This window comes from Phoenix dactylifera, chromosome 14, assembly GCF_009389715.1.
Source record: "Phoenix dactylifera cultivar Barhee BC4 chromosome 14, palm_55x_up_171113_PBpolish2nd_filt_p, whole genome shotgun sequence".
Classification (NCBI taxonomy): Eukaryota; Viridiplantae; Streptophyta; class Magnoliopsida; order Arecales; family Arecaceae; genus Phoenix; species Phoenix dactylifera.
The window spans coordinates 17,797,494-17,869,582 of NC_052405.1; the positions used below are offsets into that span (position 1 = coordinate 17,797,494).

The window sequence follows — 72,089 nt, forward strand, 5'->3', positions numbered from 1 at the left end:
TAGGCCACCAATCGAGTGGCTGCTCAATCAGCCATCTATTCTCTAGCACATCAATAGCCTGCCCATCCCCAATTGCCCATTTGATCGAAGGAAGCACTGTCAAGGCGCGAGCATAGATCTCCCTCCAGATGAAAGAACTGTGACGCCTAGTGCAGAAATCGGGTACAGGGGGCGGAGTCCCATACTTGGCCCTCATCAAAATGCACTACAGCCTCTCAGGTTCTAGGAGGTACCTGGCTGCAAGAATCTCTCACCCTCTCACCTCGCAATCAAGGGGTGAACGCCTGGCCCGCCGCTGCTAATTGGTTGATAGACCACATTTCATGCCAACAAGTGAAATGCTACACCTTCCCTCTCACCTGCCCCAGATAAAACTTCTAAACATTTGGTCTAGAGTCCTCAACGATGCTAGAGGCACGATGGTGTTGGATAGAAGATAAATTAGGATTGAGCTGAGTACTGATCGAACAAAAGTGACTCTACCCATCATAGATAGAGCGCTTGCCTGCCAATCCTCAAGCCTATGCCTGATGCTTTGCTCAATAGTGGAGCACACCCCTCTGTGAAGGTGACGACCAGTGATAGAAATCCGAAGATATCTCATGGTGCCTCTGCTCACCCACTCCTAGAATCTCCTTAATGGTGGCCTTCAACCGTGGCATGATCCTCATGTTAAAGCAGATAATTGACTTGGCCAGATTACTTGTTGCTTGAAAGTCGTACAGTACTCCTCTAAGATCCTCCAAATTCCATGCGCAGACTACCTCATCGCTTGGGCCAGAAGTATGTAATCATCGACAAATAACAAATACGAGATATGAATAGAATCCGATATTAGCCTATAGGCCTCCACAATCTGAGTCTTAGAAGCATACCTAAGTACTCTAGGCAATGCGTTCGCATAGATGATGAAGAGTAGAGGCGAAAGCAGCCTTGCCACAGTCCGATGGAAGACTCAAAAAACTATATGGGAGTACTATTCACTAGAATGGCAAAGGAAGGAGTCTGAATGCCTCCCAAAATCTCTCTGATTCATATCTCATGAAAATCAAAACTCTCTAACAAGGGAGTCAAAAAGCTCCAACTTATTCTATCGTAGGCCTTTTCTATGTTAAGCTTGACACCCATCAGACTCTTCTGACCCGAAGCTCTCTGGAGGTTGAACATGAACTCGTGGGCTATAAGAACATGATGTTGTGTCCACCAACAAAGGCCCCCTGCTCAAGATTGATGAGCCTGGGCAAGATGCCCTGCAACCTATTTACCAGGATCTTCGTAATAGCTTTATATAAGGTAGTGCATAGGCAAATCGGTTGGTAGTGGCTCGGCTCTGTGGCATCCTGCCTCTTTGAAATGAGAGTGACGAAGGTCCGCTTCCAGTCTCGAGGTATCATTATAGTTGTGAAAAATTGTTGGATAATCGTGGTCATATCCTGCCTAATGATATACCAATACCTTCTAAAGAAGACTAGAGAGAAACCATCCGGCCCTGGGGCCTTATCCTCGACTAGAGACTAGAGAGCCTTCTAGACTTCCATGGCTAAGATCAAGCTAACTAGAGCTGCATTTTCCTCCTCCAAGACCCTCATCGACAGTGCAGGCTCATTAGATAACCCTTTGCTGCCCGACTGGTCCCTCCACTTGTATATGAAGAACTGCTTCAACACCCTCCTGATGGTATCAGAGTCATCTATCATTGCCCATTGCTATTTCTGATACTGCTGATTCTATTCCTCTGTCTCCAAATGATTGTTGACTAGTAGAAGAATCTGGTATTCCGTATCTTCCTCCAAAATCTACTGTGCTGTGGGAATAAAGGGTCCGAATTTAGTCCCACATCGACTAGATAGCGGAGAGGTATGTTCCTTAAATGAAAGGAAGGTACCCCTTTCTCTTCAGAGGCGCCCTCTGAGGAGGGACAAAGCTGTGAGAGAGAAATTATCGTGTACGAACCGCACATAGTATTAAGCATGTGGGTGCTCCCCCAAAGTGGACAATACCAAAGCAGAGACGAGCTCTACCGACTGAGCTACGAAAGCTAGCATGTATCTCTGACTGCAGAGGCACCTTTTGTGGGGCAAAATCGTGCGTCAGGAAGAGGCTATGAGACCCACTTCAAAGCGGACAATACCTCTGAGGAGAAGCAGTCGCTTCTGCTATCTGAGCCCGGTGGAAACTGAGCTCTAGGGTTCCGGGGGATACCCTCCGACCTTATCAATGGTGCTTTCGTTGAGAGCCTTTGACCCTGGCACAGACCCCTCTGCTGGGGGGCTATGTTATGGGAATAAAAGGTCCGAACTTAGTCCCACATTGACTAGAAAGTGAAGAGGTCTGTTCCTTAAATAGAGGGGGGCTATCCCTTTCTCTTCAGAGGTACCCTCTGAGGAGGGACAAAGCTATGAGGAAAAAATTATCGTGTACGAACCACACATAGTGTTAAGCACGTGCGTGCTCCCCCAATGCGGACAATACCCAAGCAGGGACGAGCTCTACTGACTGAGCTACGAAAGCCAGCATGTATCTCTAACTGCAAACGCGCCTTTTGTGGAGTAAAACTATGCGTCGTAAAGAGACTATGAAACCTCCTTCAAAGCAGACAATACCTCTGAGGAGAAGCAGTTACTTCTGCTGTCTGAGCCCCGTAGGAACTGAGCTCTGGGGTTCGGGGGGATACCCTCCGATCTCATCATACTGTATTCTTGATTTCTGTCTCTATAGGATCTGTTGCTACCAGAGGAGCGAGTGATGCATCGATAATTGCGCCTTGATCTCCCCCTATTCTTCTTTCGTCAGGCCCCCTCTACTCCTCTCAAGATTGGAAGTTGGCTATAGAGGCTTCTGCCTCCACCCTTCTAAATATGTTCCCCACCTCTTTCTGATTCCACCTGCGCAATCGGCTTGGTCATCTCCAGTTTGCGGGTCACCATATACATTTCATCCCCTCGCGCTGACTTCCGCAATGCCTCCGCACAACATCCCACGATTGAGGATATGAAAGCTAAATCTTCTTAAATCAAAATGGACTGTGGTAAGGGGTAAAAGACTAGGTACTGACCAGGATGGAAAAGTGATCCAATGCAATCCAGGGCAAATGGCTTACCCGATAGTCTGAGCATCTCTAAATCTAGCTAGTTGTGGAGAACACTTTATCAATCCTTTCTCATACTCTCGCTCGGCCCAACCTGTTGTTGCACCAAGTAAATCTCAGCCCCGTGAACACAAGATCAACCAAGCCATTGGCCATGATGAAATCCTAAAATTTTCTGAGTTTAATCTTGTTCATGAAGGCCTTTCCCCCTTGCTTCTCCTAAAGGCCATCAATACAATTAAAATCCCTGATGACCACTATTGAATATTCCTGCTGAATCAGATTGGCTACCTCGCACCATAGCACCATCCTTTCTCTTTAGTTCGTGCTAGCATAGATTGCAAATATGACCCATGGAAGCCCATTTCCTTCTGAAAGCACCATAATAACCTGTTGGTTATACTTATGAAAAATGTCAAAATTACAACTCTCTAGTCTTCAAGTCACCATAATTCCACACGACAACCCTTGAGATTCTACTTCATAAAACCCTAGGAGCTAGGTAGGGACCGCCTCGCGCGCTGGAGACTTCTTTCTGACAGCCGGGTTTCAAACAACACACAAAACTCTGGGTCATGTAAATGCACCAGTCTACGGAAGGCCAGGTAGGCTAAAGGAAGGCTTCCCGGTCCCCCGACACTTCCACAATTGGATCTTCATTCAATAGGTTGGGGGGGGACACCGGCCCTCTTCCTAAAGCCTCACCCCTACCACATCCTCAGCCTCTCCATCTTTTGACCCACACTTCTGGTCAGGCCCTTGTAATGCCCGCTTCAACTGATGGACCACCTGTCAATGGTCAGCCCAGTTTGGGCCCAATCCATCTCGAGAGGGTACTGTGCCCTCATCCTTGCCCTCCTGCTCGACCGAAGCCATCCCGACTTCCGACTCCTCCCCCAAGGCCGAAAACCTCCCTATCCACCCCTTCCCTGCCTAGAGCAGGCGCTTCTATGATGGCAATGGCGATGCCACCGGCCAGAGCTAAGAGACGTCAGTCATGCACCGCCGCTGGACCTGCCTTCGGTGGCCATGGGGTAGAGCAGCCAACCCTGCCTTGCTTGGCCTCGCCACCACTCATTGCCTTAACCTCGGAGGTCCATGCGACCACCATTTGAGGAGAGGGAGGGGGCTCCTACTCCGCTGGTGATTGCAGTCACCCCTATGAGCTTGACACACCTCGCTCGAAGCAGGGGACACAGGCCGCTGAAGGCCCGGCCCAAACTCCACCAGCCTGCTCTCCATTCGGCTGCTAGGTGGGCTCTTGGCCCGCTTTAATGGGCCAAGTCCAGACTCGGCCTCCGCCATGATGGTATCGGCTCAACTCTTCTTAGCTCGACCCTGCAGGATCTCCCTTTGGGCCTGGCCCATACTGCAGCCCAAACTCAAACGACTTGAGTTGGACTCAAAGTCTGGGTGGAACTGGCTCACCTTATTGGCTGAGGTCCTTGAGTCGCCGGCCAGGACCCCCTTCTCCGGCGATCTTCTCTGAGCAACCTTAGTTGGCTTTTGCCACCCGTCGGAGTTTGGTGGCGACTCAAGCGAGTTCAATTTGTTCCTAAGGGAGCTCGACCCCGATTAAGAGGAGGCCGGCCTCGAGGCCGACTCGAGGGTGGAAGTCATCATCTTCCTTGGCCTGACCTCAGCGCCGGCAGCCCTCAGCTGTTGTATACAGTTAGTGGCCAGCTAGGGACCGAAGACTAGGCGATGGTCCCGGTCTGCCCCTTCCATCTTCAGTTGACCAGTGACTCCATGGGGGTCTCCATGACCATGGGCATCGGAGAAATCCTAGATCATGTTTCCTTCTTTGGAGCCGACATGGGGGGGGGGGGGGGAGTGCTGACACTCACTCTCCACATGGCCTATCCGGGTACAAATAAAGTAGAAAGCTGGCAGGTGCTCATAGACAAAAGCCTACCAGAATCTCTACATCTGCCCCTTGATGAAGATGCCAAGCTTGAGGGGTTTGAGGGCGCTGATCTCCACCTTGACCCTGGCGTAGCCCAGCTTCTGGAGCTGGTCGATGAAGCCATTTAGGGCCAACGGGTGGCCAACCACTGCCACAATGTTGAGGATGGAGTCCCGCTCCCAATACTCTAGAGGGAGACATGAGAGCCGAATCCATACTACCACTCGATTCACCGAGTTGATGCCTAGAACAAAACTGGCATCTACTTTTTCATGGCAAGTAACTGGCCGGCCACCAGCCATGGCCCATTGGCTAGCACAGAAATTCCGGTGACCTTTGCTCTTGAAATGAAACATATGGTGCTTCTCTACCTCATAGTCCAGCTTGCTCTTAAGCCGTAGCTCCTGGGCCACCCACTTTGTTGAGACTTGCTATCCTAGGCTGCAGACGATCACCGCAATAGTCAACCGTGCCCTCTTGGACTTCTTCACCCATTCTAAGGGTAACTCAAGCACCTCTGTGAAGTGGTATTGGAGGAGGATCTCAAGCTCCTCCTCCGAAATTCGGTGGTTGGTCCACGCCGGCTGCCAGGGTGGAGCTTGTGCCACCGTTGACCACGAGGGAGTGGTCTTGGCCACTCTCAAGAGCAGTCGGTCTTCGGTACCGGACGACACTTGGACGATAGCTCTCGATGAGCCTCATCTGCCACCATATCTGTTGCCCAAAGTGACAAGCCAAGAGGGGAGGGGGGTGAATTGGTTCTTCTAAATTTTTGGTTTTCCAATTAAATTGTTAGGATATTGAATCGCTTAGTTAATACTAATTAAGTGCGTGTAGTGGAAATAGAAAGACACACATAAAGCAAACCCACAAGAAGTATGGTGGTTCGGTGCTCTCCTAAGCACCTACGTCCACTCCCCAAGCGTCCCCTTGGAAATTCACTATAATCCTACGGATTACAGTTGGATTGTTTTTCAGGCTTACAATCCAAAAACCTTTACACTTTGGTTTTCCGGGATCACCAAAAACCTATGTTGGTTTTACGGGCTCACCAACAAACCTTCACTGTTGGTTTTACGGGTTCACCAACAAATCTACACCGTTGGTTTTACGGGCTCACCAACAAACCTTACAAGATGATTAAGAAGAAGAAAGTTGAAACTCCTAGATGAGCAAATATAACAATTATGAACTACAAAGAAGAGTTTAGAATATAGTTATCGCTTGATAAGACTTTTCTTTTCTTTGTCAAGATTGCTTCACTCTTCAAGGGTTGGTGGAGCTTTTAATGTCTCTCAGAATCTGCTCAACCACTTCCTTTTGGCTCTTTGAATGAAGCACTTGAATGAAGAATGCTAGAACTTTTTCTTTCTTGAATGAGCTTTGATCTTTTTGCAAAAGGATGCTTCCTCTGATGAATAGTGTCACTTTAAATACTTTCCCTCATCTATTGGTCCCTCTCCATTGGTTAGATTTCAAAAACTAGCCGTTACTAGCTGTTAGGAGGCCAAAAAGTACTTCTGCAGAACTAGCCGTTATGCTCCTGCCCGTGCTGGGGTCGACCCAAACTTTACTGGGGTCGACTCAACTTACTATGTATTGGGCTTGGGGTCGACTCAACTTCATCTGGGGTCGACCCAACCTTCACTGGGGTCGACCCCTGCTACAGTGGGGTCGGCCTTATCAGGAACCACAGAAACTTGTATTTTCAGCTTCTTTCACTAGGGTCGACTCAACCTTTCTTGGGGTTGACTCAAGCTACAGTGGGGTCGACTCAAGTTCCATTAGGGTCGACCCTCTCAGGGATTCCAGAGACATGGTTTTTGAGTATATATCCTTGGGGTCGGCTCATGTTCCCTTGGGGTCGGCTCCATTGGGGTCGACTCAAGTATTCTATTTAAGTCTCCGGCGGGACGAAGTGTCAACGCTAGAATTTTAATGATTCTGGTGCTATCTTGATTGCGCCTCACTCTTTTGTTCGACAAATGGTCCATTCATATACAATAATAAATATGTAGCGGGTATAGTTTAGTGGTAAAAGTGTGATTCATTCTATCAAAAACTTAAATAGTTAAGGGGTCTTTCAGTTTTTTTCATATTCCAATCAAAAACTTTATTTCTTAAAAAGGTTTAATCCTTTACCTCTCAATAGCATATTTGAGGAAGAATATACATTCTCACGATTTGTATCCAAAGGCCAATTAGAAATTGAATAAAAAAGATTGGATTATGGATATGGAGTCGCGAAGCATAATTCTTGGGGTCGGCTCCATCTGGGGTCGGCTCAAGGAAGCTTGGGGTCGGCCCTCTCAGTAAATTTCAGAGAGTTGTCTTCTTGAGGCTTGAAGCTGGGGTCGACTCAAGATTTTCTGGGGTCGGCTCCACTCCTGGGGTCGACTCAAGCATACATAGGGTCGACTCTACTTACTATTCATCAGTGCCATTTTTGCAGGGTGTGCCAGATGGTTTTATGATGTGCCAGGGTCGACTCCACTTATGTTGGGGTCGACTCATTCCACACTTTGCTGCATCTTAGGGTTAGAGGAATCCATATAATCATTGAAATATATTTCAAGCAATTTTGAGTGTATGCCATGGCAGTGCTACATACTTTTAGCAATGTAAATCACTGTTTTCCCTTGAGTATATTTTACTTGAAATCTTGCTGAATTAGAATTAAGAATTCTCTATCCCTTTTCTATTACAAATTTTATCTCGTTATTAATCATTGGAAGACATCTTGATCTCATTCTTTAAATGTATCACATTAAATTGTATTTCTAATTTGATATTTCCTCAATGGTTGTGTCAATCATCGAAATAACACTATCATCCTCAATATCCTTCGTAGCTCTAATGCTTCGGTCACCCATCTCCCTTGGTCCCCAAGTGTTTGAGCAAAGGCCCCAACTGACGTATGAAGATTGAAGCAATCATAGTCCAGTTGCACTAGGCACTCATCTCCGGTCACCCATTCTCTCTCTCATCTAAATAGATCCTAAATGGTATCATAATTCAAGATATACGAACTGCAGTCCTTAGACATAGATTACTAAATGCATACATGCTTCTAGTCTCGTATATAATTTCCTTTAGATTCTCCTCCCCTCGAAGCATTTTAATTTGAGGAGAAAAATGACAACACTTTCTAAAGTTTTCACAGATTTGTTAAAGAAATTTATTTTTGTTGAACTATCAATGATTCATTCAACAAAGAAGATCAAAAATACATGTTGCATTGATATAGAAGTCACTGGAAGAAAGGATTAATCTCGTGCTTCACTATAAAAAAATCAGGCATTACCGATGCTTTTTAATGTGTATGCCGGTGTAAAAAAATCGTCGGTAATTTTATTTCCAATGCTTTCTAAAGCGTCGGCTATGCTACTAACGAACACCAACTTTACAATGCTTTTTGTTCGCGTTGTGAGTTATAAAATATGCCAATGCATACAAACGTCGCTAATCACCGATGCTTTTTAAAAGTGACAACGATGAAGCATCTTATATTAGCGATGCTTATAAGCATATCTAATTAACAGCACAAATAAGCATTGCTAATATATATTTTAATGATGCTTCAAAGCATTGTAAGAGTTAATTTTTTAAAAAATATTATTTAAAAAAAATAAAGCTTTGTATACAAATATATACACCAAACACATACACAACTTAAGTCACATGTAATATCAATAGAAATAGAAAATATTCATATTGTCAAATATGATTATATTTACATTATCAATTTATATTTACAATGTGCTTCAAAAAAAGATAAAAAATATCCACATAAAACTTCCAAAAAAATAGTCTAAGAGCTAACAGGGATTGATGATATCATCATCATCATTTCTATGAGTATTGAAAGTATCAGGAACCTACAAGAAAAAGATAGAATCTTTAGAAGTTAAGAATATGAAAATCATTAAGCTCATACAAAAATACATGATAATTAAGTAAATATTCAAATAGATATAGTTATTTACCTAAGGAAGGACAAACCTATGCAAAAAAGATGCAATCTGGTCAAGCTAAGCTCTCAAAGATTATATCTCTCTTTGATGGCTTTGCCTCATCTCCTCCATCTCTGTCTGATGGATCTACCTCATCTTCTCCATTGCTTCCTTCAGACTACAAACCTCTATAGCGCTATTACTATATCTGGCATCCTAGGTATATCTGCCACTGTAGATAATAAGTGGGGGTAACTCCAACACCATAATCCCTTACTCAACCATAATGCTCTGATCCCATCAATTCGGCGAATACCTGAGATTCAGTGCGACTAGTCTAACCGGATGATGAAGACTCTCTGAGACGTACTGCAATAAGGGATGTAGCCCTATCCTATATTTTAGAAAAAAAATCACATATTAATGTTTAAAAAAATAAAACTGCAAATCATTGCATAAATCTATTATCAATACATACAATTATCTCTCTCGACTCCTTCCGAATAAAGTTGTCATCTAGGTGGGTGTGAGTCATCCTATAGAAATCCACCTCACCAGGCTCTATCCTATGCTCTTCCATCTATAACAAAAAGTATATTGTATATGATACATTATCCATGATACATGATATATGATAGAAGATACATGGTTCATGATACACATTATATGATTCATGATACATATTATATAATACATAATATGATACATGATACATAACACGTAGTTCAATATGACGATTAAAGTTTCAATTTGAATTAAAGAAGTCAAAGAGTTTTAATAAGACTCAAAAGTATCATGATACATGGTACACGATATATGATACATAGTTTGAAAGGTGAATTCATACATAGTTTGAGTAGTTTGAAATATGACAGAGAGTTTTAAAGAAACATATGAATTCATTTTTATGCCTCGCATAACTTTTGGAGCCTGATGTGTGATGAACTGCCTGAGAGGCTCATGTAGTTCTACCAATATTGAAATATGTCTGCCAAAAAAAGTAAACAATATAATATATTTGATGTATATATTTGTAATATATATTAATAATAAATATAATACAAGGTATTGAGAGAGTATACATATCCTGTTCTCTCTCAGAAAATCAGTAGTGAACAAGCTTCCTCCACTGATGAGGATATATATCATGAGGATAATTACGAGCAACCTCCTCCTCTATCATACTCTCGCCCTTATAGTCCGTCTTAAACTTTCTCTTATATTCTTTTCATTTGTTGTTGGGAGACTTTAGCACCCACTCATGGCTTTCTGGAGGGTGCACAAACTTACTCTACACCAAACTAAAAAATGTTATAACAATGTTAAATAAAAATTATAATTATGATAGTAAGCAAATTAATATACAATATCAAATTCAATACTTCATATGTACAACTCTAAGAAGCTTTACCTCATACAAAAAAAGCATATCATTTCACTTAGTATAGTTGAGAAGACATTACTAACCTTTCCATGCAACCGATTCTAGAAAACTTGCTAAAATGCTTCCAACCCTTTTAATAGGTTGTCATAGTTCGTTGCATTAGATAGCGATCTTCTCATTCTCACGAAGCTGCCACATATCCTTTGCTTGAGTGAGTCCTCATCTCGTTCTCACTCTCTCTTATTCATCTATGAAAATGTAATAAAATATGCATTAAAAAATTAAAGGCAAATGAATTAAATATTTAGATTGTAATAGAAATTAATATATGATATTTTAATTAAATTACCTTGAATCTGCAAGTCATCCATAATAACCTCCTCGCTTGGGTAATCAGCAAGAGGCTCATACTGGGATTGGGGCTCATGTTGAGATTGGGACTCGTGCTACTAGGGCTCGTGGAGCTCCTGAGACTACAAAGACTGATCAAAAGATGATCCAATCTGAGAATGCTGAAACTCCACATCTCTGAATCGTTTTCCTCGATGAATATTGTTACCTAGTATGCATAAATAAGAATCAATATCAGTTAAATGATAATTCAATACTAAATGAATTCCCAATAAAAAACAATATTTATTAACTAAAGATGATAAGAGAAGATAATAATTCATAGAATGTATACATCGTAAATATTTCTTACCATTAAGAATCAAGATTATTACTCTCTCATTCAACATTCGCCCTAACCAAACTCGTTGTAGCATTTAGTTCATCAACTGGCACAATATAATAAGACATACACTGAGTATAAGTCTCATCATCCTCTTCTTCCAACCCTTTTTCCATATCATACAAGTTCCTAGGTTTAGATCCACTTGGCAAGCTTTATTTGAACAATTGAGATCCAATTGACCCGAATTCTTAATTCATAAGTAAGATCTGGCAGTTGAAAGAGAAGTTGTAGTCATTACATTTCGAAACAACATCAATTTTTTTTGTAAAAGCAATAATTTCTTAATTAGATCATTTTTCTTTGGTGAGATTAAATACTTGAATGAAAAAAGAAGAAGCGTTTTTAAAAACACTTCTTTTCTTTCATTTCGAAATTATTACAAATATCAATTGACTCAGCGTTTGGATTATTGGAGTTATCGTATGATTAGTTTAGGGTTTACCTTTTTAACCATAGGCATTCTTTGTGGAGCAGTATGGGCTAATGAAGCATGGGGATCTTATTGGAGTCTTAATGATAATAGACTAATTTTTATCTTTTGAGTTTTATACAAAAAATACTTGTCAAGTTTGAGATGAAAAATAAATGGGTCATCTTTCAATAACACACCAATATGTATCAATCTTGAAAAATTTACAAGTACGAACCCATTTGTACCTTGCCTCAAACCTTTAGGTGAGTTTATATCCACCCAATCACTTCAGAATAATACTACCTTAAACTTTCCATAATAATCCAGCTCATAAATATTTGTAAGAGTAGCATAATAAGTTTTTTTGTCTCCCTCAATCATAACTCTACTATTTTGTGTTTTTCAAAATTTCTCACATTCTTTAGTATGAAATTTAAAACTATTTATGATGAACCCTTCATATTTATTGACAATATTATTCAGACCTCGAGCAATCAGATTCCCTGACCATTTATGATGAACCCATTTATGATGAACCCACTTATGATTCCCTGACCTATGTCAATCAGATTAATTAGATAAACAACATGCATTCAGCTTATGTGCTCATGATAAATGTTTGAAATATCAAAAAATAAAAGATCAATAGTTACATCTTTTATCTCATCAATCCCCACCCATTTCTTTCCTCAATTTCATACTATAGAAAAATGCAAATATCACATTAGCTACTCTTAGAACAAGTTGCATCCTTGATTGGTAAACTCTTTGATCATTAGCTTATAACAATCTTCCAAAAGCAGAATTTTGCAGAAGATCCCATTTTTCTCTTATTTAGTAGAGTTACAAGAGCTCGGTGATGATCACTCTATAATGATGTGATGTTATCAAATCTACTGAGCCAACTTTAATGCGTCTTGAATTTCCTACGCCTCCAATATTTTATAGAGAGGGAGAGAAACAGAAATAGTTGGAGCTTTAAGGAGAAAGGATTGCCCAACTGACTCCTATAACCATACTAGCTCCTGCAAACCTATCCTGTGCCAACCATCAATTAAACTTGATGAAAGGTTAATGAGGATGTTCCCATCTAACCAATTTGAACTGCAGCTCTTTGAGGGTTAGATGCTAGATTGGTTAAATAATCCTGGGCCATGTCCAAGAGCTTTCCATTATATTTGGGCTGTAGGAGTTGAACTCCCTTCAATAGCAATCAGTTCCTAGCTTTCCACATATGGGCAGAGCCTAAAAAAACTTACATAGGAGGAACATAACTGTTATTTAAAAATATTTATTGAACCATCGTTCCATTTTATTAAAAACAATATAGAATGAACTTACACCTCAACTAAAAAATACATTAACTAATCCGCTTTTAGTTTTTGATTGAGAAAATATATTGAGAAATCCACTCTAAGTATGCATAATTTTTTTCGCAATAAGATATAACCTACTTCATAAAACAATAAATTTTTCCAACATGGTTTTTTAAAGCACTATTTTTTCCCATGCAATATATGCTACAAATTACTGCTTCCTTTTGGTTCGTCTCGGAAACTAGCTAGGACTTTGTAATCATTGGAAATAAGTAAAAAGAATGAACAACAATATATATCAACTTATAACAACAAACAAGTACAAAAGAATTTAACCACTCTTTTCTTCTTTACTTTGCTTGACAAAGCATGAAGCATTAATATAACCAACATGAATTTAAAAGCAATATATAACCCTTTCTTGAGTGACAATGCTATAAATAAAAACTATACTTGAGTCAAACATTCACTATTAAGATTACAATAACAAGTTAACAATGTAGCCATCAACAAACATAACTCAATATCAAGCACATATTAAAGAATTAAAAATCTATAAAAAATTTACAAATTATTCAAGAAAGTAACGACCATGCATGGTAACATCTAAGCATATGAAATTATAAAAATATTTATAAAAATCAACTTGAACACTTTAAAGTATTTTAAACATAATCTTGAGAAATAGAGTTTCTGCGAGAAAGAGTCGCTACCAAGTTATATCAATATTTATTGGTCATCTAAGGCTCGTGCCTCACAAATCTAATTCATGCAACCAAACTTTACTTATATTCAATGTCCAAAGCAACTTCAATTGGCTCAAATTTAACTTGGTCTCCATGGCAACTAGGCCTCTTAAGGCTTCTTTTTTAAAATAAAATGACAATACCCAAAAAGTATACACCATCAAATTTTAAAAATCTTATATAAGATATATCTGAAGTGCAAGATAAGGAGATTTATCTGACTAAAAGAGAGATATAGAATATCTAATGCCCAGTGCTTATAAAGCTTCTTTACATTTGTCACTGAAACCAAGCCAAAAAAGCTACATATAACATGGAAGTTGTGATAGTTTTTATTGGTTATGAAGGAGCTTGTGAGGATCCATGTGGGCGTATATTTAGTCCCACACTGATTTTTTGCTAAGAAGATCTTAGATACTTATATAGAACTAAGGAACCTAAAATATACCTTCTAACTAGTCTTTTTGGGTAAACTCCTAGGTTGTGATAAATAGTATCAGAGCGAGCTTGGCCCATAGCTTATGTGGACTAGAGGATACTGCAACATAGGTTCATAGAGGCTAACTACAAGCCGATCATGGTGGTTGTGATTAGATTTTAATGGTTTTGAACCCTTAACTCGACGAAAACGTCAAGGCTTGAACGGAGGAAGTATGTGAGGACCCGTGCGGGTGTGTGTTTAGTCTACATCGGTTATTTACCGAAGAGATCTTGAGTACTTATACAGGAATAAAGAACCCAAAAAATACCTTCCAACTAAGCTTTTTGGGTGAGGTCCTAGGTTGTGATAGAGTTAGCAAGACACCGAAACACTGCATGTTTATCAATGCAGGCCACTAAAGCTTTTACAAATTCAATACACTGTGTTTTATATTTTATCATGATGCAAAAAACCATAAATTAATGGTAGAATGGCATAATCTTTGGCCAATGTATTATTGATTCATAGACATGCTATGTATAATTGAATATACATGTCAATTTTTATGGAAATATTTTCTATTGCATTTATTAGGTTTTTGTTCTTTTTGATATTCAAAATTATGGAAGGTTAAATTGTTATTACTTCATATTCATGTGTTTGTGATAAATTGATTAAATGATCGATAGATCTTTTATGATCTTGTGACTAAGGTTCCTTATTAGAGGACAATTAACAAAAGTTTTTCAAGGCTAGAGGAAACTATTTTCCTTGAATTTTCATTCATATAAGGATTATAAAACTAATGACAAAAAGCACAAGTTGGATCACAAGTAAAATGAATATGATTTAGCCACTCATTTTATAGGCAATCGTCTTCCAATGTAAATGTTATTAGGAATGTTTAAATTCTTGGTCCCATTTTGAGCTTCCAAATATGTATCCAACCCCTAGATCATTTGTTCATCAGCCATTTATAAATTCGGAAGCATTATGCATGTAAATTTCCTGAGCAATATTATGAGCTGCATGTGTGTACCAATTCAGATCAATCTCTTTAAATCCTTTCTCTAGGAAGATCTTTGATATTGAAGTTTTATTTTTCTCAGTTTTGTAAATACATTGGCTAAAGTTTCAAAAAGAAAGATGAATTAAAGAGCTTTACTTAGTTCTATATTAAAATAGATAAAAGTAGAGCGTAAAAGAGTAGAGGGAAAAGAGGATGGAAGAGTTTAGTTGATTCACCTAGCTGTTTCCAGCTTCGGCCCACTTCATTGCTACCTTTAGTTGTCGAGTTGACCACTAGTAGAGCTAGACTAAGATGGAGATTGGATATCTCCCATAAGTCCAAGATGAAAGACTAATTTAAGGGGCTAAAGTTGGATTTTCTAGCCACCTCCCATAAAGTCCAACTAGATTTGGCTCCACTCTTATTATGATATCCTGGCAAATTATTATATTATTTTATTATATTTGTAATCAACTCATGAGTTAATCTCATCAAAGTTGTCAATTCACTAGGATTAACGGAAATCCAAGTGAATTGACTTTTCTAATTTAAAATTATAGCATTGTATGCTCAGCCTATTTTACGAAGCACCATGATCAATCCAATCTACAACTCTATCTAACTAGTGCAGCCATGTGTTACAAGCAATGCGAGTTGAAATAGAGTTAGTTCAATTTAGTCTTGAGGCCTCTCTAGTCACATATCAACGATGTTTATGGAGAATGAACATCTTCAATCTCAATTGCATAGTTCCAAAATTTCTAGAATGTTTTATTGTAGCTTGCAGTTATAGGAATAAACCCAAGAAAATGCTAATTCTTGCTTGCATCATAGGTAAATTTGATGCTATACTGTATGTAACATAAAAATATAATATACATAGAGATATTATATAAGTTTTAGGTTCAGATATTGAGATCGCAAACTGCTAACTTAAGTCCAACGCAATTCTTAGGTTAAAAATAAGTGACCATGCTAATATTGGTACAGCTTGTTTAAAATACTAATTGGGTCAAATTGGGCCACGAATTCGCTTCCCAGGACTTCACAATTGCCCTTGCTACTTTGCCGACATTCTTTTTTGCTTTGTCTGCAAACCGAGGTAAATGACAGGGGATCAATTGACGAGGAAGCAATATCAAAAGATCAGGGCCATCAATTGCTCTTTTATAGTTATCTTCATGCCCTCACGTATATTGCACTTAGTGACTTTGATTATATTTAATTCCAACTCTATTAGAAGCTCAGATTGCAAATAGGGTAGGCTTCATATAGGTTGTAATTGGTGTAGTCCATAGTCGATGGAGTCATTTGGGACAGCTACCCAAGTTTGCAATTAGGTATTAGCTTGAAAAGTTTTACCAAGCCGTGCAATCAAGCTTGGCCGAGTTGAGTAGTGAAAAGCTTGAGCTCGACTCGTTTCAAAATACTCTAATTTTAAACTCGATTCTAAATCAATCAAGTCTTAATATTTAATATCCAAGCTCGATCTTAACTCGGTTAAAAAAAAAAAAAAAACTTGAGATCAATTTAATTCGACTCAAATATCAACCGAGCCATATTCAGCTTGAGTTCAAGTTCAAAATCAAACTTTAATCATAATTAAAAAAATAATTTTTTGCATGAATACCCTCCTAAATATCGAATTTTGCATTAATATCCTTCCGAAATTGATATTTACATGTATACCCTCGTCAAACACTTCTTTCGTCGTTCTACTTTTTTTTATTTTTGCATATCTACTCATGCTATCTAACGACGTTAAAAAATTAATGGTTTCAAATTAAAATGACTAAAATATCCTTAATGGGTAGACATGCAAATAGATCACGATCCCGACAGCAGAAGAAGAAAACAGGGGCAATAGCATAATTTTAAAATTTTATTTTATTTTTAATTAATATAAATATTATTTTTCTTAATATCATTAGAACAACCGTTATATTATAGGCATTTGTACAATAATAGAGTTTTACGAGGGTATACATGCAAATATCAATTTTAGAAGAATATTCATGCAAAATTCGATATTTAGAAGGATATCCATGCAAAAAATTCTTAAAAAAATGATTACAAAAATATAATATAACGTAACATAATATTATATTTTAAAATATTAAATTCATAATATATTATAAATAAAATATAATTTTATTAAAAATATATATTTGATTGGGCTTGCGAACTTTGAATTGAGTGTTTTGCTGCTTAAACTCTGTTCGAAAAATTATTCAAGTTATTTGAGTTTGACTTGACCTCCATAATAATTGAACCAAATAAATCGAGTTTGGGTCTGAATCAAATGTGAACAGCCCACGAGCTTCTCGATTCGGCTTATTCGCGTCCTCCGGTCTCTTGGGCAAGGAACGAAGGGTTTCCCAGAAACAGCGACGTCTAAAACCGCGCCTCCTTAGCTTGGGGAGGAAGAAAGCCATAGCGCGGGCCGCCAGCGACATGGGCCCATACCAAGAGGCCGTACACCGAGCCTAAGGCTCGGGCCACCTGGCCATCGGATTCGCCTCAGCGCCGGGCCCCACCCGCACCTCAGCTCCTAACCGGAATTTTCCCGCCCACGATTACTTCATATGGTGGAGAAAGAAGTGCGGACCTTAGACCCCCTTCCATGACCCCCTCTCTTCGGATCTTCTCACTCTGCTGAAGCACTACTGGAGGGATGGCAAGGTAAGCGTAAGATTACTGCTAGAAATCAGCTATGGAGAGAAAGCCATGAGTAATAGAACATTTTTGTGATGCTATTTTTGAATTATTTTGCGCATATTGTGATTTTGTTTTTGACTTTTAGCACTTCTTTGATATTATTTCTGGATATTCTTTAAGATGAAATATGATACATTCAAGGGTTATTTGTTTCTGTTTTTTGTTCCTTTGTTTTGTTTTCAATTTGGAGCACGAAGCTAAAATAGAAAACTAAAAGAGAGGGTGGATTAAGAATGCCTTGGTGGGTGAATGACTTGGGGGCGTGGGTTCTTAATTTTATATGTACATATGGGTAGGTTTGAGAGTTGGTACTCAAGAATTAAGGGTTTTCAAGAACTACAGAGTTACCGATTTTGATGTCACATTTGTTTGATTGGTTCTTAATAGAAGCTTTTTCTTGATTTTGTTGGCACTAGCTGTTAATGCCTTTGTTTTTCTGTGATTTCCCCTATTTATTGTTTGTGTTTGATGAAACTGGACAGAAGAATACCAAATTTAGTATCTTGGCAAATGTTTCGTGTGTCATCTTGCCAGTTCTTGGTTGGCATGATGAATAGGATGTCTACTGATGATGAGAAGGATGGTTATAATGGTTGCCGGGTTTAGAGTTTGCGTGAGTTTAATTTTTCAGCAACTACTGGAATTATGGTTTTCTGCTCTAGTAGGCACCACATTTCTAATCATTGCAGTGGACTTTGTGTGGAACATCGACGACAGGAATGCGTGAATTAGAGAAGGTTATCTGAGTGCTAGAAAAATTGTGATCTGTGATAAACAAAAGAAAAAGCACGGGGAACAGCAGGGTCTTAGGAGAAAATGAAGAAAAGGCTGCCAATGGAAGTTCTCTGAAAGTTTAAAATTGGCTGAGAATCATGCTCTGTGAAAATTGAGTTTTGAAAAGGAGGACATTATGGCTAGGTGTACCAACATGATTAACTAAGACAATATAAGGAAGCTCAGGTTGGTAATCCTGGTGCTAACCTGACTTGACATCTGAACTATCTTGAGGATTGAAATCCCTCAAAATAACTTGAAGACATCCTCAGTAAATTATTGATCTTTGTACCATGATGCTACTCTGTGATATACCATGAAGAAAGTGGAAAAGCTAAAGTTAATGACTTAGAAATTATGGAAAAATTAGTTCTCGAGCCGCAGATTTTAAATAAGTACCATCTGGTGTATTTGATTAATTTCCTTCTTTAAGACCAGTGTATAACATAAATGACAGAATCCTCTTTTAGTGCTCTTCTCTTCTATGGTCACATCACTGTTAACATACCCTTTTGGATGCCATGCATTATTTTGTTTAGCACTTTATATATTGACTTGATATAATCTAATTGATCAGATATATGTTGCTCCTATCTTGTAATATGGTACCTTTACATATTACTGATTGCGGCCATGATTTAGCTCCCACTCTAATGTCTAATGCTTGCCTATCTTCCTTTTAATTCTCAGTAATTGTTGTAGGGTTTACATATTCCTTATCAGACACATTTTCTAGAGCTCATTATTTGGCTTACTTTACGTTCCTATAGGGCATGGCTTGTTAACAGTAGGGGAATTGCAAAGAAAGTAAAAAATGCTGCCCGCTTTTCCAACTATCAAATCAATGACCTGGGAGCAGAAGCAAGTCGGGAATGTCCCAATTGCAAACACCTTATTGATAACAGTGATGTAAGTTCTTGTATATTTCAGTATCCATTTTACTATTTAATATAGAAATATGTTATGATACAAGGTCTAGCCAATCCTCTAGATTTGAAGTCTTCTGTTGGACGTATTTTCTTTCTGATGTTCACCTTCTGTGTTGGATAATTATTATATTTGCATAAATTGTCTCTGCCAAAATGAGGCTTAGTTGTTCCAAAAGTTGCCTCTATCCTTCCATTTGGCTCCATGAAGCTATTCTAAATACTTATATCAGGATGTAGGAACATTAAAAGCAGTTTAATAAACTGCTGCATTATTGATATGCCATGTAAATTAAATCTTCATAACTGAAGGTACTGAAAGTTGCTCCCCTGATGTCAAATCGGTCATTCATTTTCAATAGTGGTGTACTTGTGTAATCTGATAAGGCTGCCAACTCATGATAAATAGTGGAGACTAATCATTCATAATGAAAGTTGTAGTGACTGTTGAAACTATTTAATACCGACATACGTTAGAATATTCATGCTATTCTTTGACCAAATATGCCAAAGCTGATGTTTTAATCATTAGCTGAAACCTCTTCCTCTCTCTGTCTCTTCCTCCCCCCCCCCCCCCCCCTCCCCCCTCATGCTCATGTTTTTCAGACTTAGCTTGTAACCATGATAATTAGTGTTTCAGATCTAATATTGGATTTATTATTTGAATATCATCTGCCTAGCTAAATTTTAGACTTCTATGGAAAATATTGCTAGTCCATAACTTCAGCTGTGAGTAGAAGCATCACCATTTCATTTGCATTTCATGAATTCGTAAATGTGATTTTGAGAAAGAAAAAGATGTCATTAGAATCTAGAAAAAGCTTGATAAGTAAAAAAGATAGTTAAAATTATATGTATAGATTAGTTTGTTGAAAGAAGACTTAAAGTTAATCACTTTATATAAGTTGTTAAGGGTGTGCACATATCATATTTTAAGCATTTAATTGTGACAGCAAACTAATTTATGTTGAAAATGATAATATCTTAAAATGATTGGAATTAGTTGTTATTGAGTACATAAGCTTAGTAAGTACAAGGGGGAATAATGTCAGAAGCTATATTTGTACCAAAAATTAAAAATAGTGGAAGCTATATGTTGGTGAGAAGCTTGAAACAAGACTTGGTGGTTAGGCAAAATCCTAAGAGCTGGATGAGGAGAATGGTGTCATAACACACGTAAAACCATAGGACCAATACGAAACAGTGGGGTGCACTGGAAAACTAGTATATAGTGGTCTTTTGCTGATTTACTGGTAGTATCAACTTTTGATATTAAATTGAGGTAACTATCTGGTGTTTCCATTCATCTTTCCAGTCACATTTCTGTTTTTAAGGGAAACAACTTATCATTTCCAAAATTGTTTCCTCAGAACCGTTGAGTGGGTCATCCAATTCTCAGATATTATTTTATTTGATATCCTATAATTATGATGTAAAGAAACAATTAATAGTTGAAATAGGACGCTAGATATAATGTTCACCTTTTCATTTTTTTGTATGAGTAACACTGAGAGACTGACTTGCATACTGAAAGAAATTGGAATCATGACAATTTTACTTGCCAAGAGCAAATTAGTAACTTGGTAAACATATGAGAAATATATAAATATATTGAATGCTCAAAGTAAAGGTTTGGAAAAAAATGATTAAAAAACTGAAGCATCCTAGTGAGTAGGAGATATTCATGTTCTTTAATAAGTGAATCATTATTCATTAAAAATACAAATTATCCATAAAAACCATTAGTTCTCCATAAAGACAATATCGACTTGGTAGAATTTTTGATGAAAAATTGGGGTTAACTAGAGAATGTTTCAGCAACTTAGGTGCTAAGCATGTAAAGGTCATTATTACAATCAATATATGTACTATGTAGTAAAATTTTGAGACAATTTTTAACCAGCACAACTTCTTGGTGGAAAATATCAAACTTGAAATTCTGACATTCTTGCCCATGCATCAACTCATTTGATATGGCCTTATGTAGAACGCCTCTTTGATGATTTTATTTAGTTTGTAATAGTTTTGCTGCAAAAAAAGTTAAATCTTTTTTGCTGTTATGTTAACCTATATAATCCTATATGTAAGATCTTCATTTCTTTAAAATATTCTTACCTGATCTTCCTCCAAGATTTCATTATTTTAAATTACCTTCATCATTCCTTTTGTAACATCTCGGACAATAAGGTTATTGACTTTTATTTACTTGTTTAGTAGTCGAAAAAATGTCTTTAAAACTCTCTGGTTTCTTAGAGTTAGACAAAAGGTTTAGGAGAAAAGGGTAGGGGTTAGAGGCCTAGAGATAAAAGTCTAATGCCATGACTACTTGTACCATAATCAAGATGTAGTTTGAACTTTCAAGGAAAAGGATTATAAGGTTGGCTTTGTCCATATAATAGAGAAGGAAAATATTATGCACGTGGAGGCATTGATTATATGCAAGGTATTTAGTACTTTGTTAATGATTACTGTTAGAACAAGCATATGCTGATAAGAGATTAGCATGGTATGCTTGCTGTCCTACACCATGTTGACACGACACATTTTCATTATGAGGCACACAAACTCACTCAACTCAACTAAGCCTTAATCCTAAACTAATCGAGATTAGTTACATGAGTTTTTTTCCTCCATTTTGCTATATTCAAAGATATACTTTCTAAAAGATGGGGTGGTGTCATGTCACTCCTTACCACCTCATCCATGTGATTTTTGGTCCACTTGTACCACACTTTCCTTCTACATATATCAAATCACTCCTTTGTACTTGTGCATCCTTCAATCTATGCTGTACATGTTCAAACTATCTAAGTCCTCTCAATTTGTCCTCAATTGGTTCTACCTCTACTTTTTACAAATGACTTTGTTTTTTATTTTATCTTTTTTTGTATTACTGCACATCCATCTCAACATTCTTATTTCGGCCATGCCCATCTTGTGCATATGTCGTTTTCTAGCTATCCATTATTTTGCACTCTAAAGAATACCTAGTTGTATGGTGGTCTTATTAAATTTTCCCTTCAACCTGCCAAATATCTCGTTGACATAAGATTCCAGTTGCATTCATTTTAACCACTGTGCTTAATCTTGTGGATAACATCCTCTTCAATCTTTTCTTCTTTATGCATAATTGATTCTAAATATCGAAAATGATCATGATCCTCTTCCTTAGTAATCCTCTTCCTTAGGAATCCTCTTCATGATCCTCTTCAATCTCCCCTTCATTAGGAATATCATGATCCTTAATTTTTACTCCACATTCATCTTTATTTCTAATTTTACTAAAACTAATTTTTCTGTATTCTGTCTTGGTCCTACTTAACCTGAAATCCTTAGATTCTAACACACTCCTCCATAATTCTAACTTACGACCAAGGTTCATCGAACTGGTATTGAGACCGGTACTGGTCGGCGACTGGTACGGTTCGGTACCGGTTCGAACCATTCAGAACTGTTTGGTTCTGGTCGGTTCCGGCCACATCCAATCAGGTTTCTATCCCTAGGAGGCCAGAACTGTTTTCTATTGGAGAACCGACTCGGTCGGAGACCGGATCGGCTCGGTTTGGGCCAAACCGGCTAGTATGGCTCGGTTCAGCAATCATTGCTCACGACTAAATCCAACCTTAGTTTCATCTATTAAGACTATATTATCCGCAAATAGTATGCACGAGGAAATATCATCCTGAATATGTCTAGTAAGCTCATCCATAACTAGCACAAGATGAGGACTTAGAGTAGGTTTTTGGTGTAAATCTATGGTGATTGAAAATTTATTAGTATTACCACAGGTAGTTCTCACATTGAGAACTTCTCTATCATACATGTCCTTAATCACATTAATATAACTAACAAGAATTCCTTTCTTTTCTAATACCACCATAAGACTTCTTTTCATATACTTTTCTAAATTAATAAAAATTATATGGAGATCTTGTCTCTTTTCTCTATATTGCTCCCCTAATCTCCAAAAGAGAAAAAATAGCTTTTACAATCAACTTTTCTAGCATAAAATCAAATTACTTCTCTAATATTTTTGTGTCACATCTCAATCAATGCTCAATTACACTCTTCCAAGGTTTCATATTGTGGCTCATGAGTTTAATACCATGATAGTTAGACCAATTTTGAATCACCTTTATTCTTATAAATTAGTACTATAATGTTCTTTCTCTATTCATTAAGTCTTTTCTTTGTTTTTAAAATCTTTTTAAATAAATTAGTTAACCAAATTACTTCCATGTCACTTAGATACTGCCAAATCTCAATAGGGAATTTATCAGGTCCTACTGTTTTTCTTATTTTCATCTTTTTTCATAGCCCTCTTTACCTTAGATACTCTAATTTTATGTGTATACTTGACATTTCTATCTATAATAGAACTAGTAAACATCTTAAATTGTTTACATGACTTTCATTGAATAGCTTATCAAAATAACCCCTCCATCTTTTTTTAATCTCATCCTTCTTAATCAAAATTTTTTGATTTTCATCTTTGATGCATTTAACCTGAGAGTCTTTAGTTTTCCTTTCTCTTCGTCTTGCAATTTTATAGATATCTTTCTCTCCATTCTCAGATTCTAATTTGCGATATAACTCTTTATATACTTTTATTGTAGCCTCTTGTATCGTCTTTTTAACTTCCTTCTTAGCCATCTTATAGCTTTTATATGTTTTTGTATTTCTATATTTAGGTAGTCTTCTATAGCATTCTCTTTTAGCCTGAACTGTCAACTGAATTTTCTCATTCCATCATTAAGTTTTCTTATTGGGTAGCCCTTTTTTGTTTGATTCTTTTAATATCTCTGTAGCCATTATCTTAATACTGCTATCCATCTTTTCCCGTATGGTATTGATTTTCCTATCTAGACCCCTTTTTGCTTCCTTCAATACTTTATTCTTCAAAGTCATTTATTTCTATCATGGCAAATTTTATCATGTAGTCTTCAGGTTCCTAATTTCTTTAGTCCTTTCTATTTCCTAATACACATATCCAAAACTACCAATCCATATTGATTGGTTAGACTCTTACCCAGTATAACTATATAATTTTACATAAAACTCGACCAATCTTTCTGGTAAGGAAGAAATCTATTTAACTACTACTATGCCCACTTTTAAAAGTCATTAAGTGAGAGTCCTTCTTTACAAAGCATGTGTCAGCTAATATTAGTCCTATGCCATTGCAAACACTAAAATGGCATTTTCTTCCTCATTTTAATGTCCAAAACCATAACCCTTGTGCACTCTTTGTTAAAACTTACTTTATATTTTCACACCTGCCCCATTCAAATCTCATCTGATAAATATCTTTTCTCTATTAGGACCTGTTGAATGAGTCCATCCATGTCCTCCTTAAACTGTTGTTTTGTGGCATCATCTAATCCTATTTAAGGAGCATAAGCACTAGTGATATTAAGTCTCCTCTTGTAATTATAATTTTATCAATATTATTCTATCATTTACTCTCTTAGTATTTACAACTCCATCTTCTAAACTCTTAATCTATAATAATTCCTACTTCATATTTATTCCCATCTTTCTTAGTATACCAAAGTTTATAACTCGTTTGACCAACTTTCTTTGCTTTTTCTCCTATCCAGGCAAGCTATGTTAATTCTCCTCCTAGACATTGTATCTTATCTATTAGTTCTATTAATTTTCCTGATAGTGATCCTATATTTCAAGTTGCTAAAGCCTAAATATATTCATCTTATTTGAACCAATTTCTTTACCTACATCCATCCATTAAAGTGTAAGAATTCTTCCCTAGTTCCTGTATTCATTAAAGCGTGAGCTCGGATGTGGTAGAAAATATGTATACAAGTTTGTAAAAAGATTATTCACAACCTATTTTCTAAGGTAGAACATGTTATTCAATTTTTTCCTTGACAAAGACCAAATTTTATTCTTTACTATTCATAAACATGTTTCAATCATTGGTTTTAACAGTATCTATAGATTTAGCATCTTAATATCTATGTTCGTTGCTGTTTAGGGTTTTAGATCATTTGCCATGCAAATTGGCAGTATACATTGTATTACTATACTGACAAAACCTTTAAAATAATTTGTGAATGTAACTAGGGTTACATGTTAACAAGGTTCATCGAACCAGTACCGAGGTCTGTATTGGTTGGCGACTAGCATGTTTCGAGATATACCAATAGGGCCTTTTTTCTTTTTGCCAATTTCGAATTGAAGTCGACAAACTATTTGTCGACTTCATTTTGAAATTGGCAAAAAGAGTCAGGCCTATTTATTTTTGCCGATTTCATTCGAAATCAACAAAAATAAATAGGGATCTCCTATTTCGAAACAAAATAGGGGATCCTCTATTCTAAACTTTGGATGAAGGCTTTCGAGCCTTCTTTGTCTCTCTCTCGACCTTTCTATCTCTCTTCGCCTCCTGCTGCCTCTCCCTCTCTCTCCCCCTCTATTTTCCTCTCTCTCGTTCTCTCTCTCCCTCTCCCTCTGTAGGCACAGTAAGGCTTCCGTTCCAAATCGAACGAATGAAATATGCCGCTAACCGACCGATTCAGTTAGGTACTTCCTATTATTGGCTGGTTCGACATAGTTCAACGAACCATGGTGTTAACTGTTATAGGCATTTCACTTGTACTGTTGGTATTGTGGAAGCTGGTATCTCAAGACATTCTAACTTCTGACATATTGTAGTTGGAAAACAATTTCTGTTGTTACCATGTCGAAGTTGTTAATCAATTTTGCAAGGTCTGTAATCTCGATAGCGGGTACCATACTAGTACGCCATCAATTCAGTACAGTTCGGTCGGATATGGTATGACACGCATTCCATCATATTGAGACAACTCTCAGCCTCTTTTTTTTCACTCCTTGTCATGATTCTGAAACCGGGAGGTATGATTGCTAGTGAGTGAAACCAAGCAGTACAGCTTGGTTCGGACTAGTATGGACCAGTTTTCATGTCGAACCAGCAAAATCGTTCCAATTTCGCATTGGTTTGGTATGGTATGCTCGAATGAGCAATTCAAGTCGGTTTTGCACTCCTTGCAATCTTGTAAATTCTCATAATTGGGATACTACTTTGTTAATCTGTGTTCAAACCTTACCGGTGCATGTTTCTTCGATATGTATCAATAAATTTTTTTGATATTTTTATTTTTTGTATTTACAAAAATGGTTCAGAAGTAGTTTAGCCCTTGCTTGGAACAGGATATGTCGACAACCTTCATGATTTCTTCTGCTGTTTTGTTCAGAAATTAAGAACATCAAAAAATTTTAAAACATAAAGCAACATGTGATTATTAACCATGGTATTATTATGATTGGGGGTGTGGATGAGCCAAAGGCGAGGAAGCTTGGACTAACTCAGCTTAGATTAATTATGCTTTATGCATAGCCCGCTAGGCTTGAGCTGCTTGAGCTAAAGGGGAAAGGGGTGAGAGGGGTGAAAGTTCCATGTTCCACCGGGAGAGAACATTGACGACCTGGTTGGGAGATGAGGTGGCATGGACAATAAAGATGCAGAAGGAGGGACTGATGTGGAGGTGCGGGCAGACAAAGAGGTGGCATAGATATGGCACACAGTGTGGGAAGACAGAAGAGATCTTATCATGCATGATGTTATGAATGTTTTGCATGAAAATTTATGTTAACATGCATATTTTGCATGATTTATTCATGTGTCATCAAAGTATGACCAACATTTTCATTTGTCTTGCAAATTATTCCAGCATGCATCTATGTCACCAGCTGAAGATCCGTTTAGGTGTTGGAGAACTTATAGGCAGTTGGTGATGGTACTTAAGACCATCTCTGCAATACATCATAACTAAGTTTTGTTGTAGAGGGAGCTTATTGTGTGATTGAAGGGAATGCTGTTGTATTTTATTTTATTTTTTCTAAAGGAGCTAAGAATAAACTTTTAGTTCTTAATTTATTTCATTGAAGCCCTTTGTTTTAGTATCTATTCTTATCCTATTTTGCAAATAGTATTCCATAGGACTACCAGAACATGGCTCTGCACCAATTGGTACTTCAGGGTAGCAGAGTGTACAAACCTGTAAAGTACCATGTCTAGGCCCCTGTGCCTTATCCAATATACCCATCAATTTTTCATAAAAATCATTTCTTCAGCTATGCTCTCTTGCAGTTTTTCCATAGCACGAGAATTCTTGTACCTTTTTGTGTTTATAAAGCCATGAGTTGATACTTTGAAAGTATTTGGAACCAAGACATTCAATCACCCCACATCTCTTTCTGCTTGTTCTTATAAATAACCTTCTACAAGCCATTTATAACCATTGTAAACAACAACTATCGTATTCTGACTTCTTCGGCACTAAATTCTAAATTTGTGGTTTTTTGATGAAATCAATAACTTGTATCTGCAAGGAAATCTTAATTTATAGCACCAAAAGTCAAGCCTTCAGAATTTCTGAACTGAAAACTGGGATAGCAAACTTTGGCTCATTATATGCACATTTGAATTGTAGCTTTTTGATGTACTAATTGGGGGTTATCATTTATAAAATAATGTATATGAACAAATATTTATATTTTTATTATTATATAGTAAAGGTCAAAAGAGCTGTGTATCTGGCATGCTAGAAATTGACTATTTTTTAGCTAAAATTTGGACCTTCTAATCATTAGAAATAAGCTTCTATAAAAATAATCATAATTTTTTCTTTTAGTATTTCTTTCTGCAGTTTAAATGAGTTTCATTATTCAAATCACTTTATCGTAGTAGGTTAAGTTTGTATGTCAATTGCATCTATATTGTAAGGTCTGACAGGAGATTATTTCTTGGGCTCTAAAGTAGGGTGTTCTCCAGCAATATATTGAGATTGTTAAGGAGATGCTTGAGGATGCAGAAACAAGTGAACTGACTACTTTTGGCATTGGCAGCAGCACGAGTTCATGATGATTGTAGGGTTGCATGGTTGATCTGGACTAAGCTCAGACCCTTTTATTTTAGTTATACACTTGTTTCCAACAAATTTTCTAGTTCATTGCCATGGTTTTTGTGGTTTGCGTGAGATATGTTAACAGTTCACATTAAATGAGTTAATTCTTGGAGTTATGAAGGAAAATTTTTCTAGAGGAAAAAGGCTTTAAAACTAGTTGAACCAAGAAGGTATATGTTGATTGCAAGTTCACTTGGAGATAAAAAATACAAGTATTATATCAATATTTTGATGATGAAATACCATAAAGTGACTTTCATTGTCTCCATTATATACAAGTGTTGTTTAGGAGATGCAAGATTAGAAAAGGTTGGATGAAGTGGAAAAATGCTAGTAGTATATGACCGAATTTTTGGGAGAGAAATAAAATACATCTCAAATGTTGTATACAAAGATGAGGATGGCATGGTGGATATGATGTAAAATTAGGAATTTTGAAGTTAGTAATGTACTATTGTGGACGTTGTATGATATGTAAAATTTAGATAAATGATGCACTTTTGGAATATGATTGATATTGTTTAGTCATATCTGATGTAACTTTTGGAGGCACCTTTAAGGAAAGGGATGCCAGTCGTAGGGTAAATAGTAATAGGCCTAAGACCGTGTGGATCGAAGTTGAGCATTAGGTTTGAAGAAACTTGATTAGATAATACTTTGTTTCAGTTAGAATTTGCAAGCAAGGATCCAGGGGACTGATCCAAAATAACTGGGCTTTGGGTTTGGACAACAACAATTAGTAGATTTATAAGAGACAATGATACCCATATTTTTTTTATCTTTGTATCCCAAAATTTAGGGATTTCATGAAATGCAATTAACATCTTGCTTCCATTGTAATAATTTCAAGAAAGTTGGAACTATGTATTTAATTTTGCTAATCAACTTCCTGTACTCCCAATCAATTGCCTGATATGAATGATTTGCCCCAACATTAAGCCATGGAGATCAAAGAAAAATGGACAGGATTGGATAGAAGGGGATTTGTAGTTGGTTTCTTGCTAGATGAAACTGGTGTGGTTTGTTTTGGCTGAAATTTACTAAGTAGTTGGCTGATTTCATATTAGATACTGAAACCTTTAATTAAGGGCTAGTTCTGGAACTTCTTTGGATGAAACCAATCTGAAAGTAGTCATTGTAATTTTTGTTATGGCCGCAACTTCAAACTATTGAACTTTCAAAATTCTTATCAACATTGCTAACTAAATATTACTACATTCTATGTCATGATTTTTGACATGTCAATCTGTGAGACAATAACACTTAGGAAAATGTCTGGCTTGATTTCATAGTTTGTATGAGCTGAGAAACCTCAACTTGGGTCATATGTTACAAAATCATTCATTTGGCTTTGCATGATGATTTCTATGGTGTTTTGCAAAGTTGATTTCATTTGTTTCATTGTTGTGGAGTACCCAACTTGTATCCCATAGGATTGTTTCTTGTTGTCCATGCACTATGCACAATAACCAATGTTAAAACCCATCAGAATTGTTTATGGATTGTTTATTGAAGTGTAAAGGATGTAATGCATAAATAAGTTTAATCAGTTTGCTTGAGGCTGCCCCCACAGAGATTGACTTCACGAGACTGCTGTATGAATCTGGGCACCTGCTTTGCCTGTCTTAGTATGTCCACTATGTTCATGTTTCTAGTTAGAGGATGTACTCTTGCTGTGAACCTAAAAATTGGGTGGCAAGTCAAGAATCGGTGTTGGACTCTATCAAGGTACTTTACCTTGGAACAACCAGCAATCTAGAAAGCAAGGATTATTTGATGTAAGAAAAGTATGAATGCAGAAATACTTACCGACATTGCCTAAATGCTCTTAGAAGTTATCTCTGTTGTCTCCGTAGCGCCAGTGCTCCAAGCATAAATGCCTGGATCAATCTAATTCTTATGAATATAAACCTCTATGATTAATTATAATCATGGCTAGACATTTCTTTTATTATCTATTTGTTTTGCATATATATAATCATGATAGTTTTCACAAATTGTGGCTTCTTTAAATCCCTTGCTGGAAGTAACTGAAGGAATAATGCTTTGTCAGTGTAGAAAGTTAATTTTTATTGCTTTACTGTGCAGGTTACTTTAGAATGGCCTGGACTTCCTGCTGGTGTTAAGTTTGATCCATCTGACGTAGAGCTATTAGAACATTTAGCAGGAAAAGTTGGGATAGGAAATTCGAAACCCCATGTGTTTATTGATGAATTTATTCCAACTTTGGAGGAGGATGAAGGAATCTGCTATACTCATCCTGAAAATCTCCCTGGTATCCAGATATTCATTTTTTCTTGACAATTACATGATCTAGATTGTAGCCACTAAGTCATTCTTTGCATTAGGTACGAAGAAAGATGGAAGCAGTGTTCATTTCTTTCATAGAACATCAAATGCATATGCAAGTGGGCATCGTAAGCGCCGTAAAATCAATAGCAACTGTGATAAGTCGGAGGAGTGCATAAGATGGCACAAGACAGGGAAAACTAAACCTGTGCTGGAGAATGGCGTTCAAAAAGGCTGGAAGAAAATAATGGTGCTATACAAAAGTTCGAAAGGTGGCGGCAAACCAGATAAAACTAATTGGGTGATGCATCAATACCATCTTGGTACTGAAGAAGATGAAATGGATGGTGACCTTGTGGTTTCAAAAATTTTCTTCCAACAGCAAGCAAAGCAAATAGATAAGAGTGACACTAATCCAGTCAATGAGTCTGAGATATTTGCCATCAGGGTTAGTCCTAGAACCCCCAAGTCAAATACTCCACAACCACCCCGGCCAAAAAAGGATAATCTGTTCAATACCGATGAGCATAATCTACAGATCTTGCCAGTCCATGTAAGTCGAACACACTCTTGGTTCAAGTGGTCAGTGTTTTTGCTTTTAGTTGCTGATGGTAATGTGGTCTTTCTTATATCTTTAAATGTTTGTAGTATGAATTGTTTTCTAGCACATACTTAGTTTCCTCTCTTTAACATTTTCACTGAATCATAAGTATGGCTCTCATCCACGCTGAGGTCTCAGCCCGGACATCAGTTTATATTGATGTATTTAGCATGCACCAGTACAATATATTTGGAATGTCTGCTCTCATTATCTCAGTAGATGTGAATTGATATTCTCTGAGATATTGGCCTATACAATATCAAATATATCAATCTATGAATTGAGTCTTTTCTTTAGTCTCCTTTTTGCTATGTTATTTTGGCTCTTTCTCACTATTTACTAAAATCAATGCCTAAAAAAATAGAAATATTGTTTTTAGTATATCAACAGATTTTTCAGATATATAGGCCTAAATATCATGTACCATAAAACAAAGATATACTAATAGGCATTATTCAAATAATTATGTTTCCATTTACATATCTGTTTAGAGTGTACTAAATAGGGCCGATTTATTATAAAATATTACTTTTGAGGTTCAAATATGTTTAAAAAAACAAATAAAAACGTAAAACTTAAATAGACATGCTAAAAAAAAAATCAAAAAATATACAGTAGATGTGCAGAGCAAATCTCGGGATGCTCAACTAGGATGGCGACCGGGATGGTGCAGGATGCATGGCGTCCCATTTTGTGGGAAAGCCGGGATGTCCCTGTCCTATGGGATTTGAACCTTTGATTTATATAGGAAGAAATATCATGATATCTTGGTTCTTCTAAAATTCCTTTATCCTTTTATCTTTACTTATATTGGTTGTCCACTGGGAGAGATGGGATAACGAGAGTTCAGAAAAGAAAGAAGAGTGGGCCCTGTTATTACTAAACAATTTTTCAGATTCCTTCCGGTTTATCCTTCTTTTGAGTTCCTTCCTTGTACATAATTTCTACTCTCTCAAGTTTGAAAAAGATTGAGGAGAAGATAATTAAATCTCTGGTGACATCTTTTTCAGAGAGTAGTTCCAAATTGAAATGCTTGTTTCACAATAATGAACTTTTATTTTAACTTTTGCTCAATATTACACAGATTGAACAGTATGCAGAAGTTGGGGTAACCCGATCACCCTCACCTGTGGTTCGATTAAGGGGTGAAGGTGAGAATCCTGTGCCATGGGCTGGTGAATCTCAAGCTGTCGAAGAACCAGATCCAAACAATTTGGATGAATCATTGTTGTGCCATGAAGTGCTTGATTCTTTTCCTCGTATTGAAGATTCCTTTGGCTATCCAAAATTGGATCGTGACAGGAATGAGATGCCAGCTGCAGAAGCCAATACACTTTGTGGGTTCTCTGATCTTGATAACATATTAATCGACACACCACCAGATTTTCAGCTTGCTGTAAGATTTGCTACTTCCTTTGACCTTTTTTCTTTAAAAAAATGTTGTGATAAAATCTGCAAATAAAATGTTCTTTTATCCATCTTGTTGCACAGGACTTGCAGTTTGGTTCACAAGAAAGCATCACGAGTTGGCTAGACCGTTTATAGAATGAAATATGTGGGAACTGATACCTCCAATGATCTCACTGAAGACCCCAATTTTGTGTATCTTGTTGGTCTTGTACTGTAGTGATGATAATGTTCTCAATTGTATAGTCAGATGAATGGGGTGAGAGATGCAAGATGCTTGTTTGGCTATTTAATCCAACATTTTCCTCAACTCTTGAAATTCGGTAACCTTTAAACATCAATTTGGAATGGCATTGAATTTTTGTATCTGAACCTCCCAAGGGATTCAAATGTTAGGGAGAGGTTGGCTTTGCATGGAATATCTGGTTTGTACATTGTGCCGAAGTTGTTTCAGTGTTTCCTTTTACAGTAAATGATCATGAGACATTTCGGCCTTTGATAGGATACGGAATGTGGAAGGCTTTGAAGACAATCAAAGAAATCCAAGCAAAACATTGCTTTCTTGAGCTGGTATTGTGAATCTAATAGCTTGTTTCGGAACCTGACTGTTATGGCTTGGCTAGGAAAAGGTGATTTTTGTAGGAAAACTCTCAATTAGAGTTTCTTGAATGTTTCCTGTTGTTATAGGAATATATCAGTTAACACTTGTCGTCTCTGGTTTGGGAAGTCCAGAGAGCTTTATAATAGACACTAGAGCAGTCTGCTTTTATGAGCAAATGGATTTTATTATCCAGTATCTCAGGGGGACATGGGCCTGCAGACCAATATTAGAATTGACGCCAATATTTTCTGCTTTCATGAACAGAATGTCTTGAGCTTCTGCTATCATGATCAAGTTAATTACAAATTGAAACTTTACCACTATTGAGCTTAATTCGAAGTAACATCACATCAGGGGTCCTAATATGTTGTCCAAGAATTTACAGATTTTCATGGCTTGTGCTTTGGATTCTGCTTTTTTTCTCTAGGAAGGCTCTACAAGCTGAAGACTTGAACATTGGCTATTGCTAAACTAGAATTTCGAAAGTATGTCTCCAGTGTTTAATATATGATCAGATAACCTTCCACAGGATTTTCAGCAATTTTGGTAGATTAAAATGTTTAACTTTTTCCTGTGTTAGTTCTTTGAAAAGAGGGCTCACTCTTTCTTAAAAATTTCATATGTGGCTAACTGTTGACGGCGTTTGGAGCTCAATGAATGATAGAAGTTTTATCAACTGACAACTGCACTATGGAACACTTCTAATCATCTGGCCTTTTTCTAATTCTTGGAGCCGGAAAGAACGCTATCTAAGAACCTAAAGCATTCTTTGTGGGCAACATTTGCTTATAAATGGGCCTTCTAAAGAATCCATTTTCCTAGCATTTATCTGATACTGTAGCAGGAATGAGTTCACCAAATCATCAACATTACAAAATTTTCATGCTTTAGCACAAGATATTCAGTCTGAAGTAACACGGGGATGCCATCTTGTTTACGCAACCTACTGATTCTTGAATGTGAGATCTTCCAAGCATGAAGACTACGTAATTCAATTTTCTCAAGAAGACAAATTGAGGACATCTAAATGTATGACCAATAATGGCCCCCTCGACGGCAAGTTCGATGGATACAGATACTGTTCAGTACATCTCTAGAAAGTTTCATAGCCTTCCATTATCCATGAGTTTTAGGTCTTGAAGACATTAGGTAACCATAACATGCACTCCATATTTATCTAAGTCATATTCCAAAATGTGCATGCACATTCATGAAAAGCTAATGAACATGCATCCTCCATTGGTTTTCTTGTGGCCACAACAGACAATTATGACCAGATCAAAGCTTGAATTATGATCGCAGCCATACCTACCGTCGATGTTGTGAGACTTTCAATGTGTCACATTCATTCACCGACCGATCATCTACTCTTGACTTGCGAGTAATACCTACATGCATGGTGTAATGACAGAGAAATGACAAGAACCCATATCATCAAGAGTGCTGTACCGTGACGGATGAAGACGGTAAGGCACAGTTGAAGGGACCACTGGATCCTACAATTGCATGTCCAGCTATAGCCACACGTTTGGCTTCTCTTCAAATGGTTGGGGAAATATCCAAGGGGCACGTACCTTTCCATATTGGACGTTTAAGGGATGGAGATAATGAAGGGGAACCTCTGGGATTTTGTCGGACTAATGTCGTCTTCTTGGATGACCATTGGAGCAACGTTCCATGTAATGAGATTGTGAGAGGGGGAGACTTGAGACCTGACATTAAAGTAGTAGTATTGGGACCTATAGGTGCTGAACATGGTCGTCAACAATTGAAGGAACTGGGTCCTGAAGGTGACCATTTCGAAGTGATATATATGGAAGGTTAAATACATGGACTGAAAACCATGAAGGTTAGTTTGGGTCTAACAGTTTGTTATGGTCATTTGGCTTATGGTAAAAATAAAATCAGTCATGTTGGTCCTTGCATACATTGAATAGAGCATATAACAATGATAGAAGGATGATTGCATTAAAAAGAAATTAGATGATAAATGATGTTACAATAAAATGGTTTTGCAGTAAATGATGTTACAACTGAAAATTTGGATGTAGACGATAATTGCTCGAAATTTTGAGAACATATGCATCCTAATAAAATTTAATAGTTCGTCAATAACTGATAGTTCAGTAGGTTGTTACTTTTCTTCCAAAGGCTTGCCCATGAAGAAGGTCCAGTTTTCTAGGTATTGCTCAAACAAATTCCAACAAAATAGTAGTATGTATGTATGCAATAATAGGCAAGCATATACATTAGTGTCATATTTAACATAGGAGTTTATTTCGAGAGGACATCGATATTTATCAAGGACTAAGCCTGTGAGGCACTTCAGGGCATGAGGATAAAGATGTTTCCAACCATCTTAATTCAAAGATTGTCTAACTGAAGTGCTAATTTTTCCATTTGGTTAGGGAAGCTAAATTACAATGATATTGAAGAATTGACCCCTCTTGCATAATTGGAAATGTGAAGAATTAATCAAAAAGTCATCAGCTTGCAACTAACAATATCTTTCACATTTATAATTATCATCAAATTGAATGCTTGTCAAGTTATATGCACAACTATTTAAGCTAGTAGCTTCCTTGGAGGTCACACTCCTCTACCCGATCAATTGGATTTTCTGGATTAGAGTCTTAGGTGGTGTATACTTCAATATTTGAATCTGGAAAGCAGGAGGGGTTCCCTTTATCTCACCAAAAAATAAAAAAGAATGGTTAAATTATTCACTTAAGTTTCAAGCCTTCACAATAATATATAAATTTAAATTCGATTCGACCTAAATTGAATTGAAAATCATGTTTGTATTCAAACTTCTGACCCAATTCATGGACCACCAACCCAACTTAGTCTTGCTTGCGTTGCTAATCACTGGCAACTCATTTTTCAACCCTAACATTATATAAAATGGTCATATTTCCTACTAACTCTCATGAAGTTGGTATTTTCATAATTCTATGCATAGTAAGAATCTCACATCCTCCAAAATCGCAAGTCACAGTTAATTATTTTATCACCTAAAGTATGCCACTTTTATTTAAAATTGGTTCCATATCCAATATCTTAGTAGTAGCTATGTAATTATACATGCATTATAACTAACAGATACAAAAATTAGAGAGATATATGCATACATGAACAGACAACTTAGATTTGTCTAATAAAGTTTTAGTTCGCATATATGAAATCATTGCTCTAGGAAATCATCATGCTGCATAACATATTTCTTATGTAGTATAAAAGAAGCCAGAATTATTTGTTATATCTTCTACTGAAAACTTTAGTCAAAAAGACCATCAACGCTTCCCCATTACAATGTCAGCAGATTCAGCTCTTCACTTCAAACTTATCTTGGACACACTTCCATGCATGCTGCCTCAAAATTCAACGTTCCAAATTGATTGACAGCTGGTCAGCATCACAACAATGCCAAAGCACACCATTGTTCAGTTGAGCCATATAGTTTTCAAGAGTGTACGGCGTGTCGACTCCAACCTCCCATGAGATCCACGTTGGAGGAAAGTTACACACTTTGGGACAACAAAAGGGAAAGGTTTTTTTTTTCTTAATTACTTATCACGCAGCTATTTGTTCAAAACACTGAAGCTAGCTGAACTCTTAACATTATGTGACTCCATGTGTGTTTTTATCTCCTCATCCGGGCTTAAAAAAGCCTGCATTCATTTCAGACTTTGCTTCTTGCCCCCAAAAGTTCTAGTAGGAAAGTAATTACATGTTAAGGCTGTTGGAAGAATATTGCCTAGAAATTGTTATATTGTTACTTTTATTATTTTAGAACAGTATTGTATAAAAGAATAATCTACTAAAATAAATTCTAAAGATTGAAAAGATCTTATCTGGATTGAGATGTGTGATGCACACTATCCTAGGAATGTGATCTGCATCCTACCCCCTATGGTGATCCATCCTCAAGGTACAATAACTCGGCTTAACCCGATCCTTCTCTAATGAACACGATTTCTAGAAAGCTTGACCCAAATGTCTCCTTCGGATGCCCTGAAAGGGAAAGAAGCAAAAAATTGAAAAGATGGAGAAAAGAGAAGAGAAAAAGTCTATATTTCAGAGTGAGAGAATCACTCGGGAAACAAAGAAGAAAGAAGCAGAAAATCGAAAAAGATGAAAAGAGAAGAGAAGAGAAGAAGTGTGAATATGAGTAAGAGAGCAGATTTGATGATCCTAGAATGTTGGACCTAGAGTCTATTTATAGACTTAGTCCGGGTGACCGAGGAGACTCTATGATTCCAAAGTTACATGGTGTTTCGAAACAATGTAACCTTTTAGAACTCATGTTCTCTTCCAAAAAGTTGTAACACTTCGAGAGAGGAATGTTTGGAAAAATGTTACGCGTGTACACATCATGCCATGCCTCGCTGTACCACGCAACGCACACGTGCACAGCACAGCACAGCAGGACGAGCCGACCCTATCTCACCTTGCCTCACCACACCACGTGAACGGTTGGCATGGCTTGGCCACGCATGTGGTCACTAGCCCACTCCTTCAAAGCCCGACTCAGACTTCTTGAAAAAAGTTTCTTTACAAGCAAGAAGATTAGCTTTGACATATCTAATGTGGGACTAAAAATAATGAAAGAGTTTTAAAGCCTTTGAACTACTTAACAAGTAAGGGAAAAGATTGATTTTATTTTTTAAAATTTAAATCCTTTATAAATTAAAACTCCAATAATCCTCCTACAAAAGATTTAATTTAGGAAAAATATAAATAATAATATCTGGGCAACTTATATTATGTAACAGGTGAGGTGTCCTATAAGCTTGTCCTATAATGGACTAGGCCTTGAGCTGGGTCATTTGTCTCGGGCTTCTACTTATCATATACAATATGGATCAATTGAATTTTTATGTGGTTAGCACCATTTAAAAGGCCTTGCACTTAGTACCTTGATTTTTTCTCAAAAATTGTTAGCGTTAGCCCAAATCTTTAGTCACGGCCTATATGACAATTCTCACATAGGTAAGTCCTCTATGGATATTTCTGAATTAATACCCTATAGATTTTCTATCTTGGACTCATTAAGAGTATAACTCAAACTTTCCAAAATATTTTACCACTGATATTAGCACTTATCATAGGAATGGGAAGAGAAATATACCTCAAGAATATGCTCTGACACGATTACTCAATCAATTTTGGTTTTACCATATTGAACCTCTTTCATGGGATCTTCAATCACAAAGGTTGGGTATCTACCATCGGTGGCCAAGTAGTAGGCTTAAGCTCCATGCTCATCGATGAATATAGGGCCCCACTCCTAGACAAACTTTTGGTCAATTGATTTGCTATGTTTTGTTCCGACTTGACAAATTCTAAAGAAAGGGCACTACCCTTTTTAAGTTGTCTTATAAATTTATGACAAATTTGGATATGCCAATTCATCTTTTTATTAGTACTTTTTTGATTTGTTAATTTTATCATTGACTTATTGTCATAATGGATTGATATGACCGAAACTAGCATAGGTAGTAAAGGTAGTTTTAAGATGAGATTTTTAATCCACTCTACCTCAGTACAGGTGGTATTCAAAGCAATCAACTTGGCCTTCATGGTGGTCTGAGATATAATGGTTTATCTAAAAGATCCCCATGCTACAATAGCATCGCTGAGAAGAAAAAGATACCCAATGGTTGATTTAAGATCAAGAAAATTAGTAATTCAATTTGCATCACTGTAACTTTCAACCATCTCAAGATATCCAATATATAACAGAGATATATCAAGGGTTTCTTTAAGATATCGAAAAATCCTTTCAATAGCTGATCAATGATATTGATTTCGATTTTAAGTATATCTACTTAACCTCCATACAATATAAGCAATAAATTGGATTTTATGATTTCTGCATGCTTTTCAAAATAGCAACACTAAGTATTTCAAAAAATTAACTAATAATATGCACAGTTTTTAAAGCAATAGATATTTCTACACAGGTTTTAAAGATACCGAAAATTTTTGCACAAATTTTGAAGATGCAGAAAAATTTCTACACAAATTTTAAAGGTGCAGTAAGTTTATGCATAGTTTTTAAGGGTGCAGAAAATTCTGCAAATATTTTAAATCTATAAAAAATTTCTGTACATTTTTTAAAGTTGCAGAAAATCTATTTATATTATTTTTAGAGTACTATGAATTTCTTAAAAAATTGGTTTTTGTAAATAAAACAACCTCTATATAATAAAGATAAAAAACTTTTTGATTTTATGCAATCAAAGTAAATTTAATTCTAAGCAACCAATAGCGATTTCTAATTTTATTAAGATCACGTTCTTATACTGTTGGAAGACTATACCGAGAAATTACTATTTGGCTTTGAAATAATAAATTGAAATAAAACTTTATATCTACAAAATGTTGAAAATAAATTGGTTGAAAGCTGCTTGAATAGAGAGCAGATCAAATGATCCCAGTTATTTGGTTCTTCAAAGTCCAAATTGGGCTTCTTGAAAAAGCTTCCCTGTAAGCAAGAAGATTTGCTTTCACATATCTAATGTTGGACTAAAAATAATAAAAGAATTTAAAAGTCTTTGAAATACTTAACAAATTGGGGATAAAATTGATTTTATTTTTTAAAATTTAAGTTTTTTTATAAATTAAAACTCCAACAAAGGCATATATATCCTGAGTCCAGCAAGTATTTTGCGGACAATATATATTTTATTCTTGTGAACAAATGAATTTAGAATACTTTATAGTTGTTCATTGCATGTAAACTGACACTGGTATGTGTTCATTTCCATGCATGGTTTTCATGTGATACTTGATATTGCATGGATGATGAGAATCACGTTACCTTCTTGCTTCCAAGTTCCATTAATGTGTTTCCATGCAGTCTAAGAGAGTTAAAGGATTTTAGCTTACCACATAAGACGTCTAGATTTTGCACGAGAGCATTGGTCACCATGCTTATGAATAAATGTGCTTCGTTACGTGCATTCTAAATCGCTTTCTTCATTCCTATTTCAATGGCCAGTGGTTGCAGTGTCAGCCAAACATATTGGCCCATTCAATCATGACAATGGTTATAATATATTTAAACGTGTGGATGATGGGAACTAAATATCCGACTTACTAGGTGGGACAGGTCCCAATTAGGTAACTTGAAGATACCCCCGTAGTAACAAGCTGAATGAGGTTTGTGGACGACAAATTAACTAGAACCAGAAATTCATTTATATTAATCTTACACCAATATGTTTAGTAGTAGAACCAAAAGTAAACAGGTTTTTAAACTGAGGATGGATAAGAACCTCAGGTTTTTAAAAGCGTCCCTAAGTTACGCAAGCCTCCTGATGTTTATTTGGTGGATCAAACATATCTATAACATATTATACAATATGGAAAAATATTCAGAAGATTTGGTATATCAAATTTACTCATCAAAATATTCTTAGTTTACTAGACCAAAATTATCTAAAAATAATGTTATCAATGACATTCAAATTAGATGTCTAAAATGACATGTTTTGATTTTCTATCTTTTTATGTGTTAGCTGCACAAACTCTTCTCTCCCCAATCTAACTTATCCCATTAATAATTTCAAACTCAAATCGTTTGGTGTTACTCTCTCTCTCAAGTTCTAAATATTATTCCGCTGACTGTATATTTAACTATTTTTAAAAAAAATCTATATTTGCAAAGCCAATGTTTTTTAACTTTTATGGACACCTTGGGCATTCTATTCGTATGACTAAGGATTTGAAAGTGCAGTACTCAATAGCCATATAATGACACTAGAATGATGAGTGAGTGAATTGCAGCTTAATGCTTTTAAAGGAACAGAGAGACTAATTAATTAGTTTCATGCTGCTCATCAAGAGTTTAATGATGTAACATGGGGAACTTTATTTTTCAATTTCAAGTCTATGTCCATGACCTGTCTATTTCAGTTTTCATTGCAACTTGCTTAACATGATCTTTCTCATCCTAAATCTTTTGAGACCCTATTTGGGATTGCTTTTGAAGGAGTCAAAAGCAGTTTCTGGGGACTAAAAAGAACTTCTAACTAATATATGGATGTTTGGTAAAAGACTTGAAACAACTTATGGGTCCTCTTATAAGCTGAAAATCTCTACTTGGCAAAAGTTCCAATTAGCAGCTTCTCTCCAAATTGAAGACTGTTGGAAAATTATTTGTGTGATTAAAATACTTCTAAACTTTATAATTATTATTATTATTATACTTAGATTAAATTATAATCGATAAATTATAGATTAATAATGTCTACACTACAATAACTTTACTAGTTATGTCTATTTTGGTAAATTTGAGTCCTCTTTGAACTAGAAGAGGAATCTTATCCGGATTGTACAAAGACGGATCTGACTAGCATATATAGAGGCTACGTATCTCAGTTTATTAATCATCAATTGAAGAAAAAGGGACGTAGACCCTACGTTTGTAAATTTTTCTACTTCTTTCAAAATCTTCTCGGGAGATTCAAGCTGAGCAAGGTGAGAAAATTACTTTTTTCTTCTTGATCGGATCAAGTTGGTATTAAGGTTTTGACACTTTACATATGTTGTGGATTTAGTTTATGATCTAGATGTTCAGGCAGTACAAGTAGATGGGAGAAGGGCTATCGGTCTTGAAGTACATCGTAGGATAAAGATAAGTATCGTTACTAGTTTTATTTCAATGGTTAATGAGATGAAGAGATGCCTCACACAACTAAAAGAGAAGATTTTCTAACTCACTGAGATATATCTCAATTAGTGATGCCTTTAATATAAGCACCAGCAACTTTTGTAGCAAAGCTATCTTTCATATATATTTGGAGATGAGGATCAACCATCTAGCAAGGAGGATGAACAACTTGTAGATGCTCAAAATCCCTCTATTTGACTTTTCAAAGTGAACTCAAATTGAGATCCTTGTATATGATAGATCTATCGAAGCAAAAAAGCCGGATGACTAGCTAGATTGGTTAGAGACCCATTTTACTATATATGGATATACTAATGTCTAGAAGGTAGCTTTTATCCATACAAAGCTTTCCAGCTATGCCCTCATCTGGCAAAATTTGAATATAAGGAACAATAATATCTCTAATCTAACATGGAGATACTTCAAGAACCTAATCAAGAAATTCTACCTAATCGATCATGAGAAGGATCAATGGATTAAGTAGCAGTATCTATGATAGAAGGATAATCAATCTGTTCTGGACCGAATTCGTCAGGTAAGCTATCTTACTTGAAATCTCCATCAATAATATAGCAAAATATGATCCACGAGACCTCCATTAAGAGATAAGCTTATTATCTGAATAATTATCTATTTACACTATATCTCAACAATCCAAAAAGCAATAATGAACAAGTGCCACATAGAACTGGGTAGACGAAGTCAAATAGGTGAAAGTCATGTGATGCTTGCGAGGCTTGATGGAGTTCTTCTATGACAAATACTACGTAAGAGAGGAGGATTCAACTATGATATTAATAAGTGGGTTGAAAGACCAATCTAGTAGTGATTAACCACAATGCAAGACAGATGAATCGGTCTCAAGACTGTTCCATGATGCATTAACTATGCTACAGGATGTCCGAGATAGCCAACACAAGCCATATTGGGATAGGCCGAAGGAAGATTGATGATAGGCTAAGGCTGATAAAGTTTTAGCATCGGTCTGACAATTAGTGCGGAGTGGCCATCGTAATGATCGTGTAGTATTGGGAGGCAACTGATGTTAGTTACCAAATTCAATAGGAGCAGAGAGTATGGATAACAATCATCAGAATGGACAATTATTATGTATCGATATAAATATTGGACTAAGACTCTATATTTTGGATTCTTAGATAATCAATTTAATCAAATTACATTTATCTCTAACTTTACCTTTATTTTTTATCTTAATTATAGGCATAACTTAGAATTTTTACTATAGCCTAATGCTACACTATTCTACCATAGCCCAACACTACACTCCTATCTAGTTCTATCTACTTTGAATGGTAGGGTGATGATGGCGAATGTTCTTGAAGGTCAAGACGCCTGAACCTACACTACTCTTTATTCTTCTTTTAACTAACATCTTTTCGGTTAACCTAATGTTTGAAGAATGCTCGTGCATCCTTGTCCAAGCAAGCTTGGTGATGCCCTCTACCCTGACCAATCTAGTTCCCTAGTGATCTTGAGTTCTTTGGCTCATTCGGAGGGAGAAAGAAAGGGCAACAACAAGCTTTTTAGCATGTCTAGTGGGCCACTATGTGGTCATCATCACACTATTTCTAATGGGACCATTCTATAGCTACCATCAAATCATGCAGAAGGAGATCAAGGAAGTGGCTGCCAAACTTGGGCCACTTTTGGAGTAGTCAGTATGCAACTTCTTTAGCTCTAATACTAGGATAGGTTGATGGATTTGTTTCCACCATTAAAAACTGGTATGGTACGCCATAGCATGTTTCAAAATAAACCATGGCAAAATTAGCCAATGTAGCCTTCATGGAAGTTGAATCAGTTTTCTTGTCATGTGGCATGAGAGTGCTGAGGCCTTTAAGTCATCCGTCCCTTAAATCTCAACCTATTAAAAGAAAGAGGCCGAAGACTATCATATGGAGTCTTTGTGTAACAACCCAGGACTTTACCTAAAATGACTAGCCGGAAGGTATTATTTTAGTTTTTTGATCCTGTATAAGTACCCAAGATCTATCTAGCGAATAACCAATATGGGACTAAACTCACGACTGCACGGATCCTCACATACTCCCCCCGTTTAAGCCCTGATGTCTTTGTTAGGCTAAGGATTCAAATCCATTCAAATCTAATTACAAACACCATGATCGGCTCGTAGTCAACCCCAATGGATCCGTGCTCCAATGTCTCATAGTTCATATAGGTTATGAGTTAGGTCCGCTCTGATACTATTTGTGATAGTCCAGGACCTCACCTATAATGGCTAGCCGAAAAGTATTATTTAGATTTTTTAATCTTGTATAAGTATCCAAGATCTACCCAGTGAATAACCGATGTGGGACTAAAACACATGCCCATAGGGGTTCTTACATACTCCCCATTCAAGCCCTGATGTTCTCATCAGGCTAAGGGTTCATATCCATTCAAATTTAATCACATGCACCACGATAGGCCCATGGTCAACGTCCATTAACCCGTACTGCAGTGTTTTCTAGTCCATAAAGACTTGGGCTGAGTTTGCTCTGATATCATTTGTAACAACTCAGGACCTCATCCAAAATGACTAGCCAGAAGGTATTATTTAGATTCTTTGATTCTGTATAAGTACCCAAGATCTACCCAGCGAATAACCAATGTGAGACTAAACACACGCCTGCATGGGTCTTCACACTTTGAGCTACACAAGCTGAGCCAAGATGGAAATCCTACTTACGAGTGTGAGATCACATCAAATAAAACAAGAAATTGGTACTTTGATTAGCACTAGACTAGCACTTGGAGCCGTCTGTCATAATGTTTTACAAATCATTGTGGGCAATGTTGGTGGATCTATGCTGATACAAGTCTTTATTGTGGAAACCGATGATCTCCTGCTAGTAATGGAGGAAAGGCAATAACACTATTATCCTATAATGCAGCTTATTGCCATCAAAAGGGTTGGTGGCGACCATTTCATCATAAAGGCAGCATGATAACACAAGAGTTGATTTAGCTTCTAGAGTCATTTTAGCCTATTACCTAGCATTATGTGGAGTTGAAGATCCACGTGTAGATTATGGGTGAGATAGCTTTTTGCTAGATATATGTATTTGCAGATGGCAATGAGATAGGTTTTTGCTAGGTATATGTATTTGCAGATGGTTCGCCTAATCCAAAAGTGAAAAAATATATATAAGTATTAGTTAAAGTTTGCAATTTCGCATTAAGAGGTACACAAGAAAATACAAAGTTAAGAGAGCCTTGCTTTTTTATTGCTTTCAGTTAAATACAGATAAAACTAGAAATACAAGGCTGAATGGGCTAGTACTCTCAAGGTTCTCACCTCATTCTTGAGCTAAGCTAATATAGTTCGTTCCCATTGATGACTTACTAGGGCTTCAGGTTTGCCCTCCGCACATCATCATCAATTGCGGTGGAAGTAGACCGAATGCAACAGACCTAGGGCTTAGGTATGGACCAACTTGATAGAAGTGGCAATGTGGAGAGGTCCATTAGAGCCAAGCCCAAAGAAGGTGAGGGAACAAGATTAGCTGAAGGCTGATTGATAACATGTTGACTTGCCAATTTGGAAACTTTGAAACAAATGGTAAACCATTAGTGATGGTATTCTAATTTGGCCATTGAATATACTTACGAGGATATCCTAACTCATGATGGTATTCTAATTTGGCAAACTAGTCAAAATTCAATAAATCAAAATGAACAGGTTGCAAGACAAAGATAGTCATGATCGACCACAATGCAAGACAGATGAATCGATCTTAAGTGTGTTCCAAGATGCAAAAACCATGCTACAGGATAAAATGAGATGGCCAACACAAGCTATATTTAGATAGGCTGAAGGAAGACTGATGATAGGCCAAGATCGATAAAGTATTCTTATTAGTCTGATAATTTGTACGGAGTGGCCATCATAATGATTGTGTAGAATTGGGAGGCAACCATCATTAGGTACCAGAACTGCTACGAGCGGAGAACATGGATAACAACCATCAGAATGGATAGTTATTTCACATCAGTATAAATATTAGACTTGGACTTTGTATTTGGGCCCTTCAACAATCAATTCAATTGAATTACCTTTATCACTATTTTTATCTTAGAAGGCGTAACTTAAAATTTCTGCTGTAGCTCAGTCGTACACCCTTTTACCATAGTCTAGCATTGCACCTCTATCCATTTTTATCTCCTTTGAATGGTGGCATAGGGTTAGCAAAAGTCCTTAAAGGTCAAGGCATTTAGATCCATATACTCTCTATTTTCTCTTTAACTGACATCTTTCTAGCTAGCCCAGCACTAATGGTGTGCTTGCCCAAGCAAATTTGGCAGCATGCTCTCTACCCTAATCAACTGAGCTCCTAGGGATCTAGAGTTCTCTAGCTTGTCGGAAATAAGAAGCAAAGGGCAGCAACACTCTTAGAGACAAAGAATAGGATGATCAAGGTAATTTTTTTTGGAAAGACAAACCTTTGATCCTTTACAACTATTTCTTAGTTTATGATCCAGATGTTGGAGTGCAACAAACAGATGGTGTTGGGATCCTTCGCACGCTTCAGAAAAATTCTGAATGCAGCAGAAGGCATGCGCGAGATCTCGTTCATCGCATGAACTGATTTTAAAATCGATGTTTGTAGATAGATTAGGATTAAATTCTTTTACATCATTAAGAAGATCAGATCTTCACCTTGTGCGGATAGATGATCGCCGCAAACTGATGATCGTGGTATTTGATGAAGGTTCGATTGAAGTCGCACACGCGTCCGGCCTCTACAGGTATCCACGCGAGGCAGAGGACCGATCGAAGCCTTTGAATCTCTCTGGGGTACTAGCTCCCTTGCAGAAAGACTTTTGATGGCGGATAACCTCCCTTTGAATCAACTCTTAAATGTGTAAGGGAGGAGGAAGAAGAAGGATGGTTCAATGAAGAAGAACAAAAAGCCCTTTGCAGCCTTTTGTTTTCTTTTGCGTTGGAACCAAAGAAAGGGAGGAAGGAGGCCACGCCACAAGCTTTTTCTTCCTTTTTCTCTTGCGGATGAAAGGAGGAAGAGGGGAGGACTTTGCTGCTATATTTTCCAAAGGGAAAAGCATGAGAGGAGGGGTCGTACGCCCTCCTCTTTGAAGCCCTTGCGGATTGGGATGAGCTCCTAAATTTTAGGAGTTTATCCTTATCCCCACGTTTCCAAGAGAGGAGGGGCGTATGCCCCTCCTTTTCTCTTCACGCAAATGCAAAGGAGGGGCGTACGCCCCTCCTTCCTATCCTCCTTTAAGTCAGCCCCCACTTAATCAAATTAAGTAAGAGGGTTGGGTCTAATGCTAGGTTCCAATCCTCTTCCAAAGAGGATTAGGTGCACCCATTTCCTTTCCTTTCAAATCCTAATCCAATTAGGATTCAATTGAACCATGACTCAATTGAACTCTTCAATCCTAATCCAATTAGAAGTCATTAGATTAATTAGATTAAAATTAATTAGGACTTAAAAACTTCTAATCTAATTAGGACTTATTAAATTTCAGTCATAATCCAATTAGGACTTTAGAAATCCTACTCCAAGTAGGACTCTAATTTAATATGATCAAGAACAATTAATTTAAATCCAATTGATTTAATTAAATTGCAACCTAATTGCAGTTATTCTTTCTTCAACTTACTAACTCTTAGTGGGTTACACTAATTATCAATCAAATTAATAATTATGAATTATTTGTGATTCCTAATCATAATTCAACCATCGGATCGGTCAATATCTCTAATGTGTGTGACCCCATATATTGCGATCTCTATCACAATATCATTGAAAACTCCTTTCAATGGGTTGGAACAATTCCAACTCAACTCACCAAAAATTATCGATCATCAAGATAGTTTCTGTAAGTCTCACCATCCACCAGTGATACCTAGCAGCATATAGTGGCTACCCAGTAGAATGGAATGATAAACCTGTAGGTGCAGTTATTGTATGATACAGTCCTTCTATCGTAGATTTCTACAGGATGGAGGTCATGGATAACTCGTCAAATCCCATCGTCTGTCATATATCAAGATTTATTCGACTTAAGTTCAAGAAGTGAAAATTTTTTTTTCCACTGTATATACTGCCCCGGCCGAGATCTTACGAACTCAGTTTTATAAATCACATAGGATCACTCCTTATCTACCAAGGTCGATAGATTCCATATAGATGCATGCCCTACTCCTATAGTGAATCTACTATAGTCAATCTACACCACAAGGACCCATATGACTAGAGACCATATATACGTGCAGTCAAACTACAGTAACCTCACTGTGAATAGCCGAAGCACCGCAGGTCAAAGGACTAGTCACACTACTGTAACATCAAGCAATTTATTGACAAGTGGATAGACATCCAAGTGACTTCTTGTTTGGTCACGCTCAGTACCTTTATTCTCTAACAACCACCTGCAGTATCGCTTCAGTGTCCCTACACTGTGGACTCGAGTCTCGTCCATCCATAAAGAAAACGATCTGTGCACTGATCTTATCGGATCGATCACCGTCCTCGTGATGATCCATCGATCAGGAGCATTTAAGAATTAATCACCAATGACACATGGCTCAAATTCTCAACTCTTGAGAATATGAATCATCATCTTATTAATTCTTTGGACGATTCATAGACACATAAACAATATGAATGAAAAAGATACCTTTTTATTATTCAATAATAATAAAGTCAAGTACAAAACTATGTCATAGAATTAATAATGCATCAGCCAAATTAGTTTCTAGGGCATATATTTAACAGACGGGAGAAGAGCTATTAGTGCTTGAAGTTTACTAGAGGAAAAAGGTAAGTATGATTACTACTTTTATCTCAATGGATGATAAGATGAAAGGATACCTAACACAACTAGAGAAAAAGTTTGCTCAACTCACTGAGACAATGTCTTAGTTGGTGATGTCTTCAATACAAGCATTAGTAACTCTTGTAGCAAAGTTGTCTCCAATAATTGGACACTAGGATCAACTATCCAATAAGGAGGATGAGCAACCTACGGATACTTAGAATTCCTCTCTTCAACCTTTGAAAATTAAATCCTAATTTGAGATCTTTATATATTATGGCATTGTCAATGTAGAGAGACTAGATGACTGGCTAGTCCAGTTAAAGAGCTAAGTTATTATCTACATATATACTAATATCCACAAGGTAGATTTTGCTTGCCTCAAGCTATCAAGCCATGTCTTTAACTGGAAGAATTCTTAAATAAGGAATAATAACATCTCTAATCAAGAAGTAATTCTACCCAATCAAGCATAAGAAGGATTGGTGGATCAAATGATGGTATCAACGGTAGAAGTACAATCAATCTATAATCTTTCTGTTTTGAATTTTTTGTGTTTAAATTTTTTTTTAGAATCAAAATTTTATTGTTATCATATCTCATTAACCTTTGTTGCTAATTAAAAATTGATAAAAAAAAACTTTAAGAAAAGATCAAGGGTGATCATTCAACATATAAAAAAAAGAGAGGGAAGAACTCAAAATTTCAAATTTTAAATTTCAAATTTCAGAATTCAAATTTCAAATTTAAACTATAAAAAAATAAATAATTTGCTTGATCAACTATTCAATATAATTTAATGTCATGTCATAAAATATTAAAAAAAAAAACTTTTGATTGTTGCATATAGTATAAGGCATCAGCATAAAATATTCTAAGGGCTGAACCCATTGAAAAAGATAAGGTCGGAATTTCATCACTTGTCCTTAGCCCAAAAATCACCCCAGTGCATAAATATCTTAAGCTTAACTAAAATCAACTAGATGTTGGCCCCTAAGGACATTCGAGCTCAATAGGACGAAGACCACCGAAAGTTGCACCAATTTCGGTCTATTGCCCAGTCGATGTCTAGGCAAGCTTTGTCCCTCTAAGGGAAACAGTCTTTGTTCGAGAAAAGTGGGTTTTAAGTGGGATCTTTGCTAAACGCATCGTGAGCCCTCCACTTACCTGGGAGCTTACCTGGTCGACTAGGTTACTAGACCGGATTGGAGGCTTAAGTGTCCTCTTCAAACCAGTTAGGAGCTGTCTAAAAATTTAAGAAAAATATTAGGTAATGTTTTGATGCATGCTTGATTGTGAATAGATTTTTTGTTTTACTGTATTAGGGTGTCGTTTTAGATATCTTTAGGAGGTACTTGTACTTACAAAAAAAAAGGGATGAGAAATATTTTGCATGCTAAATTGGAATAAGGACGACACCGGTCGATTAAGTCGTACAACTTTAGATCATCCCTTAGGACACATCCCTGAAATTGCTTTGCAGTATCTCACACCTTGTGAGATGGCTGATTTAAATGAAGATGCAGGGAGTTACCACGATCGAGAACGTGAACCCCATGTTATGACTTTGAGACAATACCTACAACCGACTAGGACTAGTCGGCCTTCATGCATAATTTTTTCTGATAACGTAGGACATTTTGAAATCAAACCAGGGGTAATTCAATTGCTGCCCAAGTATCATGGGATGGAATCTGAGAACCCTTATCTTCACCTTAACGACTTTGAGGAATTTAGCATCACATTTAGAGTTTCAAATGTATCGGAAGACATCCTTAAATTGACCTTGTTTCCTTTTTCCTTAAAAGATAAAGCCAAAACATGGCTGAACTCCTTGAGACCTAGATCGTTAGAAACATGGCATGATATGCAAAGAGAATTTTTGAAAAAATTCTTTTTCGCATAAAGGACTAACTTTTTGAAAAGGCACATTAGTAATTTCCAACAAAAAGACCATGAAACATTTTATGAATGCTGGGAGAGATTTAAAGAGTTGCTTCTCTCTTGTCCTCATCACGGGTTTGAAACATAGAGAACCATTAGTTTCTTTTACGAAGGGTTGTCTCTACAGTTAAAACAATTTATAGAGACCATGTGCAATGGTCAATTTTTGGAAAAGCAACCCGATGAGGCATGGGACTATTTAGACTCTCTCGCAGAGACTGCACAATTATGGAATACAGGGAATAGAGTGAATAAACCTTTGCCTAAGCCTACTAGCATTGGACACGGGGGCCTTTACAACCTTAGTACTTAGGATGATATTCAGGCTAAAATGGCAGCCCTTACTAGGAAGGTAGAGGAAATTGAACTTAGAAGGACTGAACCCGTCAAGAACGTAGAACATAACAGTGAGTGTTGTATGATTTGTGAGATGCCTGGCCATCTCATTACTGATTGCCCCACAATACCCGCATTCAAGGAAGTCTTGCACGATCAGGCCAATGTTATGAATACATATCAAAAATCTTTTAATAATCCTTTTTCAGGTACTTACAACCCTGGATGGAAGAACCATCCAAATTTCAGATGGAGGAATGACCAACCTCAACAAGTATATAACCCAACTCCTCCACCTCCGCAACCTTATTATGCACCCACACCCCCTCAAAAATCCAGTCTCGAAGAAACTTTGCAATCTTTCATGCAAGGTCAAGCCAAAATCAATGATGAAATAAGAAATCAACTGACGATGCTGACCACTGCTTTAAGTTCTCAAGAGAAGGGTAAGCTACCGGCTCAACCACAACCTAATCCTCAAGTCTACGGCGGTAGCAATGCATTATCTTCAACTTCGCATAAAGAACAAGCGAAGAGTATAATAACTTTGCGAAGTGGAAAGGTTATTGACCGACCAGTCCTAGAATAAACATAAGTCATACCTAATTTTGACCCTCCCAAGATAAAAGAAAAGGATAACGAAGAAATCGAAGTACCAACATCTACGGAAAAAATCAAATGTCCTTTTTTTGCACCATTTCCACAAAGATTAAAGCCCTTGCAAAAGCTTGAATCAAACTCTAAAATTCTTAAGCTTTTTAAGCAAGTAAAAAATCAATGTACCTTTTCTTGATGCAATCAAACAAGTGCCTTCATATGCAAAATTTTTGAAGGATTTGTGCACTGTCAAGCGTCGATTAAATGTCAAGAAGAAGGCATTTCTGGCTGAAAATGTGAGTGCAATTTTATAGCATACATTCTCCCTAAATATAAGGATCCAAGTTGCCCAACTATCTTGTGCATCATTGGCAATTTTAGGATTGAGCGAGCATTGCTAGATTTAGGAGCGAGTGTGAACTTGTTGCCATATATGGTATATGAGCAACTCGGTTTGGGTGATGTTGAAGCCAACAACTATCACCTTACAATTAGCTGACAGGTCAGTGAAGGTCCCTAGAGGGATTATCGAAGATGTTTTGGTCCAAGTAGACAAGTTCTATTTTTTTGTCGATTTTATCGTACTGGACACACATCCGGCTTTCAATTCACCATCTCAGATTCCGGTCATCTTAGGACGTCCATTCCTTGCAACTTCTAATGCATTGATGAATTGTTGAAATGGTGTCATGAAGCTTTCTTTTGGTAATATGACCTTGGAACTGAACATCTTTAGTATAGGCAAATGATGAGAGCACAAAAGTGCAATCGTCATACCATCTTAATTAGTATTATAGCTAGTCATTAATAATAAAATTAACTAATTAACATGGTATTTGTGTTTGAGTGCAGTAATCCAAGAAACCAATTAACATTAGGTTTGAGCCCAATGCCCGGCAGCCCGAGCTCAAGTCAAGCCAGCATCTTCCAGGGCCTGCACATCCTGACTTCATCCCGCGATACATCACAACATCGCGAGCATCTCCGTATCCGCATCCAATGACCCAGATCGGCTCCTCTGGCTTCAGCCCCTCTTCCAAAATAAGCAAGTGAGCATCTCACCCCACCACGCCCGATCCATCCAACCGTTGAGGTCCCAGATTCACGCCCGTGATCCGGCTCTTCCCATCCGATGCAGCATCCCACACCTCCTGTTCCTTCATCTCCGTGATCCAAGCATCTCAAGCCATGATCCCAAGATAGCCCGAAGAAGGAAGTCTGCATCCGTCTCTTCCGCGTCAAAGGGAAGAGCAATGATCCTGTGATCTCACAATTGCTGCCAGCCTTCAGCCCATCTCCACGCTCCCATCCTTCCATCGATCCAAAGAAAGAAACCCACGAATCACCGACCCCCTCCTCTGCAACCGCCCAGCGACCCCGTGATCCATGGCTCCTTCCAGCAAAGATCCCGGATGACTTCCCTCTTTCGTGATCCCAGCAGCATCCGAAGAAGGAAGCCCGCATCCCCACCTTCCGCTTCAGCTCCCACGGCGCCCTCCACAGATCCCGCGCCCGTCTGCCATCTTCCTCCTCCGCTATCCGGCCATCAGCGTCATCCAAGCCACCCCCCCGACAGATCCCGCACCGCGTCTCCTTCTTTCCGCGATCCGAAAACCCAGCAGCCTCCCAGCAAGGCAGATCCCAGCCATCCGTGCCAGCAGCTTCCGCATCAGGCGTCCGACGATCTCGCGTCCGTGGCCAAAGAGGGAAGTCGTCCGGAGCAATCTTTCCACCATTTCCTCCTCCTTCCCAGCATCCCGGATGACCCGTGATTCCTCCCCAAATTTGAAGCGACCCTGCGGCTATAAGAGGAGAAGGAGGAAGAGTAGGGAGGGAGGGCTCGGTGGAGGCAAAGAAACAGAGGAGAGAGGGGGGTGGTGGCCGGCGGGTCTAAGGAGGAAAGGGAGGCCATCAGGTTGGGAGAGAAGAGAGAAAGAAAACAGAGGAGAAGCCCCTATTTTTCGAGAAAAAGGAAGAAAAAAATACTATTTTAATTTTTTTTAAGTGTTCAACCGAGTTGCTGGTTTCTTTTATTTCATGTTCTTGTAATCAATTTTTTTTTTATGAAATCCATCAGTTTCTTTTATGAAATCCGTGCTCTAGGTTTAGTTTAATCTTTGCAATTTATTCGGTAATTCTTAATTTTAAGATAACTCTGAAATTAATCTCTGCTATTCGACTGGCGATTTTAATTCATATCCTATCTTTAGAAATCGACCCCTAATCTGCATCCAATTTCAATTGCAAAGTTTTCTTTCTCCCCTTTGTTTATTTTCAATTAGAAAACGTCAACATCTCCAACGTAATATTTTTTTTCGTTATTCAAAAAAATCGATTTTGAAATCGAGTGAATGTTTTAATTTTTATGCAACTTTAACTGCCTTCCTGTGGATCGACCTCTTACAACCACTATTCTTCGAGTAGAACAAGTAAGAGTTAAATTAATTTAAACTTTGTTTGTCGGTTCTAACAACAATCTGTTTAGCATATTTTTAAGTAAACAGGAATTGCACAACAACAAACAACCCAGTGATCATGAAGAAAGTAAAGAGGTTGAATGAATTGAAACCATTGTGGAAGAATATCTGTTAAAAGAAACATTTATTGAATCGGCCGACAATGGTTTAATAGATTAGTGTTCTGAAGGTACTGCTGATGATGTGGTCCCACCTGTTTTAGATAATTCGGATGTCATGATGGTCAATGGGTGGAGACCAAGGATAGAGGAATTCGAGCAGTTGTGATACGTGCTAAATAATAAAGAAAGTTATCTATTCTACATAGCACTTATTATTATTTTTAGGCACATATTTTAAATTTAAACATGAGAAAATGTGTTCTCCTTCATCATTTCATTTTAAATAAATTATTCAAGTATGATTGATTTTCTTTATTTTTATTGGTCGAGTCTAATATGTGCAGGTCAAGTCATCCCATTCACGAATTAGTCCCAATCTGTTTCATGTGTGGATTGCTTTCCTCCACGTGTGCATGAAGCTACCCTTTCACGTGCAAGCCATCCACATGTGAAGTCTCACACATTATCTCCCATGTTCCACGTCACTCTTCCCTCCGATGTCCAAAGAACAGAACAAACTTCTCTCATCCACGTTGGAACCCAGCCGACCACACCCATTCGCATCTCAGTCATGTGCACGTCTTTCCCTTCCGCATCCAAAGCTTCCACGTCATCCTCCCCTATTTTAGCTTCAACCAATTCGAGTCCCTCTCTTCAGCCCGTTTGCATGTCACTCGGAACCAAGATAGAGCCAAGATCCCATCTTCTCCGGATTGTTCTAATTCGCGACAGCCTCTTTCCTCTTCTTCGGATCAAGCTAGTGAACCTTCCCAGATTTCCCTCACGCCCATCCTCTCATGAAACCGTATCCAACTTCCTCCCAGTGTCCCACACTCAACCCGAGTTTCTTCCTCACATCCCATTCGTTCCTAATATCATGGATTACATCCTTATCCCCTGCTTCGGATCCCATCTGCTCCATATTCCTCTTCCTCCGAGATCTTCTTCCGCTCCAAGCTACCCACTTGCATCTTTATCCCCCTGCTCCGGAATAAAGCTCCAGCTCATCTCCCCTTCATCCCGTTCAGCATCCATCAACATCCCACACGTCCGAGTCTCCCGTAGCTAGCCAGGATAAGCTCCAACCTCAAATCCCAGCGTTCGAGATCTTCCCTCAGCGAAACAAGTTCAACAAATCTTAGGATCCCGTCTTCATCGCCCTCCGAACTCAGGATCCATTCGTTTCTAGCCGTCCGTGAATCCCAACGTCATCAGATTCCTCTTCTTTCCCTGCTTCGGAACAGAGCTTCAGCCGTCTAGTCGAGATCCTCTCAACGTCTAGCCTCTCGCATCCCAGCATCTGGAAGCCAGCTACCCATTCGAAGATCCAATCTTTCACGAATCGCATCCCAGCAAATCCGAGCATCCATGCCATCCCATGCATACCGCGGATCAGCGGCATCGGCTCCTTTCGTGTGTTCTTCCCAACTTCCAGAACAACAAGCCAGCAAGCAAAGCTTCTCCAAGGATCTGAATTAGATCTACAATGTTTTCGGATCACTTCACATCCATAGATCGAGTAAATCCAACAGCTCCTATCTGCAGAACAAATCCAAACATCCGTGGCCCTCCCAATGAATTCCCTCATCTCAGCCGTAAGCAATTAGCCCCCTGTTCCAACGACCGGATGAGCTCAATCTCTGCATCCTTATCCTTAATTCGATAGAGGGGAGGAGAGAGAGGTGGGCAGGCTATAAAAGGGAGTCGATACGTGAAGGCTGGGGCATTCCTCCCCTTCCCCACCGGGGGTTGATCCCATCAATTGTTCACATGCCGAATCCCATAGAAGACTAGTGGGAGAGAATACTTTGGGTATTTTGAGAATGACTTCCAATATGAAGAAATAATGAAGTAGCCGTTCTCAGGGGAGTCGCCAGATGAAGAAAGGAAGAAGAGCTAGTCGCGATGGAAGCCTTCTCCACTGCTGCAGCTGTTCAATTCTCCATGAAAGCTTGATCTCTTCATTAGGGCAGGATGAAGTCCTAACAAAGGCGACAACAGTTCTTGAATTTTTTATTTTGTTCTTGAAATTGTATGAACTTAATTGATCTTATTGAATATCCTTTTAACTCATGCTTAGGGTCTGTGATTTTAAGTATGATGTTTATGCAACTATTCTTCATGATCACTGAGTAAATATAAGATAGTCCATGCTTAAGGAAGATGTGGTGTGCTACCACCTTAGATTAGGGTAGACATTTCATGCCAACTGAAGATGGATTATTTCCAAATTGCTTTTGTGAATTTTTATTTAAATGCTTATTAGGCTTGCAGCCAATTTACATGTTAATCCAAGAATAAATTAAAATACAATTAATCCTTGTTCCTATGTTAGTGGTGAATTCCTTGCCCTAAGTTTCCTCAAACTGATATCATTTTAATTGCATTCCTTATAAAATTGCTTAGTTTAATAATCTTCACGAACTCTCTCTTTCACATTATTTTTAAGAAAATAACTGTACCCCAATCCCTGTGGATCGATACTCGTAATCACTATCCTACCAGATACGTGCTATTGCGTGGTCTTTAAAGTTGACTATCAATTTTTGGCGCTATTGCTGGGGATTGCTAGCATAGTTGTTTTTCTTTTCATAAAAAAATTTTCAAAAAAACAAATATATATATATATATCTAAAATAAAATAAAAATATTTTTTTTATTTTTGTTACTTTTCTTTTTTTTTTCTCTCTTACTAATTTTTGATTTTTCTCTTGGTATTATTTGATCAAGAATCGAAGAGAAAATCTGGGCGATCAAAAAGAAAACTGCTGGAAAAGAAATGTTGTAGAGGTTTGCCCTAAAAAAATATATAATAAAACCAAATTGCTGGAAAAATTTTCTTTGGTAACCTCTAAACCTTTCTTGTTTAAATTGATTCCCAATTCTTGAAATTTTGTGGTGATTGTTTGATTTTAATTTCAGCAAAAGTGTGAATGCATGCTTGATACACATACAACAATTAATCCGCACATAGTAAGGGCAATCATCCCAACAAGATAAGAACTGGATTTCATCACTATATTCTTACCCAAATTAGGTGAATCAATTCTTACATAGCTATCATTTTAATTAAAATCAATTAGACGTTGGTCCCTAGGAACATTCGAGCTCAATAGGACAAAGCTCACTGAAAGTTGCACCAATTTCACTCTATGGCTCAGTTGATGTCTAGGCAAGCTTTGTCCCTATAAGGGAGACAGTTCATCTGTTCGAGGCAAGTAGTTTTTAAGTGGGACCTTTGCGAACGCATCGTGTCCTCCCCACTTACCTGGGAGCTTACCTGGTCAACTCAGTTCATTAGACCGGATTGGAGACTTAGGTGCCCTCTTCAAACTAGTTAGAAGATGTCTAGTGATTTTAGGGCAAATACAAGGATTTGATGTATTTTTCTTTTAGTGCATGCTTGACTGTACTTGACTGATCAGAAGAGTATTAGTGTATGCTAGGGTGTCGTTCCAGATCTCCTGAATTAGTACTTTTTGATTCTGAAATAGAGCGTTCTATTAGGGCCCTTCGAGCCGAAATCCGCACCTATAGAACCATAGGATCTGCTCCACCTATCGAGATGGCTGAAGAACAACCCAAGCTATTAAAGGAGTACTTTACTCCTTTCATTTATACCTCTTTATCTTGTATTCGACTACCTGATACCACTGTTGCTGTACAGTTTGAAATTAAGTCTAGTGTCATCCAAATGCTTCCCTCTTTTTATGGATTCAACAACGAAGACCTATACAAACATTTAGATGAGTTCCTTAAGATCTGCACCACTGTCAAAATTCAAAACTTCACTGATGATGCTCTGAAACTTAGGTTATTCCCTTTTTCTCTTAAGGATAGAGCTAAGCAGTGGCTCCATTCATTAGAAGCCAATTCTATTCTTTCATGGGCTCAAATGCAACATGAATTTTTAAAGAAATATTTTCTCATAGGAAGAGCAAACCAATTTAGGTGTGCTATCATGAGCTTCTCCCAATCTGACGGAAAAGAATTGCATGAAACTTGGAAAAAATTTAGAGACTTACTCCAAAAATGCCCGCATCATCAAATACCCAAATGGCAATTAGTGCAATGCTTTTATGACGGGTTGTCTGAACGAAACCGTCAAATGATTGATGCGTCTTGTGGGAGAACTTTCATGCTTAAAAGTGACAATGAGGCATGGCAATTGTTTGAAAATCTCAATGAAAATTCTCTCCACCATGCCTCCTCCGCTCGTCAAGCACCCCCGAGTTCTCAAAGAAAAGGGACCATAAATGAAGTTAGCCAGTCCATAGGTCTACCTGACAAAGTAGATGCACTATCCCGCAAGTTGGACTAGCTAATGTCTAGAGAACAGCTTCCAAACTTTCTCCAAGCACAAGTTTGTGCTCTCTGTTCTAGCCCATCTCACCCTGTTTTTGAGTGCCCTTTGGTAGCTCAATTTCCTGAATTTGTGCAAGAATAAGTTAATGCTGCCCAAACACAGTCCCGACCGGGTAATGATCCATATTCCACTACTTATAATTCAGGATGGCGCAACCATCCAAACTTCTCTTGGAAGCAGAAGACTCCCAATACCTCCCAGCCTTATTCCCAAAATTTTCAATCGTTTCAGAATGTTCATCCAAACCGTCCTCCTACTCACTATTCACAATTTCAACATGTCCCTCCTCCAGCACCTCAAAGAGATATGGCTTTTGAGCAAAAAGTGTTGACCGCCCTTCAAGAACTAGAAGCCAATACACAATTGTTGCACTCCCACACTCAGTCTATTGCCAAATTAGAAACCCAGCTAGGGCAGCTAGCGAGTGCACTAAATAAGAGAGAGGAAGGCAAGCTTCCAAGTCAATCAGTGAGTAACCCGAGAGGGCAGTACATGGCTCAAGAGACTCACTTGAGTGATGTTCACCATGAACAAGCTAATGTCATGACTACCTTAAGAAGCGGACGTGTAGTGGATAGTAAGATTGAAGAAAAAGAACATAAGGAAAATGAAGATAGGAGTATGGCTGGTTCTAAGGAGAACCCAAATTCTTCTATGTCGCCATCGAACCTATTATCGACCACACCTTTTACATCGAAGGCTCCTTTCCCTCAGTGTCTGAATGCACCTTCTCCCTTTGGCATGAAAGGAACTTCGTTGGAAGAAATAATGGAGGTTTTCAAATAAGTCAAAATTAATCTTCCTCTCCTTGATGCCATAAAACAAGTTTCATCCTATGCCAAATTTCTCAAAGACTTTTGTACGCAGAAACAAAAATCTAGGACACATGTGCCTAAAAAGGTCTTCCTAACTGAACAAGTGAGCTCCATCTTTTAGCACAAAACCCCTCCTAAGTTCAAAGATTCTGGTGCTCCCACCATCTCTTGTATCGTAGGAGATAATCTTATTGATCAGGCACTCTTAGATTTAGGAGCCAGTGTTAATCTTCTTCCTTATTTAGTTTATGAGAAATTTGGATTAGGTGAATTAAAGCCTACTTCGGTGTCTCTGTTATTGGCTGATAGATCTGTAAAAATACCACGAGGAACAATTGAAGACGTCCTAGTCAAGGTAGACAAATTTTATTTTTCAGTCGATTTTATCGTCCTTGATATGGAACCCGTGTCTAACTTTAAGAAACAGATCCCTATGATTCTTGGTCGTCCTTTTTTAGCTACAGCCAATGCATGTATAAATTGTAGAACTGGGGTGATGAATATATCTTTTGGAAATATGAAGGTCAAGTTAAATATATTTCGTGCCTCTGATCAACCCACAAAGAAAGTTGAGTGCTTTTTAATTGACAAAATGGACGATCTTGTAGATGACCCTTTGAAAACATGCTTGGCCCATTTTGACTTTGATATAGACAAGGCCATAGAAGCAGTCAACTCCTTGCCCGATAATCAGTCTCCTACAAATTTTCTTCCTTGAAAAACTCGGCATGAACCCGGTATGATTTGATAAGGATGTGCTGCGTTTGGCTGAAGACGTTAAACTTAGCGCTTGTTAGGAGGCAATCCAATTTTCGTAGGTCATTTTTGCTTTTTTTTCTTATTACATTTTTCAATTTCTTAGCAGGAGTCCTCATATTACTGATGCAATTAAGATAAAATGTTTCTATCCTCCATATGCATCATATTTTCGTCCAAAATAAAATAAAATAAAATAATAAAATAATAATAATAATATAATATTAAAAAAAAACATTGAGGACAATGTCTCATCTAGGTTGGGGGTATAGGAGTCGAATTTTTGAAAAAAAACTCTAATTTCTATGCCTTAGTGCTGAAATGATAAATGCACAAAGTATCTAAAATCTAACAAGCCCAATGATTAGTCAGAAGTAAGATAATTTGAGCTCTTTTCATTAAAAGTTCTTTTAGTGAGTTGTAAGATAATTTTTACTTTGGAATTTCACAACATACATGGCTTCAAGATTAGGTTCAACATTATGTTGTTAAGTCTGGTAGCAACCTTGAGTCCTGATGAATCATACCTATCTAGTTCACTATTATCCCATATTTATTTGAAAAAAAAATGGAGTGAATTTAGTCAGGTACATCGAAAAGGGCTACCTATCGTCAAAGGTCAACGAGCTTGTGATGATGAACCCGAGTATAGGTCCGTAGGGTAGTCTTGATGCCCAACACCTTATGCCATCTGGTGTGGAAGTGTTGACTGAATGCTCGCTACACAGAGGAATCATTACAAGAGTAAAAGTGCGTAATTTATTTATAAATACAAAATAAAAAATAAATATATATATAAGAGAGAAAAAAAAAATAATATTGACCTTGAAAAAGACAATAGTGTGAAAGCCGTCATTGTAAAAATTCGAGTAAACTGGAATATTACAGATAAAGTCCATGAGGTATTAAAGTAAATATCCACAACTCTCAAAATCTTGCAAGATAGAATGATTTTGAATCAGTAATTAGGTCTTATCTGACCAATTCTTGGAAACTACTAGCTTGAGCAGTATTTTGGAGAATCTAAAGCCTTAGCTTGTGTATGGTCCAGATATCACCGAGCATCCAAGTATAAATGAGCCTTACAACTCCCTAATAGAAACTTAATGATTTCAATTTAAGTTGCATACTGACCTAGGATTTGGGCTGACTTAGTAATTAAAACTTTATGTGCTTTTGAAATTCTTGGCATTAATGTATTTGAAATTAGATTTTATAAAATAATAAAAGAAATTCTTTGGGTACAAACAGCAGTTTGTGGGTATTTGAGCCGGAAATCCTCATGAGACAAAACTCGTCCACTAGGGCCACCTAGGGGTTTAAAGCCTTATTACATACGGTAAATGCAATCGCGATTCCTGCGAAAGTGAGTTAGTTTTTTTTATTTTGCTCGAGGACTAGCAAAATGTAGGTTGGGGGGTGTGATAAGTGCTAAATAATGAATAAGTTGCCCTCACAAAGAACAAAAATTGTACAATCTCGAAAACAAGCACCCATACTTGAGCTGAAACCCTTACCAAGGGAACTCAAGTATGACTTTCTTGGATCCGATAACATTTTTTCCATAATTATCTCGACTGAGCTCGATAATGATCAAGAAGAAAAATTACTTACGGTTCTAAAGAGTCATAAAGAAGCGCTTGGATGGTCGATTGCAGACTTAAAGGGGATTAACCCTTTGATTTGCATGCATCAGATATATTTGGAGGATAATGCGAAAACCACAAGGCAAATGCAGCGTAGGCTGAATCCGATAATGAGAGACGTGGTTAAAATAGAAGTCCTTAAGTTGCTTGATGTGGGTATTATTTATCCGATTTCCGACAGTAAGTAGGTGAGTCCTACTCAAGTCGTGCCCAAGAAAGCGGGTCTGACGGTAGTCGAAAATGAGCAGGGTGAGTTAGTCCCGACTCGCGTTCCGACGAGTTGGCGCATGTGTGTTTGTTGCCCAAGGTGACAACCCAAGAGGGGGGGTGAATTGGGTTTTCTAAACATTATGTTCCCTAATTTTTACTTTGAATAGACTGCAGCAGAATAATAGGATGTTATTTACTTAAGCTCTAGGCAATTACAAGTAAAGCAGTGGAAGATTAAGCTAGAGCAACTATACTATGGCTTTAGGGTGCAATTGATCTAAAATTACCTTATAGTTGTATGATCAATCTTAATCTATGTGTATGGTAAGAATGGAGTGGAAGCTAAGCAAATCACTTATAACTCTATAGAAAACAAAGCTAGAGATATTACACAATCAAGTATGAATGGAAGGCATGAAATACAAGAGATAAGGCATCACAAACACAAAGATGTATAGTGGTTCGGTGCACCCCAGCACCTACATCCACTCTCCAAGACCTCTTGGGAATTTCACTATAATCCTACCGATTACAGCCGGTTGTTTTACAAGCTCACAACCCAACTTGTTGTTTTACGAGCGCACAACGAACTCGGTCGGTTTTCCCAGGTTCACCGACTAGAACCACTCCGATTGTTTTCCCGAGATCACAATCGAACCCTACTCGTTGGTTTTACCCTCGGCTCACCAACAAACCTAACACAGTTGGTTTTCCCTTTGGCTCACCAACAAACCTTACACAGTTGGTTTTCCCTTTGGCTCACCAACAAACCTTAACCCCTTGATTCAATCCCTTGATTAAATCAAGTTACAAGATATTAAAACAAAGTATAAAACAAAACAAAGCTTCTTAAACAAGCAAATATGACAATATAAACAAATAGAGTAAAGAGAAGCCCTCAAACGAGTTTTGAAGATGAAGGAGCTCGGCTTCTTCTTTACTTGACCCTCTTCTGATTTGGCACGAAGTAGAGGATCACCGAGGCAGCACACGGATGGAGAAGAAGCTTTGGGATTCACTTGGATGCTCTTCTTCTCTCTATTTTACTTTGAATGGCCCTTTTGTGCTTATGGGAGATTTCCCTTGGAATCTCTTCCCTAAATGTTTTCTCCCACTTCCATAAGTTCTCCCCTAGCTCTCTTCTTGTTTTTATAGCTTTCGATGGCGTGGAAACAAGAATATAGCCGTTAGAGACAAGAGAAAGAGCCGTTGGACACAGTCTGCATTTCCTGACAATGTTACCGTTGGGATCGGAGTCGACTCGCGCGATCAGGAGTCGGCTCGCCTGTTGCAGGAGTCGGCTCGTGTTTTACCGGAGACGACTCGGCCACTGTTCCAAATTTGAATTAATGTGCTTGCCTCGACTGGGAGTCGACTCATCTTAACCTGGAGTCGACTCGCCAACTTCTGGAGCTGACTTGGCAATTTCGGAGTCGGCTCATCCACTGAAGTCCGTGGATCCAATTTTGAATTTTGTCCTCTCGAGTCGACTCGACTGTCCTGGGAGTCGACTCGAATCTCAGAGCCCGAACTCCCGATCCTCTGTCTTTTGGCTCGTCCAGTCTTGGAGTCGACTCGAACTTCCTTGGAGTCGACCCGGCTCTCAGTTTGCGAAACTTGGTCTTCTGCCTTTTTGATGTGAAGCTGTCTTGGAGTCGACTCGAGCTGTCTGGGAGTCGACTCGAATCTCAGAGGCAGTAACTTGGTTTTCTGTCTGTTGATGGTCGCGGAGTCTCGGAGTCGACTTGTGCAATGCGGGAGTCGACTCGAATCTCAGAGTCCCAAAAACGCTCTCTGACTTTTTCCTTGTGTTCCGCTGAGAGTCGACTCTTGCTTTCTTTGGAGTCGACCTACCAACCATCGGAGTCGACTCGCGTTCCACTGGAGTCGACTCAAATCTCAGACCCGAAAACTGCTCTCTGACTTTTCTGCCTGTGACTCCTAGGAGTCGACTCGAAATCCTCAGGAGTCGACTCGAAGACTATTCTTTTGAATTTTTCCTTTGATTTTACTCTTCCAAATTGAATCCTTTGAACTTTAAGCTTGGGCCAATAAATTGTAGCTTTCTTCCAACTTGAGAGCTTTGGAGGCCTTCTTGTGTTCTTCCAACTTGCTATGTTCCTTGCAAAATAAATATCTTTCTCCTTGCAACATAAACATTAGTATCTATACTTCAAGGTTTTGTGATCATCAAAATCAATCTATGAATCAATCTTTGGGTCATCAATCTCCCCCTTTTTGATGATGACAAAACTTGGAGTATATGCAATATAAAAGATATTGATTTCTAGAAGTAATACATAGCTAAGTTGCATGAAGTAGAAAACATATATATTTTAAAAAAAAAAAAAAACATACTTCATGATAATGCTTTAGATTTAATCAGCTTAACACAATCAACATATTTCAATTTAAGCTGATTTGTATTCAAATTATTGTACTCTGATTTGCAAGTCAAATTATTGCAAGGATATGAATCATATAACTCAAGGCAATAATATTAGAATCAGATTAATGAGCATAGATCAGAGCCAATTAAGATAATTTCAGAGCAGAACACATCGAATGTGATACCACAGATAGTTTTCTAAGCAAGTGTAGGTGGAATCTTTCTTAAGTTAATTCAAGAAGTACCACACGAATGGAAATCTAACCTCTCTTCAATAATAAGTATGAAAGCTTGTTCATTTAGGACCTTTTGCCCAATCTATTAAGTATTTTATCAACCATGAGAGCAAATTAATTAATTCTCTTAATGACTTCAAAGTTCTTTTATGATAATAGGAGCATTGGGGCACAAATATCAAAATATACATTCATGCAATTTTTGATACATCTTAGAGCTCTTTTAAAGACTTTCTTTTATTTCTTTAGAAAATAAGCACAATTTGATACATAAAATAATGAATTTGCACAAAATTGAAGTTCCAAAAAGCAAGCCAATTAGAGCTCATTAGTGAAGTTTAAAAAAAAAAAAATTTTCTAAGAGATACTCAAGAGAATTTAACACATTATTCTCCTCCTTTTTCATTAAATTAGAGGCTCTTAAGATTTGCAATTTGGTTCAAGAGTGATGCATGAGATATACTAACCAAATAACACGCCTCAAGGTGTATCATAAAGATTTTCAGATTTAAATTTCAGATGATACATATTGGAGAGTATTAGAATCACTTTTCATTTAGTATTCTTTCTCTCTCCTTTAGTTATAGATTTATGCGATTAAGTTCCATAAGACCTCTCATTCTGAAATTTTCTTTCTCCCCCTCAATTGATCATTCCATTTAAGAGTTTAGAATCCTAAGATAATGTTCAATAAAATTGTCAATCTCAAAAATATATTTTCTATAAGTTTCAGCTTATTTTCATAAGACTCAAGGTTTGAGATAAGACAACCTTTATAGAACTCATCTCAAGGTAATTTAAAGCATGTCTTGCAATATAAGGAAGTTCATAAAAATCAATCCATAAGATTTAAGGTATACATCAAATTGAAGTAACTTTAGGATAAGATACTGAATATCTAAAGCTCCCCCTCAAAAGATGCATACTTCTTTAATCATTCTTTTCTTTTGTTGAATTTCAGATTTTAATGACAAACGTGAATAGAACTGAAATTCTATGATATCGAGAATGGAGAGTGATCAAGAATTATTCAAAATTTATAGCAATCACCCTTTTTAATCTATCAAGAACAAGTTATGCTTCCTCTTAATCTTTGAGAAAATGTACTGAAATATTAATCAGAAAATGATTCATTTGACGCTCAGTTTCTTTCAACAGCATTTACATTTTCTTTCTTTTAGAGTCATTTGAGCGAGGTGAAATATTTCTAGCTTTTAGATCATTCACTCTATATATATTCTGATGGAAATCTTTAAGAATGTAGGCGAGAAAAAAATATAGATGATCATTGAGGTATATATATTTTTAGAACTCAATTTCTTAATCATAGTTTTTCAGCGATGTATACATGAAGCTCAATAAATTTTTTAAATATTAAAATAAAGTCATATATTTTAAAAATATTTACTTGCAATCAAGATCATCGTAAGACACATCATTTGAATCAAAATTAGTATACTTTGAAGATAAGAAATGATATGTTTCGGATACGTATCGGAGCAATCAAAATAAATTCTGTTTTTCTTACATTAACATTTTATTTAGTAATCATATGGAGTTTAAACTTTTATACAAAATCGGATTCTGAATTACATAGGATTTTTAATAGAAGCTTTCTAAGTCATAATATGAGATATGTATCTTTCACAATGTAGCTCATCTTAAATTGTTACGATTGAAAAATACATATTTCAATAACATTAAAGCACTTTCAGAATCTTTGTGTTTAATTTTGAGTTTCGATACAAAATAAAGGATATTTTAACAAGTATTAGGATATTATGTATCAAAGTTAGGCAAGTAGAAAGATAGATCAATATCAATTTATTTTTCCTAAATAGAGATGTTCTTCTCTTCTCCTTTCTACAATTTTATTTAGCTTTCAGATTTTAACAATGATTGTGAATGACAAATCTGAAATTTCTTTTCAATAATACCAAACAAAAGATGTTATGTAGCATTTCAAACATTCAATCAAATTGTCCAAGTATGAAGCATTACAAAATATTGAGAACCCATAATTCAAGACATCATACCATATGCAAAATATACCATGTGTTAAGTCATGCATTAAAATACTAAGAACAAGAATGTCAAGGATCAAAATCAATTCTTTTCAAATAAACTCCCCCTATTTATATATAATCTTGCACTGATTTCATCCTTAAAGTATGTTTTCAAGTGTTTATAAAATTGACTTGATTCTTCTTATATACTTTTATTTACTTTGTCATTCATTTTTTTTTTTGAATTTCTTTTCTTAATCAATTAACGAACATTTTGTTATTGTTTTTCGTTTTTACTTTCTTATGCTCTATACTCTATTTGCTCCCTATCCGGTGGAGTTGGGAAGGGGCACGAGGTACTACCACTAGCCTCCCTCTTGTGCCGTCCCTAATATGCCCTACACCGAATAGTTGGGTCAAATAGTGCCGGGTACTACCACTAGCCTCCCCATTGGCACCATCCCTATGATGAGCAATATAGAAAGGTTAAACTATTTACTTTAAACTCTCCCTCTATTTAAGTGTAATTCATTACGGATTTTATCCTTCCAAAAGAATGCTCACACAAGTGCTGAATATATTATGCTTGTTTTGCTTTTCCTTAAGATGAAGTATTTGCATTTACTTAGATTTTACTTCTCTTGAATAATGTCCATTTTCTTTTCTTTATCTCTCTCCCTTTTTGTCATTCTCAAGTAATTTACATGAAAGAGTAGAATAAAGAGATAATCTTATGTATCATATAGATGTGTATTATGCAAACAACATTTTCATTGTGCTCAAGGATTCATAACTTCTCACAAGTTATTTTACATCAAGATTTTAAGCATATACTTGTGTATTTCATGGTTATGACATAGGCAAAGATATATTTTAGTTTGGGCAAACCATGAAATAATTTCTAAAAGTGTAAGTCAGTCAATACACATATAGACATGATATCATAAATTAATAATTAAAGACCTTAATCATGCCATAATAAGATTTAAGTTATTGACTTTGCTCAATTAATTTACGAGAGAAGTATCTAGAATTACCAATTCATTCTGCATTCTTCAGTCAAATACCTACTAGATTTCTTATGTATGAACTTTTGGCTGAAGAAGGTCCTCTCTCTTGTTTGCATGTGAATGTTTATTGTATCTTACATGGAGATATCCTTCAAGTTGAGATCTCTCATTTTCTTGCTCAAGGATCCTGCATTAACAAACTCCTTTTCTTTCTTGAAAGAAAGTCATTAGTTTCTTCAAGATACAAAACATTCATCCAACATATTTTTTAACTAGATGACTCAATATAAGATATGACAATAGTTGAATATTGAGTCATTTTACTCAAGAGATTGCCTAAATATAAGCAAGCACATATCACTTGAACTAAAGAGATAGTTTCATTAACCAAGATGGTTCAGGGACAAGCATGTGAGGCAATAGGAAGATTTATCAAGGTCAAATCAATTTCTCAAAAATGATTTAGTTTAGATTTTATTTGCTTAAGATAATTATTAATAAGACACGCTAGCTAAGTTTTAATCAACTTATCTTAAACAGTTGTTTCTATCTAAATTCAGATTATGATTTATTTGTTATCAATAAAATATGATTCATTAAACATAGATTGAAGTCTTGCACAAGGTCACATAATGAGCATACATCCGGTCTACTAGCTGTATCTATCATGCTTCAATACAGCTTTAAAACAATAGATCTACTTTGTTCATCCTTTTCAAATTCTACAAGATGGGGTCATAGACATACCTTCTTCATGCCAATCTTCTATAAGAGTTTTCTTGTGGACTAACTTTGGTCAATGAAGATCCCCTTTCTTGTTTGTCTTAATTTGAAGTTTGAGAGAAGATGTTAATTCATTCATCATACATATTTCAAACTCACCTTGCATGAACTAAGTAAAATCTGCATATAACTCTTCATTAGTAGAACCAAAACGATGTCATCAATGCATACTTTGAGCAAATAAGATATCACAAATTCTTCTTTTTGATGCATAGATTTATCACTATTACTTTCTATCAAAAAGGTTACTTAAGCTTTTATATCATGTTTTTGATGCTTGTTCCAAATTATATATTGCTTTATCATATTTGTAATGAGTGTTTTCAATATGGTGGTAATTTAACATATATCTTCTTTAATAAAGTAAGCACATAGGTGTCCATTCTACACACTCATTTGATAGAATATAAAGCTCATAAAGCAAGCAAATGATAATGGTGATCTTTATTTCTAATCATGCAAGAATCAAGATCTATTTCATCTTTTCTTGATTTAGTCTTTTAGTAGTCATCAATTTTTCTTCATTAAGTGCATTTCTGAGAAACTCAATTTGGTTATAATTATTAACAAGTTTTCAGATTGTTATATGTAAAAGATTAACCATATATAATTTAATCATTAATCTCATAAGGAACAAAATGAATTGATATTTCTACAACTCGAATCTTTTCATTGAATGTTCTATATGCATTGCTTGATGAATGATATCCAAGGATAGAAATATCTTTATCAGATTTGGCATTATTTTCATAAGAACATATCAAGCATAGTATGTACGACTGAAAAATATGAGAGATATGCAATAGTTCATTTTCTATTTTTCAGAAGATCAAAAGAAGTTTTCATCAAAAATAGATCTAATAGAAGTCATATGTATGACAAGCAGTGATGATAGCCTTTTAAAAAAAATCATTTAAGTAGATGACTATCATACACAATTGTCTTTTTCATTTCTTCAAGAATTCTATTAACCCTATTTTACTTAAGGTGTCCTTGGTGCTGAAATAATTAATTTCTGTATAAACTTTATCAGGATTTTGGTTTTCAACAGTGTGCCATGATACTCTTTATCTTCACAGTTTGGAAACCTTTATCATTTGAAACACTTTTACAAGATTTAGCAAATACAGAAAATATTTCAATTTTATTTGCCAAGAACACATCCAATGTAAGCTTTTGAAAACTTAGTGATGGAAACAACATCTTTAGATTTAGAAATTGATTTTTGTTTGTTTCCTTAGCATGCATAGTAAACTTTGACCTTTCAGAAGATAATCTAAGTAAGCCAATGGCAAGGTCTTTTGAGATTAAGTACATACTAGCATGAGTTGATTTTATATGCCAAAGATGGTTTCTTTAATCTTGGTATTCATAGTGCATATATTCAAAAGCACACCAAGTACACATTATCATATCTATGATCAATAAACAATAATGCCATGGATAAAAACTCTCAATCAAGCATATAGAGAATTCATAGAGTTATTCTTAATAAATTGATTAATCTTTTAGCAACTTATCCAATAGTGAGTAAAGTATACTATAGAATGAAGTGATTTGATTATATTTCCAAAAGTATTTTCTATATCACAAAATTGGTCAATACTTGCAATTCATATTTTAATCAAGTACTAAAGCAAAAATAATGATGAAATGCAAGATTTGCTGTTTTCATTATTATTATTATTATTATTTTATTATTTAAAATTACTTTTCATAAGTATATTTTAAGTTTCATTTTTGATGTGTGTCTAGAGCACCCATTTGTATGAAAGTTCTATTTGTTCCATGGGTATCTTGGCACATCTATGTCTACATCCTCATATTTTCATTTTGGGTACCCAAGCTTGCTTGGGTCCTTGAGAGTTAGGACATATGGTTCCTTTTGGAACCCAGATTTGTTTAATTGTAATAACTTTACCACTTGATTTAATTATACTAGAACGATAGGTAAAGTTGTTATGCCCATTCTTTTTATTTTTGAAATAAGTTATCTTATTTAATGGTTTGCTTGGTGAAATGATAACCTTTTTCTCTAGAGATTTATGGCTAAGTGAAGGAGTCAAGCTAAATTTTGATTTATCAAAATCAGCATGTTGGCTTTCAAACATCATTTTTAATCTTTCTGAGCTTACGGTGAGTTTGTTAATGCAAGATTTTAATTGATTAATTTCTTCGCTTAAGTTTTGATTTTCTTTAATTAAGCTATGATTTTTCTGAATCAATTCTTCTGAAAATGACCTTAAGCATTCATTTTCAGAATATAGTTTCTCTTGTATTTCATCATTAGAATTTCTTTCTTTTGAAATTTTCAGATTTAGTTTCTTAAGATTTTTATTCTTTACAGCTAATTTTCTACATTCACCATACAAATCATGAAAAGCATTTAATAATTCATCATAAGAAAATTCTTCTTGAAAATTATTTGATGTAAGAGTAGATTCAGTTTTTACCTTGTCTTCTTGTGCCATAAAGCACAAGTCAGTTACCTCTTGTAGTTTCTTGGAGCTAATATCATCATTGTTGCTCCTAACCTTTATTCTTTGGCTTGACTCTTTCTTGGTCAAGGCTTTCTTCCTTTTTATCTCTTTCTTCCTTTCTTCTTGCTTCCTCTTTTTCCTTGTCTTTAGGAAGCTGATTTGCCTCGGAGTCGACTCGGACCTTATTGGAGTCGACTCGGTTAGCTTGGGAGTCGACTCGGAACTACTTGGAGTCGACTCGTTCACAGGGTCTTCAAGACTGTGTCTCTGCCTTTCAGACTATTCTTCTCTAGGAGTCGACTCGGACAAACTGGGAGTCGACTCGGCTACTGTGGAGGATTCTGCAATCTCATTGTTAGTACGCAATTGAAGCACATGTGAGCTAATCTGAGATTTATCATAAATAGTTTCTAAAGTATCCCAGATCTCCTTAGCAGATAAGCATGCAGAAATTTCATTAAACTTCGTTTCATGAATAGCACAATATAATATGTTCATAGCATTAGCATTCAATTGTGCTAAGTCCTTTTCATTAATAGTTTTAGAGAGTGTATGAAGGTCATTTATTATGATTTTCCATAAATAATAGTTTTGTGATTGAATAAAAATGCGCATGCGTGTTTTCCAATATGTGTAGTCTATGCCGTTAAACAGTGGAGGCCTATTAATTAACTGTCCTTCTCCTAGAAAACTATCTATTTGAGTTGTCATGATCTTTGGCTCTAGTCGGTTAAGACTACAAATAATATTTGAGCACCTGCTCTGATACCACTTGTTGCCCAAGGTGACAACCCAAGAGGGGGGGTGAATTGGGTTTTCTAAAAATTATGTTCCCTAATTTTTACTTTGAATAGACTGCAGCAGAATAATAGGATGTTATTTACTTAAGCTCTAGGCAATTACAAGTAAAGCAGTAGAAGATTAAGCTAGAGCAACTATACTATGGCTTTAGGGTGCAATTGATCTAAAATTACCTTATAGTTGTATGATCAATCTTAATCTATGTGTATGGTAAGAATGGAGTGGAAGCTAAGCAAATCACTTATAACTCTATAGAAAACAAAGCTAGAGATATTACACAATCAAGCATGAATGGAAGGCATGAAATACAAGAGATAAGGCATCACAAACACAAAGATGTATAGTGGTTCGGTGCACCCCAGCACCTACATCCATTCCCCAAGACCTCTTGGGAATTTCACTATAATCCTACCGATT

General features: G+C 36.9%; 1 protein-coding gene and 1 pseudogene across 1 annotated transcript; one reads left to right on the forward strand and one right to left on the reverse strand.

Moving 5' to 3' along the window:
- The first annotated feature begins 17,352 nt into the window (after window positions 1–17,352).
- LOC103695945 (SUPPRESSOR OF GAMMA RESPONSE 1) lies at window positions 17,353–33,046 on the forward strand. Its single transcript, XM_008777400.3, has 6 exons — window positions 17,353–17,653; window positions 19,234–19,372; window positions 30,426–30,612; window positions 30,686–31,179; window positions 32,312–32,623; window positions 32,719–33,046. Exons 1-6 carry the CDS (start codon window positions 17,646–17,648, stop codon window positions 32,770–32,772), a joined length of 1,194 nt encoding a protein of 397 aa, XP_008775622.2. The 5' UTR covers window positions 17,353–17,645; the 3' UTR covers window positions 32,773–33,046.
- A 17,597-nt stretch (window positions 33,047–50,643) lies between these two features.
- Window positions 50,644–50,741, reverse strand: LOC120113211 (annotated as a pseudogene).
- Between the last annotated feature and the right edge of the window lie 21,348 nt (window positions 50,742–72,089).

What these genes read in the sequence shown, in the direction of transcription:
- LOC103695945 (XM_008777400.3), top strand. An exon ending in ACCTTATTGATAACAGTGAT is followed by an intron (nt 19,373 to 30,425) that starts GTAAGTTCTTGT and finishes TTTACTGTGCAG; the next exon opens with GTTACTTTAGAATGGCCTGG. An exon ending in TACAGATCTTGCCAGTCCAT is followed by an intron (nt 31,180 to 32,311) that starts GTAAGTCGAACA and finishes AATATTACACAG; the next exon opens with ATTGAACAGTATGCAGAAGT.